This window comes from Eupeodes corollae, chromosome 2, assembly GCF_945859685.1.
Source record: "Eupeodes corollae chromosome 2, idEupCoro1.1, whole genome shotgun sequence".
Taxonomy (NCBI): domain Eukaryota; kingdom Metazoa; phylum Arthropoda; class Insecta; order Diptera; family Syrphidae; genus Eupeodes; species Eupeodes corollae.
This window is the reverse complement of record NC_079148.1, coordinates 132,060,933-132,131,495: the sequence shown is the minus strand read 5'-3', so window position 1 is coordinate 132,131,495 and position 70,563 is coordinate 132,060,933. Positions and strand designations below refer to the sequence as shown.

General features: G+C 32.6%; 5 protein-coding genes across 7 annotated transcripts; 4 read left to right on the top strand and 1 right to left on the bottom strand.

Annotated features, from left to right (window-relative positions):
• The first annotated feature begins 12,434 nt into the window (after positions 1-12,434).
• On the top strand, positions 12,435-13,635 carry LOC129947941 (THO complex subunit 6). The gene is made up of 2 exons (XM_056058713.1): positions 12,435-12,654; positions 12,713-13,635. Exons 1-2 carry the CDS (start codon positions 12,542-12,544, stop codon positions 13,605-13,607), a joined length of 1,008 nt encoding a protein of 335 aa, XP_055914688.1. The 5' UTR covers positions 12,435-12,541; the 3' UTR covers positions 13,608-13,635.
• A 749-nt stretch (positions 13,636-14,384) lies between these two features.
• Positions 14,385-16,353, top strand: LOC129947940 (esterase 6-like). The gene is made up of 3 exons (XM_056058712.1): positions 14,385-15,829; positions 15,889-16,018; positions 16,080-16,353. Exons 1-3 carry the CDS (start codon positions 14,464-14,466, stop codon positions 16,219-16,221), a joined length of 1,638 nt encoding a protein of 545 aa, XP_055914687.1. The 5' UTR covers positions 14,385-14,463; the 3' UTR covers positions 16,222-16,353.
• Positions 16,354-19,849: 3,496 nt separating this feature from the next.
• LOC129946649 (U6 snRNA-associated Sm-like protein LSm5) lies at positions 19,850-20,555 on the bottom strand. Its single transcript, XM_056056902.1, has 3 exons — positions 20,394-20,555; positions 20,135-20,331; positions 19,850-20,067 (listed from the first exon to the last, which is right to left on the bottom strand). The coding sequence occupies exons 1-3, from the start codon at positions 20,440-20,442 to the stop codon at positions 20,038-20,040; spliced, it is 276 nt and encodes a 91-aa protein (XP_055912877.1). The 5' UTR covers positions 20,443-20,555; the 3' UTR covers positions 19,850-20,037.
• Positions 20,556-24,562: 4,007 nt separating this feature from the next.
• On the top strand, positions 24,563-37,853 carry LOC129944627 (uncharacterized). Its single transcript, XM_056054191.1, has 3 exons — positions 24,563-25,994; positions 34,069-34,422; positions 34,485-37,853. Exons 1-3 carry the CDS (start codon positions 25,752-25,754, stop codon positions 36,501-36,503), a joined length of 2,616 nt encoding a protein of 871 aa, XP_055910166.1. The 5' UTR covers positions 24,563-25,751; the 3' UTR covers positions 36,504-37,853.
• Positions 37,854-37,863: 10 nt separating this feature from the next.
• LOC129944628 (protein SCAI) lies at positions 37,864-58,102 on the top strand. 3 transcript variants are annotated; one of them, XM_056054193.1, is made up of 10 exons: positions 37,864-39,299; positions 48,183-48,313; positions 48,403-48,585; positions 54,481-54,711; positions 54,776-54,898; positions 55,323-55,466; positions 55,550-55,866; positions 55,943-56,194; positions 56,259-56,462; positions 56,598-58,102. In XM_056054193.1, exons 2-10 carry the CDS (start codon positions 48,216-48,218, stop codon positions 56,840-56,842), a joined length of 1,797 nt encoding a protein of 598 aa, XP_055910168.1. In that variant the 5' UTR covers positions 37,864-39,299; positions 48,183-48,215; the 3' UTR covers positions 56,843-58,102. The 3 variants fall into 3 exon arrangements, with proteins under 3 accessions (XP_055910168.1, XP_055910167.1, XP_055910169.1); XM_056054192.1 differs by lacking the exon at positions 37,864-39,299 and adding an exon at positions 44,475-45,861; XM_056054194.1 differs by lacking the exon at positions 37,864-39,299 and adding an exon at positions 44,476-45,861 and having other exon boundaries at positions 55,338-55,466.
• Positions 58,103-70,563: the final 12,461 nt, after the last annotated feature.

Below are 70,563 nucleotides of genomic sequence, written 5' to 3'. Positions count from 1 at the left end.
ATTCTTGATATCAGCCGGTGGTGGAACTAATAAGGAAAGTCATAATTCTAAACCTAAAATTAAATTAAATTGATTTTTTTAAGTAAAATTAAGTCCCTACTTAACATCATACAACTTAATAATTTAAAGTTAAAAAAAATTAAAAAAACTATTGCGCCCAAACTAAATTAATCTTTCATAAAATTTTTGTATAACAAAAAAAAAGAGAAAAAGAAGAAAAAGCTGGTAAAATATTTTATACCTCTTGTGAAATTTGCTTTTTCTTTATAATCTTCATTTATAGTGTGTGTCATCGTGCATTTCGGCAAAACGAGTGCACAACTATACCAAATCTTTTACGCAAAGCGCTGTCTCTCTAGCCAGTGCCTTGCCTGTCCAAACGACTCCCGTGGACAGAAACACCGAACAGCACTTCGAAGATCGTAATTACGAGTAATCATACTCTGCGTGCACATGGTCATTCGAGTCTTTCTCCACACCGGCCTAGCTTAGGTTAACCTATTTGGTTCTCGCTAATACTCTGCGCACGTCACATGCTTGGTAAACTGTATCGTAAGGCCTAGTGAAAAACTAACCTGTGACACCACTCTACGAAATTTTGTCAAAATAATCAACACCTCGTGCCCTAAACCTTGCAGCAAAGACAATTTCGTGACTTACAGAATTTCCTCTAAATAAATCCACATCATCATCTTCAATAGACCAATTCATATCCACCAAACCTACCTACAATCCATCATCCAACACCCTATAATAGCAATTATATATGTCAGCATCATCGTGATCATCAGCATCATTTCCAGCATCAACAACAGCATCATCAGCCAGGCAAACAAAAAGATAACAACAACGACGATCTACATAGTATAATCAAGAGTTAAAATTTTGTGTTCTTTTTAATTTGTGTATTCTGTCATCCGAAACTAACTCAATTAATTTTCCCGAATTTACAACTCCGAAAGTTGAGTATTTTCCATTTCATAATTTTTTGTTTTTGTAAAGATCGTTCATTTGTTTACTTTTCTTTTATTACATTTGTTTCTTTAGCTAGAGCATCGGTAATTCAATCTGCTGTGCACAACAAATTGAGAAGCCACCGCTGCTGCGCAAATGATATGGTAACTTTAACTGGTAAATGCGACAACAACAATTTTTTTTACATAATATTACCTTCAATTGGTGAGTCGTTATATACCTTTTTTTTTTTTTTATGAATTTTTTTTTTATTTAAACTTATGAACGAACTATAATTATTTGAATTAATTTTTTTTTGTTTATTATTTATATTGGTTCCATCAACCCTTTAAAGGGTAATATAGTAATATATATACATACTCGTACATATAAAGAAAAAAGTGAATTCAAAGTTCTTTTCTGAATCAATCGATAAATATGTTTGTTTTGAATATTTTTTATTCGGAGTAAAGTAAAGTCAAAATACGAATTCAATATTCCACTTTTAAATTTCTAATATTTAGTTTGTTTAGATAATGAACTAAATTTTTTTAGAATGTTTGATAAAAAACATTTATTTTTTCTCTTTAATTGAATAAAATTGAAGTCGATTGTAGATCTCAAAAATGAATCAAATTAAGTTTTTTTTTTATTTGAAATGATATTACCTTTCTAAGATGAGATTCTGATTTCGTTGTGTTAGTGTGGGTAAGTGAATTAATAAGTGATGTGAGTGGAGATCAAGTGAACCTGTGAGGTTCACTTTTCGCTATAGGGGCTTTTGCTAAAATCGAGTGGAGCATAAGCCAAGGTTTTATCTGTAATCTTTGGTTATAGATAGTGGGAGGGCAACACTCTAGGAAACCAATACCACCTTAAGGTTTCCCATAGTTTAAAGGTTTTGGATTAATATGCTGTTGTTTAATTTTGTTGTTTGTTTTTTGAAAACTATTTAAATTTATCTAGGCATGTAAAAAAATGTACGGAAGTTCAGTAGCCTGCGCAAGATCCCACCCCACCGATGAGCTGGTTTTTCGTGCATAACGCAAGCATGCCTACCGCGCATCGCTAACTGAACAACCTTTCATACTACCCATAGATTCCTGCAAGGATTCCTGTGTCCTTGGGTTTCTTTGGGATGGCTTAAGATCGCCCTTTTTGGTGTGATAGGACCAACTGCCGTTACAACTTTTTGCCTGAGTCTAGTTCCAGCAACAAATCCACACCCAAATAGACGCTGTCTTTGTTCTCTGTAGCAGTCACCGTAGTATACATCGCAGTCTTTTAGTTTGCGTTTGCCCGGTCCATCCCATCGCACTTCTTGGATGGCTGTAATATCTGCCTTGCAGCAGTTTAGGGCTTCCGCTAATTGTTTGGCTGAACGTGGTCTGTTAAGGGATCTAGCATTCCACGTACAGATCCTAAGTTCGTTGTCCTTATTTCGTTTGCTTGGGTTGTCAATAGTGAATCCGTCCGTATCCGAGGCTTGTTGATGCTTCGCAACTAATGTATTTTGTACGTGGTCAGGCTCCTTATAGGCCTGGGCTCCGAATAAGACGTAGAAGCCCTATAAGTTGTTTACTAAGTAGTTCAACCTTACTCTAACTGTAGACGCCACCGTTGATTCCATCTCGAGAATTCGTCCGCTGCCTTCTGGATGAGGAGATGTAGTTGAAACACCTCTGCGCCCTTCTCTCGTTTGCTGCATACAACAACTTTCCACTGGGGTTAGAACTCCAATCCAGTTGAGGTACTAGGCACCCGATGTTCACCGCGGTGAGGTGAGAGTAGGAGTGGATAGACAGAGGTGGGTTTTGAAAAAAAACCTATGGACGCTTGTGTCCTCTTGAATTCACATGTTTACCATTTTAACAATTAGTTTAATATCTTAATTAAGTAAGTCCCACTTCAATATGTATGTCAATTAAATTAAAATTGAAATATCTGGTGCTGAACTAAAACAAGCTTGACACATGCGCAAATTTTTTTAGATATGTGAATATCTTCTGATTGATAACTCTGTTATAAAAAGTTAGGGGACACTTTATGACATTTCTTTGCGTTTGTGTTAAATAATAACATTTTAACATATGGTAAGTCTAGCTAAGTTCAGCTTAATGGCTGAAACACAAACACGCTTTAGCTTCGGATTCGCCTGACGTTTACGAGTTCAACCATAGGATATCAATGCATGCTATCACAATGAAGCTTCGACCTCACGTTTCGTTTGACAATCGTAAGGAAAAGAACGTAATGTAATGACTCCAAACGGAAGTTCTAGTTCAATTATCTGAACATTTGCTTTGTTTGACAGCTCATGAGCTGTAAAAAAATGTCAACAAACAAAATATTTGCTCTTTGGAGGGATGAAATAATAGAAATGTCATTCAAAGCAACCTGGAAGCAGGCCTAACGTAACGCAGACAAAGGCGAAGCTGAAGCGTATATGTGTTTCAGCCATAATACCTTTATTGTTAATAGCCATAGTCTTGAACTTGTTCTGTAACTGACAACATAATTTTCTGTGAAATAGCTAAATCTTAGTATGACTTGGGTGTTAACCTAGCCTTAAAAATCGATTTCTCAATTAATAAATTTGGATTTCAAAGAAATTAATTTTTCTCGTGGTGAATGTTATGTAATTAAAAATAAATATTTTATGTCCAGTGTTTGTCTTTCTTATTGAAATTAGTTGCTGTCATTAAAATTAACTTTTTTTAGAAGAAACGAACAAATTAATCTCTGCGTCTCTTACAAATTAAAAAAGCAAATCTGATTTCAAATAAAGATTAAATCAATTTAATCCAATGGAACACGAACAGAAGCGAAATTGACATTTTAACACATTTCAATTGTGCATAAATTACACACTTAATTTTAAAGATTTTACTTACAATCACATTTCATTATTTAATATTTTGGAAACTAAATGTTTTACCTGACAAATAAAATGTTTACGATAAACAAATGGAAATAGAATTGATCTGTATGGTATTTCCTATCGAAATTAATTAAAATATACACTTAAACGCTGTAATTTGTTTATTAAAGTGCAATTATTCAATAATCACTCTTACGAATAAACAAAACGGCTTAACATACTTCCAAGTACAAGGAAAAACTATATCCAATTATTTCTTGTTCATTAAAGAAATTCATCACTGATTAATTAATTTATGTGCTTTATCAAATGAACAACAATTTATTCATCAAAAACAATGAATTGTTAAATGACGTATCATTAATCTGTTTACCTACTGAATGATATTCACAATCTACTATGTTATTATTTCTGTTATCTGTCGTTAAGGGATAAGCTATCATCAATATTGCACCTGTCAAAATTAAAGTTTTCTACAGTTTTAATCAGTAGTTGTTGACTTGAACAAAATTCAAATGAAGCAATTTGTTTGAATCAATAGATAAAATATGTTTATAACCTCCTACTTTTATAACTAATAATTAATAATTAAATGATAAAACACTGATTAATGTATATATCACTGTTAACTCTCCCTTAACGAGTTTATTTTACTTTGAAGGTTAATTTTAGTATTGAGATGCATTTTTATCGTTTAAATTATTAATATTCCATATAAAACTTGGAATTTAATTTCTATAATCTTATGGAACATCATATTTTGATTTTTGTCTGCTGCGTATAATATCTACATGTACATCCCGAAATTATTAAAATAATATAATTAAATTTTGAGCTTGTATTTGCGTCACAAATAACATAACAAACAAATAAAATTATCCTAAATGTTTCAAGTTTCCTGTTCAAGAATAAAAATTCAAAAAATAATGTAAGCTTATTATTATGGGAAATCCCTAGAAAGTAGACTAGACAGCCAAAATTCTTTAATGACAGGTACACAACACATACATATTTCAATTTTTAAAAAATTCCTTTATAGTTGTCATTTATTACTGTCAAAACCATAACTGTTCCAAACTGGCGCCATTTTTTCGCTTAACAATGATAAAATTCCGCGAATAATTTAATATGTTAAATAAAAACAATAAATAAATGAATAAGAAAATAAAACCATTTTTTTTTGTTGTTTGTTTATAAAACAAATTTAAAGGTCATCCACGAAAAAAGGTGTTTCACCTGCTACAGTTGAGATGGAAAGTGGGTTAATAGGGTGTTCATAATTTTCTTGGGATAATTAGAAAATAATTAAAAGTTTTTTTTTTTTAAGTATTTATAGACAAATCATTTTAACTTTAGAATACAAATATAAAAAAAGAGGCTGGGATGCGACCCACACTGATAACTTCCCATCCCGTCTGTCGATTTGTCTTGCTTAAAAGTTTGTATATATGTACTCGTATCAATTTTTACCAAATTTGCGTACTATTTTATGCAGATTTAATTTTTTATGAAAAAACGGACTGTTGGATTTTTATGTAAAAATTACTGAATATTGAAAACAATATTTTCTGTGAAATAAAATAAGTTTGAAGAAAATATTTCAAATTTTTGAAAAGATTTTTGAGTCGAAAATCAATTTTTAACAACTTTTGTTTGATGTTTTTTAGGTTTTTAATTTTTTGTGCAAAAAACTGTCAATTAGATTTTTTTCAAGATTTTACTGAATGTTAACAACAATGTTTTTTGGAAGATTAAAGCCAATATGTACAATTTTTGAAAAGATATTTGAGTCGAAAATCAATTTTTACCAACTTTTATACATTTTTTTTAGGTTTTTTTTTATAAAAAAACTGTCAATTCGATTTTTCTCAAAATTTGTCATAATGTTCAAAACAATATTTCTTATAAGTAAAACTTAGTCAGAAGCTATTATACAAAATTTTTGAAAAGATATTTGAGTCGAAAATCATTTTTTACCAACTTTCGTTAATTTTTTTTCGGTTTTCAATTTTTTGTAAAAAAACTGTCAATTCGATTTTTCTCAACATCTTTCTGAATGCTTAAAACAATATTTCTTATAAGATAAAATAAGTTTGAAGTCTAACTTTCAAGCTTTTGAAAAGATATTTGAATCCATATTCAATTTTTACCAACTTTTGTTAATTTTTGTTCGGTTTTTAATTTTTTTTATAAAAAAATTGTCAATTCGATTTTGTTCAAAATTTTACTGAATGTTAAAAACTATATTTCTTATAAGTTAAAATAAGTTTGAAGTATAAATTTCAAGTTTTTGAAAAGATATTTGAGTCGATATTCAATTTTTACCAACTTTGAGTAATGTTTTTTTTTTTTAGATTTTTATTTTTTATAAGAAAAACTGTCAATTCGATTTTTCTCAAAATTTTATGATTTTATGATTCTTTTATTATTCTTCGTTGCACAAAATTGTTTTGGAGACGAAATCATATTGAAGTCGTAAAATTTTGGAGGTGAAAATTTTTTTTTTCAGTTTTTTTGATTTATAAAAAAAACCGTTATATGGATTTTTTTTTTCAAAAAATATACTTGTTTGATATCACGTTACAGTATATTATATAAAATTTAATTCAAGTCTCTAGCGTTTTTGGTTCGTAAGATATTTAGGGTTAACCAAAATGTTCACCTTTTTTCAACTGCTATGGTAAAAAAACCACCCATGCAATTTTCTTGAGATGGTGGGGTCAAGTTCCTCGTTTAGTATATCAATAGCAAACAGATATCTGGGTTCAGGGTGGCGTTGCTGGGATTTCATCCTTCTGTTTGTCTGTTGGTGGTTGCTAACTTGATTAATCTTGAAACTAATGTAATACAAATTTGTTGTTTACTACGAATTTTCATTGGGCTACTGTATTGAAATACAAGTTGTGATTGAACAACTTTTAGTTTATAAACTACAAGTTCATGATTATGTATTAAGCTTAATTCTGGACAGCCTATTTACTGATTTAATCAGCTAAGAATAGACCCTCGTCAACTTCATTTCCAAAAGAATCTCTTTGAAAGCATTTTTATATTCCTAGTCGAGTTGCGTTCTCAAGATAATTATCAATCTGTTCAGCAAACGAGTTGAATACATAAATTTAGTTTTATGATTCGCAAAATTAATTTTAAGACGGTTAAACTTATTTTGATGTTTAAGACTTAGGAGATCTAGTTAAATACTACAATATGCAAATTGCCAATGAAATACGATCCACAACGTGTTTGATATAAGATCACCCTGTACAGATTTTATGATCAGTCAAAATGCATTAAGAGTTCATCAACTTTGGCTAAAACCTGATTTTGTATTTACTCTGATTTATGGCTCCATCACAGATCGTTTATCTGTCAATAATGAAAGAAAAGCTCAATGTTTGCAGCGTATTGTGTTGGTGGTGCGGTTTGGAGATGGGAAGTGAGACGTGAATTTCTTGCCGTGTAGGTCACGCGACGTACATAAATTTTAGTTAGGGCTTAAAACGCGACTTTAAAATATACATACATAAATATGTTCATAATCGTACCCTATATTAGTTTAAGTCGCGATTAAATTTACTGAATTGTTTTTGGGCTCACGAAAAATGAGCCGGTTAAGTAGCTTTATTAATAATGACCATAATTTATATTTTGTAGGTCTGTAGGCTTCTTTTTACGCATTTTGAATTTGGGGGTTTTGATTTGACACATAAACACACATTAAGTACCTAGTTAGCTTAGTTTGAAATATTTTCCGGTAAGAAACATAATCTACAACAACTACGGCTTAATTTTATGAGATTGATTTTAATAAAAATGTTTGTTTCATTCTGTATTCACCTTAATTATGCATACACATTAAATTAGTACAAACAAAAGTAAATAATAATAAAAAAAAACACGTTTCTCTTCAGTTTCTTCCGCAGATTAAATCGGAAAACTACTTTTCGTGTTGACTTTAGTTTTTCTACTTTATTATTTTCTTGTATATTCTTTAACAAATTAAAAAGAATGGCCTTGTTTCAATGTCATATATATTTTATGGACCAGTATAAGATAGCCGCAAGAGCCTATCAGCACACAAAGAGTTTTATGTTTTTTTTTTTGTTTATAAATTGTCTTTATCCATTATCGATGGTTTTACCCAATTCTTTCCATTCTTTCTGGATTCCATTACCTTTAAAATAAGTCCATTTGAGTTGATTTTTTTTCTTCATACCGATCGAACTACATTTTTTAAGAATTTTGCGTCTGAACTAGTTTATGATAATCAATTCACGTGACGCTTTTAAAACTATTTTTATGTTAAATTTTTATGGACAATAAAAAAATCAATTGATTGTTTAAAAGACACAAGGATCTGGTAAAGTCTACATTTGTGCTTTTTACTTATTTTTTTTAAGTGCAGCTTTGGTTTCGAGGATGTATTCTGCATAGTTGTTTTCTTATATGGCAGGGGATTGTATTGCCTTAACCTATAAAATAATTAAATATAACATTCTGTTATTTTTTTCAAAGAATAGTTTTGTGCATAAACGATGGACAAATAAGTCGAACATTTTCCTAAATGTCTTCAAATCGCATGAAATTAACTTACAATTTTGTGTGACAGTCTTGCCATTGTTTGATATGTCAGATGTAGTTGCTTAATACATTTGACAGTTGTTCACAACATGACTCTTCAAAATTCGGCTAACCCTGTGAACAGAAAATGTTTCATTGAAAATTATTTAGCTGTTGTAAGCTTATATTGACAGCTTTAATCAATCAGAGAATCTCAGTTCAATCTCAGACAGATAGGGTATCCGAAAACCCTTTTGTTAGTGTTTACGTGTAAAATAACAGCTGATCAAAAACAGCTGAGATGTCAAAAAAGGAATCCAAAGGTATCCAATAATTTCTAGGGTATGTAGGTATCTGACAGAACAGCTGACTCAACACATAGTTGAATTTCAAAAAACTGTTGGCCTTTTCTTTTTTGAATAATTGTTAGCTGTTGTTGTTATGTCAAAACAAAAACTTGTTAGAGTGTCATTGGCTGCGTTCAATCTCGGACAGATAGGGTATCCGGATACCCTTTCGTTAGTGTTTTACGTGTAAAATAACAGCTGATCAAAAACAGCTGAGATATCAAAAAAGGAATCCAAAGGTATCCAAGTATTTCTAGGGCATGTAGGTATCTGACAGAACAGCTAGATTCCAGACATGGAAACTTCATAATTCACTTATTTTGTTCTCGTTTTTTAGATGACAATTGATGACCAATTGCTAGGTCTTACCTCCATTCTAGTGTCCAGCCTACTGAAATTGAACACGAGATTGAACGCAGCCATTGGACGCATTCACAAAGCTAGTTACTACGTGTTCAAAATTCAACAAGATTTGTGAATGCAAAATTGCGATACAAAGCTATTCAATCCGAAACTGTCATATTAATGACAAATACAAATATATAAAATAAGAAACATTTGTGTTGTTAGAACTTTAAACAGTTTGTTTTTTTGTTCTTAAATTTATTAAAACCAAATAGAAGATATAATATGATTGATTTATATTTGTATTTAAATACCGAAAAATGTATTTCCTTTTAAATCTTGTGTCCTTACCAAGCAGCGGATTCTGAAAAGTCAAAACCAGTGTGCACTAACTTTAAAGTCGAAATTTTTACACTACGCCGGAGTCAATGAAAAACATTGTTTTGTTGTTAAGGGTCCGCCAAATAACTTTTTTTTAAAATGCTATAAAAAAATCGAGTGTAGCTTCGGCTGTGTTTCGTGGCATGTAGCGCTGTTGAAATTAAATGTTGTCAATATCCTCCCCTTCAATTTTTGTGAACAAAATTCGTTCAACATGACTCGATATCTCCTCTGGACCAAAATCCGCATCTTCTCTAAGCGTTGTTCCCAGCGTTTTTCAATTGTATACACAACCATATTCGTTCAACAGAAGGATACAAATAATTATCTGTCAAATCAGACATAAGCTAAGTGTTACCATTCACGAAATAGGCACTAGTTAAAAAAAAAAAACGTTAGAGGGCGGACCCTATATAATGAAAATTTATGATTCGATTAAGATGAGGAATAGCTTTTAAATTCATTTCTTTCTTCAAGCCGAAATAAAACTATAAGGTACTTGTTTGTTAACAAATCATCTTCTTTGTCAGTTTAACATTTTCAACTGCTTGTGTTTTGACACAAACTAGACGATCAAACTGCGCGGACATTCAAATAGATAGTTGAATAATTTTCTGTAAGTGCAAGAGAGAGAATAATTTAGTCAAGATGAATAAATGTTTCCTGTGTATTGGTTTATTTCGTTGATTACTTTCGGAGTTGCTTAGGTGCATGTGTGCGCCTAGCCTTACAAGTCGTGTTTATTTTTGACACTTCAACAATGAATTTAGGAACGATGTGATGACGTCATATTGTAACAAATCTTAACAATCTTGAAGTTTAGGAATGACAATAGATACCGATTGTTAACAATAATTAGAAAAAGAAAAAACCTATTAGCATAAATCATAAGTCAAACAAAGGAATAGTGTTATTTTAGAGGGTGGAGTTGTCTTTGCGACTGCATTGACATTAAATTTCGTCATAAAATCAAATATGTATTTGCGAAGGGATTCGTTGATAATTTTGGTTGTAGCAGAACTGGTTGCAAGAACTCTACAAAACAGATGATTATGGTGAAATACCTCTAATGTTAAGCTGACCATACATCGACAGATCCAAATAGTCTCGATCCAATCGACACGCACTCAAAAAAAATATTTCATTTGTTATATGCAAAAATAAAATAATTATATTTTGGGTTTCATATAACTTTATTAAATACTTAAATAAGCTCTATTCAAATCATTGAATGACATTTATCTTATTAAAAAAAGTTGTGTTAAAAAGCTTTTAATTGTTTCTGTTATGGAAGAAATATTATCTAACCATCTTTGATGGAACGAAGATGACCTTCGTTTGCTGTGTTATTTTTGGTTGACTTTCCATTTCCGCAGCATCTGTCTGATTTTTCTTACATAAGTGTTTGTTAACTCAAACTTTGCGTGAATTGCACCCATTTTAAGGTAGACGTGGTTGCTCTTCACAGTCGACTCATCAATGTTTGGTGGAGAAATTTGAGACGACCGGTTCAGTATACAATGAGCCAACACTCTTACGTTTAAGGAACGCAAGATCGATCGAGAAAATCGACGCGGTCCGTGAAAGTGTACAGTAGAGCCAAAAGTAGTATATACCCCGCGGTGCACAAGATCCAACTGACCCAGTAGCTCAAAGTTCATAACAGACAACGCCGCCGTTTGTTCGCTGACTGGGCTTTGAATCGTTTCGAAGAGGGAACCTAAATGTTGGCCAAAAAGTCATCTTTAGTGACGAGGCTAATTTTTGGATGAACGGCTGTGTTAAAAGCAAAATTTTAGCATATGGGATGACATCAGCCCACAAGATGATAACGCATCCTTAAAAAAGTTTGGTGTCTTTTTTGGACTGGTGACGTAATTGGTGAGTAAATTTTTGAAAACGACGTTGGTGGAGCGGTCACCGTCAACAATGTGCTCTACATAACGATTATAACTAATTTCTTATGGCCCAAATTAAACCATATGAACCTAGACGACATGTGATTCCAGCAGGACAGCGCTACGTGCCACACTGCAAACTCAATTCCATTTCATTTCAACATTTACAAGCCCTTATTGAAAATCCCTATACACACCGTTAAGTCACAAGAAAAAAGAATGTTTTCCTTTTCGGATCTAACCCTACTTTTTGTTTTTTGACCCACTGTACATGCCTAAAACTGGTGGCTGACTGTAGGGTTGGGTTTAGGTGCGAGGTTTGGTTTATGCAAAGTTTCTTTTGCATTTGAATACTTGAATACATAAAATCTCTTTTATGGTTTCCTTTGTTACATTTAATTCTATACAATTTTTGAATAATTTCAAAATAAAATCCAAAAAGATTCACTGTAATTCACATAATAATCAAGTATGGCAACCGTGAAACCAAAAATAGAGGAGAAATGTCAAAATTAAAATAATTGTTTGCGTGTGTTTTATATGAAAAAGTGAACTTTGAAAATCATAGAAACAAAAAATTGCTCTTGATTTTTGATGATTATTAATTATTTTCTCATCTCTACCAAACAATAAAATCGTGCTACAGTAAAGGAGAGTTGAGGCAATTATTGTTTCATGATAAAACTATAGATTTTATAAAAAAATATGTCGTTGTTTAAATTTTAATTAGGTTAATTTTCGAGATCGTAAAAAATGGCAGTTTTGAATATAAAAACTATAGTACCATCATCGTGGGTTTGTACGGGTGCGCCACCTAGTGGCTACATCTTCATTTTCTATAGTAGTTTTTTTGTACTTAACTTTGTATATAAAACTTCCAATGCCACCTTTAGGCTACGGCGAATATAACGAATAACAGCTCGATGAAAATACTATAGAATTTATATTCAAAGATGGCAATACCAATAACGATGTGCGTCACCACGTCGCTTCTATTGTGTTTGCGATAGTAAATAGTCAAAGTGACAATTGACATTTCTCCATACTGCAAGAATATGAACTAGCCTCTTGCAAATTCATTAATCTGTCATCGTGTTTTCTATTTGTTATTATTTTTTAGCACACGAGTAATTTATACGATTTAAACAAGTAAACACAAAAAACAATTCCACAAGATGCGAAAAGAAGTTTTAAAATACTTGTACAATCTTGTATTTTGTCAAACAATATCAGACTCTGGGAAATATCTATTCATTGGTAATCGTTTTGGTGATATATTCTGCCAAAAGTAAGTAAATTTAAGGATGAAATAGCAAAAGTTTTATAAGCTTGATTTTTCTTTTTAGAATTGAAGATTTCGAAAATGTTGAAGACGACAAACCCAAAAGCCGTGTTCGCATCTATTCCCAAGCAGAAGAACGCTCCATCGACAGTCTAGCCTTCCACAGGGACTTTTTGATTGTGGGAACAGCAGGATATATATATGGCCTTAAATGGGATGAAGAAAACTCGAAATTGTCTTCCTCCAAGAAATGGGAAATCTCAATTCCGTTGACTGCCGAATCCTTCGATTTAGCTGACGTCAATAGCATGTGGATCGACAAACCTAACGATATTTTGTATGCAGGTTGCGGCGATAATAACATGTATTCGATCAGTTTGGAAGATGGCAAGATCATTCGAAGTTTCAACAGTCACGAGGACTACATCCAATGTGTTCGAGGCTGCAATGGAAAGGTGTATACCGCATCGGAAGATGGTAGCGTAAGAATCTGGTCACCTTCAGATAAGGAAATCGTTGGCAAGATTGAACCACACAAAAATAGTAAACTAGTTAGATCCGATCATGGCAAATGGATTGGAGGTTTAGCTGTTTCCTCAGACTGGTTATTATGTGGTGGCGGGACAAGACTGTCCCTCTGGCACATGCGATCGATGACTTGTTCAACAGACTACGCCTTCGAAGGAGCTATCCACTGTACTGACTTTTTAGATGAGAATATTCTGGTAGCTGGAGAACATCCATCTGTCCAACACTACACTCTAAACGGCGAGATTGTAGCTGATATTCCAGTTGAGCACACTGCAACTTATTCAGTTGTTTGGCAAAATCAACCTGTTAAATTCATGTCCATGGCTGGTTATAGTAATAAATTGCACGTGTTGACCGATTTTCGATTTTTAGACATGTCGGTGGATTTATATGAAGAAGTTGAAGATGATTTTTATACTGATGAATAAAATTTGTTTTTGTTCTTAGGAAATTTAACTTGTGTCTTTTATTTATTTTGACAAATATTCAACTTATTGTATGTCAAACACGCTATGGCTTCTAGTGCAATAAATTCAAGTCTGACTTGGTTGTGGGTTTTGAAGCGCGTCATTTTCAAATCTCATTTTCTACCCTTCAGCTTCAATTATCAAATTTGAAGCGAACTATTTCAATTTAAGTGCTTTACTTAAACGTGATTTAAAAATCACCTCTAATTGGCCACTGACCGTAATTTCCGTAATTTCGGGTATTTATATCGTGCAAAAGCACATTTATGCCGACGGGAGAGGGTTGGAACAAAACTGATTTCATATTCTTTTCCACGACGGATAACGCTTTTGCATCAGGTGCGCTATGAAACTAAAATTAAATAGGTTGGTGCTGTTAACTCATCAACATGATCAAACGAAGACTCAATAAAAAGTGTTATACATCCGTGCGCCGTGTATAACCTTAAACCCTCAGATTTCAAACATACCTTTCGTTATTTTGAACACGGCATATGCTCGTTACATTATATTTAATAACTATAACTTATGAAATATGAATTTATAGTAACAATAAAATGACCATTCAATCAATGAAGCGAAATGTATATGGAATTTAAGTGCGATTGCATGTTCTAGTCTAAGTTAATCGAAAACATTTAAAAGAGTCACCTATTCAAATTTCTATTGATGCAACATGCGAACGTTCTAATAAAACCCCAAGCAAGCTTTATGCCACATTACAGTTGTTACAAACACTTCAAAGTATATTGCATTTGATCTGAAATAGTTAATATGGTTTAAAAGTTAGTAAAAGTTGGAAAAATAAAATAAAAACATGGCCATAGAAATCACGTTCCTTATAGTTTCGTTGAGTCTTTTGTTTTCATCTTGTAAAAGCTCTATGACTAACGAACCAATTGTTGAGCTACCCTTGGGAAAAATTCGTGGAACTCATGCCGAAGGCTATTACGAATTTCATAATATTCCATTTGCAGAACCTCCAATTGGAAAGCATAGATTCGAGCCACCGATACCTTATAAACAAAGCTGGGATGGTATAAGAGATGCAACTCAACCAATGATACACTGCATTAATTTTGAACGATACGCTGAAATGTCTGGAACCGAAGATTGCCTCTATCTTCATGTTGCGACTCCAAATATTACTTGCGACAGAATGTACCCAGTGAGAGTACAAATTCATCGAGGAGCCTACACAATGGGATCACCAGACACTATGGAAACATCGATACTAGTGAAGCGTGGAATTGTCATTGTTACAATGGGCTATCGTTTGGGACCATTGGGCTTCCTAAGTACTGGAGACAAATCGATTTCCGGAAACATGGGCTTAAAAGATCAGCGACTGGCGGTCATGTGGGTTAAGGAGAACATTAAGACATTCTGCGGGGATGATAATAATATTTTACTCGCTGGAGTTTCAGCTGGTGGAGGTGCAGCGCATATGCATTTAATGCTAAAATCCACAGAAAAATATGTCAACTATGTTGCATCACACAACGGCGTAACTATATGTCCATGGGCAATTGAGCCAAAACCGAAGGAATTGAGCAAAGCGTATGCCGATTTACTCCACTGTCCAAACGACTCGGAATCAATGAAGGTCTGTTTGCAGGGAAAAACTGCGGCAGAACTACGGGAATCCACTTTTGGTCTTCAATATTATAAAAGTAATCCTTTTACAGTTTTTTCACCCGTCGTCGAGTCTATAGATAGTGAAGATCCTTTTATAACCCAACACCCTGAGGAGATATTGCGCAATGGACAAGCTGCTAACATAACATGGCTATTGGGTTATACTGAACGAGAAGGATCTTTTAATTCTGCTTCATTTTTGGCACTCAACGAAAACGGAGTTGCCGAGATTGAGATTCTAAATGAACGTTGGGAGGAATTGGCACCAATTTTGTTATTTTTCAATCATTCCATGGAAGAGGAGGAACGTCATCAATATTCAGTTTTACTTAGAGACACTTATATGGGGAAGAAGAATTTTTCGGAGGAAAACTATAGGCTTCTAGAGGACATGTACACTCATGTGTTATTCACTGATGATATAAAGAGGGCTATATATCTGCATCGAATGTTTAATCCCGGGAAGTTATACGTTTATTATTACAAATATCCACATGAGTATAGTTTAGGGAATTTGGTTTCTACGAGAAAGGATATTCATTTCGGTAAGTTCAATTGATTCTGTGAAGATTTTACTTTACATTTTCCTTTTAACTAAATAAAGGTGCTGATCATACTGCAGACACTATTTTCGTGATACCAAAGATTAACCTACAACAGACGGTATTCACAGATAGAGATTTGAAATTTTCGGAGAAATTGCTTGACATGCATGTGAATTGGGCAAATACTGGGTAAGCTCTTGTTCAAAGATTTGAATGTGTTTCAAAAATTAAAAAATTGTTGTGTTCTTAGTGTTTTGAGGTTTGGAGAAAAAGATCTTCCCTTGAATACTCCAACAGATGATGCAATTCTTACTTTGAATGAAAACTGTTATTCGATCGATGGCTGTTCTGAGATGTCGGAGGCTGGTTGTAGTTGTTATCCATATGATTAGAATTTCTAGATGCTAAAAGCAATTTGTTAAAAATTTTGGGAGTTGGATTAGTTTTAATTTTAAATAAAGTTCTTGTAGGAAAAATCCTAAAGTAATAATATTATAATGAGGAAAGTATCCTCATGAGCTGTGTGTGAGGACAAAGTCCATATTTTAAATTTGAAGTGAAATGGAACCGAAATTTGCTGTTCTTTCGGAAAATGTTCCAGCAATTATTTTTTTTTTGAAAAGCTATTTATTAACCCTGCAGTCGTCGCGCACCAAAATGTTACACCAGTCGTCGCGTGGATTACATATGTAATCCATTTTAAAATTAGAATAAAACCAAAATGCTTTAATTTTTTCAAATTTATTTTGGCTTTAAAATGTAATTACATGTTATATTAAGTTAAGTTAACTAACTGTTCTAACTATTTAACTGTAAATACTAAAAGAGATGAAAAATCCCCACCACTAGGTTCCTAGAAATACTCCATTTTGTATGATTGGATTACAATAGTAATCCCCGCGACGACTGCAGGGTTAACGACCTACTGAGAATAAGAAGAAGAACTGAATTCAAAGTATAAACAAATTCCAAGCAATACTTTAAAAATTATTTGTGTCTCTGCTGGCAACTTCTGAAAAAGTTGGGAGGAAATCTAATTATTAAACAAACGAATGGCAAGAAACTGAGTTTTGATATTAATTCTCAAAGCATTGCTATTTTAGGACAGAAAAGGTGAATAATCGCTTTTAAGTTTCTCGCAAGACCCAAGTTAATGTTAACAATCTTTAAGTAAATCTAAATAATAAACCAATCTCTATTATGAAGAACTTCTGCAAAAGTAAAATGTTCGCCTGTACGAATATAATCATATCATCAAAAGCAAGTAACAAACATTTCTACAACGTCATGGGTAAGTTCTGAGTACAGTATTCTATTGGTTGATCAGATTAATATTTGTATACTATCATTACGTTGAAATATGTATATCTCTTCTAAAAATCTATAAAGTTGACTTTTTGAAAGATCAAGATTATCACATTGAATTGTAAGCTCTATACACCACATAACTACTTGCCCCAAGTACGCCATTCCTTTATCCACTCTACTTGCTTTCGAAAAGTGTATCTAACAAGCCTATTTGCTATTCTTTTAGGTGTCAGAATTTTTAAGATGTAGGGTAAAAGAAGTTTTAGCGATGCACGAAAAGAGTTGGAAGCCCGGTTTCAAGGGTAAGGACGTAGTTTGGTGTGTGGCAGATAAAATAGTTTTCTGAGAAAAAAAGCGTTGCAGTTTTTCAACTTCTTCGTATGCAATATACGATATACCTACCCCATGTCTGACAGCTGTAGCAAATGACTGAGCGCATTATAGCTTCGAATACTTTATATTTAGCTGATGTTGGGATTTCAGCACTTGATATAACTTTTTTCCAAGAAACGTTGATCATTGTTTTTGCTGATACCAATTTTTTCTCTAGATGTGATGACATATTCATGTTGAAGTGAAAAAGAATGCCAAGATATTTATATTCAGTAATTATTTCGATTATTTGACCATAAAAATGCCATTCTTCAGTTTTTTCAAGCTTCGTTTGCCTGTTTTTTACAGTCATTATTTTTGATTGTTCGAGGTTAACAGTTAAATTCCATGTCTTACAAAATTCTGAGTGTCTGTTAATCATGAGTTGTAAGCTTTGAGGGGATTCTGCCAGCAGGAGTATGTCGTCAGCATAAAGGAGTACTTTTATGAATTGGTCATCTATTTGCGCACCAGCTGGTAGTTGCATACAAATGTCATCCTTGTTTATCTCCAGATTTTGTCTCGAACCAATCGGACGTACTCTTTCCATTCCACACACATTGACGCTTGTTTTTGTACATATTTCTTAAAATTCGAATAAGCTTAGTTGACAAACCTTTTTGAGACAGCTTGTAAAACAACGCATTATGATCTATCGAATCGAAACCTGCCTTGTAATGAACGAAAAATATGTACAATTTTCTTTTTTGTCTCAAAAAGTATTAAGAAATTGACGTTAGTGCAAAAATATTATGTATGGTTGAATATCCGGATTGGAACTCACTAAGTATCTCTTTTTGATCTGGACATGCATTTATGCGTTCTAACAAAATAGACGTGAAAATTTTAAGTACCGAATTCATAAAAGATATGCCTCTGTAATTACAAGGCAAGTTTGCATCACCTTATTTGAGAATAGGATAGACATTGGATTTCCTGAAGCTTTTAGGTACATCTCCCGAATTGTAGATATAATTTAATATCTCCAACATTTTCGATTGAATTTCATCAGGAGCATTTTTATAAAATTCGTTTGGAATTCTATCAGAGCCTAGTGCCTTATTATTTGCTGCTTTGAATAAAGCAGTTTGCAATTCGATCATTGATATCTCTCGATCGAAATTATTACAAATGAGGATTCAGGAGGAGTTTAAAATAATTTGCAAGATCATTAATATTAAGTCTAATCCCACAAATCATGCTTTGACCTTTTAGTTGGTTGATTTTGCACCAAAAATTTCTACCGTTGCATGTAGTTGAGAGTCCTGCTGCTATTGACCGGAAAAATTGTTCTTTTTTTAATTTACACAGCTGTTTGTAGTTTTAATTGGCCACAGTGTACTTTGTATAAATTATGTGAAGAATTTATTTCCCTTAGCAATGGGCAGGTTCAGACGACATAAGGAACTTCAAAGTTAGGCAAGTTTCTAGTATTTGATTGGCCAGCTGCCAAAAAATTACCTTCCAATTAAGGCAACTTTAATGGAAAGTTGACTGGAAAGTTAGTCAAGAAAATCTCCCTAACTATTAGGTCAAGTCTACTTCTATCAAAATGAAGTTGATCATGTTTTTTTTCATTCAACCGAAAGCTGAACTTTATCACTCTATGATTTATTTATTTTCTGCAAAACTTTATTTAATGCTTTCTTCAAAAGGCTTCCTTCTCAATTTGGAAAAGAAATAACTAATATTCCTTTACAATACAAAATACAAATCGTGGTGGACTTGTAGCTTGCCTGAGGAGTGTTTTAAAGAAAATAATTTTGTTGGTAGTTTTTGTACTATAAACTTGAAGTACAGATTTGGGAAGTAAAGTTCTGAATTTGATATTCATGACGCTTGAAAAACTTACAGCCGTTTAAAAAAGATATTTTTCCTTCAGCATTCGCTGGGTTTAAAGTAGAAAGTTATAAATTTTGTATTATTTTATTTTGATATATTTTTCTATTCTTCTTTCCTTCCATATTAATTTTGGCGGTAAGTTTAAGGTATAAATGTCTGGATCTTCTACAGCGTCGATGAAAAATGAAACATATGCCAATAATATGATCCGAAAATGTTTGTGAGTCAACTCTGAACGATCGAATAAGTTTCCGCCAACCTGGGGATACTGCACAATAGTCTACAACTGATTTACCTGGGTCCTCTATATATGTGAATGCGACTTGATTATCCTGTTTACTGCATCCTTTGGACAAAAAGGTCATTGGTTTGATACATTTAAAGGAAACCACGTCCATTTTTATTAGTAACTGTATCTATAGAGGATCGTTTTTCTAAAATAGTCGATTCGGTCGTTAATGGTTCTGTAAGTACTGTTTTTATTTGTGTCTATAAATGTTGCGCTATAAATTTTAGAAATACATATCCAAAAAAGTCCGTTTACATAAAATGAAAATGAGGTTTTAAATGAACCAATACTCTTGTTTCCTTAACAAATGCTTTAATTACAGAATTTGTACATTTTTTTTTTCTTATGCCAATTATAGCCTTGATTTACATCGTATCCAAAGTGAGTTCTTTACAATTCATTCGGCAATATCTCCACCAGGTACAAGCTGAAATGATTTGCATAAGAATATAATAAGTTTTTCGATAAATAATATGAAATAAGACAAAAGTTACCATTGTAATGTTATTTCCATTCAGAAGAATTTGATCTAATTTAGTTATCCTTCGTCCTTCTGGTGTATTTTCATACTCTGTGACATCTTCAAGCATCATATTTACGAAATCATCAAATCCTAGCAGTGTTCCAACCATTTCTTTATCATTCTTCATGATGATATGAATTCGAGATCCAATGCACTTGTCCACCAATTCTGTAGGAAAACAAGAAGTTTCCTCTATGAAGTTGAAATGAAATCAAGTTATGTTTATTTACCAAGCGGGAGAAGGGTTGATGCATTAGCAGTTGGAGCGGCAGTAGACATTATAAGAATTAATTGTATTTTCTAAGTTATAGCTATATTTAATTAATAAACTTTATAAATTGAAATCAATAACAAAATAGAAGTCAACTCATCAGTTTCTTTGTTGGACGATATAATCAGCGCTGCCGGAATGAGTACTAAGGGAGTATTCGTACTCCCCTTGCCTTCACCGTACTCCCGTACTCCCCTCTCTTTAAATGTACTCCTCTCGAAAATATTTTAAAGTCTATTTTGTTTAGTATTTATGTTTTATTTTAAAGTTCATTCTATCATATTTTAAATTTTCATTATTTGTTATTAATTATTCTGAACAATTTTAACTAGTATGACAAACCCTTAATTCTCTGAATGTCTGAATGCATTCAATTTTTTTCTATCCTGACCGTTGCTAGTATATAAGAAATATTTTTTTTTTACGTTTTAATTATTTATTGTTGGAATTTGAGTACAAATATAAATGTGTTAATAAAGTGGTATTGTTAAAAAAAATTCAGTGTTTTTTTGTGCGTACTCCCTACCAACGTGAAATACTCCCCTTAAAACCTTTGATATACTCCCCAGCGAAAATTTGAAACGGCAGCGCTGGATATAATCATAAAAATGAAAAACACATGAATTTTTGTTTGCCGGTTGTTGTCATTTCATCAATTGTCAGTGTCATAACGTAACATAATGTTAATACGTAAGGCGAGATAGTTCTGTTTAGATTAGTGAAATATTCGAAATATCGCATATTTTACTTGGTGTGTTTCAAATGCTTTGAAATTTGAATTGCTGTTACATACTTTTACTGATTTTATTCAATCTCCCCACATAAGATATAATTTGGAGCTACCTATTTTTAGGACCATTCGAATATAGAAACCTTTGGAAATAATCTTTGATGGCTTTGTAAATTAAAATCTGTGAAATAAAAAAAAAGTAAATCGTGTTTACCTTTTTATTATATTACTTATTGAAAAGCGAAGCGAAGCGAACATAACATAATAAGAATCAAAAGGAGTACTTGAGTGTCAAATGGTAAAAACATCATAAATTATGGATAATCTCTTCTTTGAAACTTCGAAACGAAGTTAGAAAGCGTTTAAACTAATAAAACTAAAGGCACGTTTAGGTATCGTTGAGTTAAATTTTAACAGCGAGTTAATTTGCGTGTATACTAATAACCAAAATAAACACCTCTTTTCCTAATTAGCCTTCTATTACAATATCTACTGCATTCTCTGTCAAAAAGACTGCATTGAATCGACATTTGTAAAATTTGCAAACATAAACAAAACAAAAATATTTGATTTGAAGGTATAAATATCTTGAAAAATATGGCCAAAGCAAGGAGGCAAAAAGTATATAAAACAATATTAATATCGAAGTTAGGACACTGCTCATATGTTTTGTCTAAGAGCACGAAGAACATATCTTTGGTGTTGTCGTATTTCTCTTCTGTGGGGGCGTGCGCGCATATCAGGCTAATGTTGCCGAATTTAGCCTTGATTTATATGGTAATGATGCGCTCATTGATGCACCTATAGCTCAAGAATTCTTGCCTAAGTCTGGCTCCAATGACGAAGCCGCATCCAAATAAGTGCTGTTGGTTTTCGTGGTAGCAGTCACTATAGTAAATATCGCAGTTTTTCATCCTCTTTTTCCCAGCCCATTCCATCTTATTTCCTGGATGGCGGTGATATCTGCTTTATAGCTGTCTAGGGCCTCCGCTAATTCTTCGGCCACACGTGATCTGTTAAGAGACCTAACATTTCACGTACATATCCAAAGTTCGTTGTCCTTAATTCGTTTGCGTAGGTTGTCAACAGTAAATCCGTCCGTATCCGAGGCTTGTTGGTGCTTCGCAACTATGAGGCTTTTAAGTGGCCAGGAAGTCACCCCGACGGGATAACCCACAACCTAGAGGATCAGATCCTAACTATAACTCCAAGGATGAGGAGCCGGATGAAACCACTCCTTATAGACCTGGGCTCCGAATAAGTCGAATAAGCCCTAAGATGTTCACTAAGTAGTTCAACCTTACTGGAACTCTAGACGCCACCGTTGATTCTATCTCGGAAATTCCTCCGCTGCCGTCTGAATAATGAGAGGTGCCTTAGTGGAAACACCTCTCCCCCCTCTCTCGTTTGGTGCCCCCAACAACTTTCCACCGGGGTTGGAACCCAATCTCCAGTTGAGGTACTAGGCACCCGATGTTCACCACGGGGAGGTGAGAGTAGGAGTTGATAGACAGAGGTGGGTTTTGAGAAAAACCTGTGGACGCTTGGACGACAGTGCAAATCATGGAGTTTATTTTAACTGTTCGTTTATAGTTGAGTTTCCAAACAATAAATTCAACTCAGCGTTAGCCCTTAAAATAACTATTCAAATTTGTATTGGTATGGCAAAATATTTAAAACCCAGTTAAATAAAGTGAGCTTTAATTTTGATTATTGGAAAGGACACATGGGTGTTGTGATTGTAGCGCTCATAAAATAAACTCCTGACTCCTGAGTTTTAAAACGCACACATGAAATTAAGATAGAATTTATATTTTATAACTAAGAAATATTATATAAATGTAGGATTTTCCAATAAAACCATATGTACCGATCGATCGGAAATCACTCAATTAAATGTTTATAAGAAAATTGCATATTTATTTTTCGCTAAAAGTAGATTTTTATGTTTTCTAAACAGAACAATTTTCTATCATTCTGGCGCCAGTTCTAGCTTTAATTGGGTTTCACCGTTGAAAACAAACATGTGAATTTTTTTGACAGGTCGTTTATAGCTATCACTAAAAATTTCTTTCATTGAAAAAAATTTCCTGATTAAAATCCACCGAAACATTTTTACTGACAGAAATCTTTGGTTGGAATTGTGTGAAATTGGAACGAAAATCAGTGGAACGATTCGTTTCACTTTTGAACATAAGATTATTAGTTGTTCAGGAAAATAAATTTCCGTCTAGAAAATAGAAAAATAAATACTCAATCACACTTTTTTCCTCAAAAAAAGTTTCCTATCGATCAATATATAATTTTCATTTCTTATGAAAGGGAAACTCCGTCAAATATCAATTCAAATATTTTTCCGGATCGATTTCATTGGTTTTCATCATTGAAAACAAACTTTGGAATTTTGTTGGCAGGTCATTTATAGGTTTTATTAAAAATGTCTGTCATTGAATAAAATTCCTGGTTGAAAACCACCGACAAATTTTTACTGACAGAAATCTGTCACTGGAATTGAGTGACATTGAAATAGAAATCATTGGAACGATTCGTTCAATTGTTGGACATAAAAGAATCAGCGGTTCAGAAAAATGAATTTCCGCCCGAAAATAGAAAAACACATTCTTAGCGAAAAATAAATCCACTATTTAACGTTTTTTTCTCAAAAAAAATTCCTTGTGTGATTTCCAATCGATCAGTATATAATTTTTATTTCTAATCAAAGCAAAGCACCGTTAAATATCGATTCAAAAATGTTCTTATAATTAAATTAAATTCCTGGATTTGTTATATCTCAAAGAGGTGATCACAATATGAGCCACCAAAATCGTTTGTTTCAAAGTCTTTAGACTTTTTTCTATAGGGACACGGGAAACATAAAATGAATATGATTACTTCATTATCGACTCAAAACCTTAAAAAAGGAATTCTTGAACTAGTTAAGTTAGGTGCTTTTTTTAAGATTTAAAATGTAACCTTTTATTAAAAAACCCTATTTAATATAATTTGCTATAAAACAGTTATAACTTTGAAGCATTGCAAAAGTTAAAGCCACTTTCAAAAATATAAAATATAGGAGTGATAAATTCATATGCTAATGGGTAATTTCTGATAAGAAAAATTATTAAGTGGAAAACTTATAAGCAACGAGATCATTTTTTTATGATTTTCAAAAGCTTGAAAACTACTTTTGTTTTTCTTCTTTAGAAACTTTGACCATGACAAATTGAAATGTTACAAACAGTTTTTTTTTTTGAATTTAAGAAATCAAAAATCATTTTAGAATACGGCAATTTAAAAGGCAATTCCAAAAATACGGTATATCGAAAATGAATACCAACCAAATATTAATATGCCCTGTTGAGCTTTTTTTCCAAAAATCAAGCCGACTTTTAGCAAGAGGCGAAGGCATCAGCATCAGCCTGCGTGCTCTCTTTGGTTTTAGTATTGATTCTGAAGTATCGCTGATTGCATGCGGGTGGATTGTTAGTCCGGTGAAGTGCATTTTTCCTCTGGCTAAAGGTGCACCCTCACACCTGTTCGGCTATGAATTAAAGTTAAAATCCGGTAATCAAAGTAACATCCATTTGTCGATGCTAGTTTCGAATAAAACTAATAAAATCTATTAAAAAAGTCATCCTTTCAAACCTCGCTATTATATTATTTCTTTGCTTAAAACAATAGACACAGTTTTTTTCTTTTCCTATAATACTACCCGGAGAACGCATGCCTGGAAAAAGCTGATTACTCCATATTCCATACCATGTGCCGTACCTTCTAATAGTGCATTGAGTGGGATACCGCATATACACAACACACGGCGGCGGCGACGGTGGTAGCAGCACACGAAGAATCTGCTGGGGGCGAATAACACTCAGAGTGGATTTTAGTTTAGTCTTTGGTCGTGAATAAAACGGTTCCGTGTTCTCATCATTAGTAGACAAATTGTAGTAGCATAAGAGCCGGGCCGGAACTCCTGGAAACACATCAAATCAATCAAAGAAAAAAGAAATAATGAATCGCGGATGTAACATTTACGTTGTCGTCTTTCGTGTTTTTTTTTGTTTTGTGGAAATAAATTAGTTAATTAATCAAAAAAGAAAATTGAAGAGTGATGTCGTTTGTGTCCAAGTAAAAAAGGACTTTCTGGTTTTCTTTAGTATAGAAGTGGAAGAAAAAAGATTGAAAAGCCTTTAAAAAAAAGTAGATGTATCCTCCAAGTTAAGTGCCTTTGTTCTGTGTTTGTTCTTTGATCTAATAATTTAGCACTTTAGTAAAAAAAAGTAAAAGAAAAGAGCCCTCCTCTCTGTCTCAAAACAACCCCCAAGCCTACCCCTAAAAAAGTTTTAAGCTATCATCGGCAGTTTAGGATGACGTTAAGTCCTCCATGAAATTTTGCTCCTTCTGGATAAATCAATATACCTAACCATCAAGAAAATAAGAGAGAAAGCAAATATATATAATATTTAATTCCTTGCCCTCCTCGCTGTCGTCTCCTCTGGCTCTGTCTCTGGCACTGGCACTGGCTTTGGATTTGGCACTTGTCTCTGGTGCTGCTGGAGCGCGCCTTGTGGATGCTTATCGTGAGACATGGCTGCAGAAGGTGGTGGTGGCAGTGGTGGTGGTGGTGGTTGTACCAACCCAATTCCAATAACCAGTTGCAGCAGCTCATCCGCCTTGTATAAGGCAAGGAGCGATGGTGGCTGTGGGGGCGGTATAGCCACATGTGCTGGAGAGGGTAGACGAGGTTATCTGAATGGTACTGGGAGTTTGGGAAGGATACGCAAGCAAAAGAGCATGGACACCAGCGATGATGATTTCGATGATTCACAGGTTAGTAGATATAATTTCTTACGACTAGACTCTCTATTTACATATTTACAATGTGATTATGATAGCGATATGAACTTCGATTTTTAAGCCACCTTATTATACCTACCTTAGTTTGTGGGTGCGCTGTGTGTGAAATAGGTGCAGGTCAAGTGTGAATAATTATGACAACAAAAAAAAAACAAATACAATTCCCAAACCCACTAAGCAGCGGTAAGCGGTAAAAGAAAAAGGAAATGAAACAAATTAAGCAAAATTGACACAGGGTCAGCTGTGATTTAACGTATGGCCTTAAGTGATTCCAACCAGGGGCCCATTTTTAGTTCCATTGTAGCCATATAGCGGGTAGAATGACCCGAATAAAATTTGTATGGTGAATTCATTTTCTTATTTGAAGTTATTAAACTTATGAGTTGACAATTTTGTTTTACAATAGTTTCGGACCTCGAAATCGAAAGATTTGTCTGCTTTTTGTAAATAGCTGACATTTGTTTTTATTAACTCGTTTAGTAAGATATTTCAAAATCACCTATCCACGATACCCTATCGGCAGGTCTGGATAACATAAGGGACTTTATTTGCAGTCAATTTTATTCTTTGACAAAGGCAACTAGTTCGTCTTTCAAGTGTCATGAATTTCAAATTCAGAACTTTCCTTAACAAACGTCTACCTTCAGATCATAGAACAAAAACTACCAAAAACGTTGTTTACAAAACATTCCTCAGACATGCAAAGAAATATTACACATTTCTTTTTCAAATTGACAAGGAAACTATTTACAAAAAACATTAAATGAAGTTGTGCAGAAAATAACTCAATCATAGAGAAATAAAGTTCAGCTTTCAGTTAAACGAAAAAAACATGATAAACTGTCATTTTGACAGAAGTAGACTTGATTTGATGGAAAGGGAGATTTTTCTTGAGTAACTTTCACTAAAAGTTACCTTAATAAAAAGGTAAGTTTTTGGCAACTGGCTAATCAGATATTAGAAACTTTCCTTACTTTTAAGTCACTTTGTCGTCTGAACCTGCCCAATGCAATTCTTTTCTATCAGTTTGACAGTTAGAACTAACTCTTTTAGCAATGGTGGCATTCACAAAGCTAGTGGCTACGTAGTCCAGGGATTCTGATTGGTTAGATCTAACTATAAAAGTAGTTGAAATTTCCCCTTCGAGTGACGTAGTGTAAAAATTTTGGCTACAAAGTTAGTGTACACTAATTTTGACGTTTCACAATCAGTTGCTCGGCAAGGATACAAGAATTCAAAATGAAATAAATCAATCATATCATATCTTCTATTTGGTTTTATTGAATTTAAAAAGAAAAACAACTGTTTAAAGTTCTGAAAACACAAATGTTTCTTATTTTATATATTTGTACGAGTATTTGTCATTAATATGACAGTTCCGAATTGACTAGCTTTTGTAGTGCAATTTTGCATTCACAAAGCTAGTTGAATTTTGACTACGTGGCCACTAGCTTTGTGAATGCGCTCAATGTTTAAGAAAGTCTTTAAAGCAAAAAAAAGAATTGAGTGAAGATATGACAGTTCACAAGACAACCTATATTGATTCAGACGACATAGGGGGGCTTGAAGGTAAGGCAAGTTTCTTATGCTGATTTACCAGATGTCATAACATTGCATTTAACTTTACAGGGAAGTTGATTGGAAAGTTAGTCAAGTCGAATCTACTTATGTCAAAATGACAATTAAACAGATGTTTTCATTCAACTTAAAGAATAACTTAATTAATCTGATATCTATTTATTTCCTTAACAATTTAATTTAATATTTAAGAGAAAAGGTTTTCCGTATCAAATTGGGAAAAGAATTTGTAAAACTAAAATACAATAGACAACCCATTGCGGGACAATTATGTTTTTTGTACTTATCGTCCGATCAACTGAAGATAGAGATTATTGAAGTAAAGTTCCAATTTTGAAATCATTGACCTCTGAAAAAACTAACTTATTGGCTGCGTTCACTCACAACAGATAGGGTATCCGGATACCTTTATGAAAGTTTTTACGTGTAAAATAACAGCTGATCAAAAACATCTGTGATGGCAAAAAAGGAATCCAAGAATTTATGTCGATGTAGGTATCTGACAGAACAGCTGGTTCAACACATGGTTCAATTTCAAGAAACTTGAAAACTGATTTCAGCCTTTTGTATTTGTCGGTAAACAAAAAGATACAAAATGTTAGTTTAAGTTCTATTTGAGGATGTTCTGTACATAAAAGACGATGAAAAAGCTATAGATATAGATATCAAGACAAGTTTGTTCACATTTCATTGGCTTTTCTAGTTGATGGTGCCCCTTGAATGATTTTTAAAGGATCCTTGGATAAGCACGGATATATCGTGCAGCAAATATTCTTGCGTTGGTCCCACCATTAAGGTAAAACTTTATCTACTGTGAACAAACCAACTCAAAACCTTACCGCAAAGCAAGTTCTGCTCATTTGGAAATGAGATCGAAATTCTTCCAAACTATATCTAGGTATTGTCACTTCGTAATGTTCCTCGTCTCTTAGAATAGTTTTCTGTTAAATGTAAATCGTTACAAACCGGAGATTTCGCAAGTAAATTATTAATCGTATATAATATCAATTGAGCTTAGAGGAAATTTAACATAGATTATAGATTAAGTTTACCTCTTATTTATTAAATTACTACGCACCTATCAATTCATCATCGTCCGACGAATTAGTTGAATTATCTATTAAATGTTTTATTTTAGAACAATTTTGCCTTCGAAGCTTAAATTTTTCTCTGCTTTTTGTGAACAGCTGAAAGATGTTTTTATTTTTTGACAGCTATCTCAATACAGCTATCCAAATCGTTCAACAAGGTATATATAAATCCACCTACCCAAGATACCCTATCCAACACGAAATTGAACGCAACCATTGTCTTGGTTTAAAATGACGCGCCTTACGTTGCGTGAACCAGCCCATTGTTTCACGCAATGAAAATACAAATTTATTTTTATTTGAATTCCATTGGCCATGGAAAATATTGATTTTTTATTAAAATCAACAATTTATTAAGCTAAGAATTGTTAAGTTATTGGTTCCACTGCTGTGTCACCAACGACTAATGAGTCATATGATTTATACAATAGTGTAAAATCATCTTAACTCTTAAAATTCATTTAAATTTTCGATGCGATCAAGTATTTATTTTTATTTTGGCCTCAATCTCTCAGTTACAAATACGCTTCTGATTGCTTAAAAAATAAACAAATGTATGGCGCACTCACAGTACCGCAATGTTACGTTCGTATTTTTAATATCATTTGTATTTAAAGGCTATATGGGAAATGAATACAAAATATACGAGGTTTATTCTAGAACCAAAAGTTTACAAATGTACCTACATATGTATGTTTATTGATGTTGTCACCGGAAGGGAAGCCCTTTATGTTTTTTTTAACAAAAAAAAAGTTTGGTGCAGTTCCTACTGTATCGAATAGGCTTGTAAGTCTGTCACATTTCCCTATGACTATACTCCCTGGGCACCAAACGACAAGCATTTTTCTGTAATTATTAATGCTTATGGGTCACATCAATCGGAAGAACACACGCGATTACTTCCGCTATATTTGGTTTAATGTTGAAGTTGAGTTGGTTACTATGAAAGTGGTTTCAATGGCAAACCGTTTGATCATGACAATGGTCAAGGAGGTTGCTAGAGGTTCTCGTTCTCTGTTGTTGGTTGTTCTTGTTACACGTCATATGAATCACATAATATATGTACTAAAAGTTGAACATGTGGTTGGATTTGACATGTTGGCAGGTTATGAAAGTAAAATGTTGATTTAGGTTTTTTTTTCTATTGGTTTTGGTAGTTTATTAAAATGTTCAGAACAGTCTTGTGGTTAAGAACTCGTAAATTTAAAATATTATTTCCCAAAGGAGAAAGTGACATTTACTATAACTTTAGCATCATTAATTCTTACACATAAATAACCAGAGGGTTTTGAATCGTTTAAATTATTTTATTAATCAGTTCCAATGTTATGGCATGCGAAAATGGAGGAATGTATTAATATTTCAAAGGTAGGTTCGTTTTAGCTGAGCTAAACGTCAAGTTGGGAGCCAGCAAAACAAAAGCCATACGTCATCATTACCTGCTTGGTATGCAAAAGGCGGCTTGTGCTATCCATGGGTACACTCCACAACTCAAGTTTGTGACAAAACCATTTAATATGTCAGTAATGCGAAGCTTCAATACAAGCCATGATGCTGGTTATTATTTTGTCACATTTGAAAACTGTCGCTTTTTAACAAATTTGACAGCAATTTATAATTCATTTGCATTTCGTTTGGATAAAATAAATTGATTACTTAAGATATTTTTTAACGTCAAAAGTCAAACTCAGTTATTTGTCCTTTCATTGGCTGCGTTCAATCTCATGTTGGATAGGGTATCTTGGATAGGATGATTTTTAGATACCTTGTTTAACGAGTTGGATAGCTGTATTGAGATAGCTGTCAAAAAATAAAACCAACTTTCATCTGTTCACAAAAAGCAGAGAAACATTTAAGCTTCGAAGTAAAAAACTGATTCGTCGGACGATGATGAATTGATAGGTGCGTAATAATTTAATAAATAAGAGATAACCTTAATCTGTAATCTATGTTCAATTTCCTCTAAGCTCATTTGGAATTCTATACGACTAATAATTTACTTGCGAAATCTCCAGTTTTAAAGTTAAGTTTGTTATTTATTTACGTAAAACACTAACAAAAAGGTATCCGGATACCCTATCTGTCTGAGATTAAACGCAGCCATTGACAACTATCTCCATGAATAATGATTGCAATTCAAAATCAGGTTTTGACATGGAAGTTTCTTAAGTTTTTTTTTATTTTGTTGGAGTTTTTTCCTTGTAATAGGAATTAAAAATTCGACAAAAACATAGCAATTTATTTTGCCCAATGGAACTCAAAGAACGATGACAGATTAGAGCACAAAACAAATTAATTTCAAAATTAAAAAAGCTGTCAAAAAAAATCTTAAACGTGAAAAGATCAATTTTGTGTAAGAGGTTTTTGGGTTGATGATTATTCTATGATCAAATTTCTGTTCTAATAGTGCTTGCATGCAAAAAATCCTTTCTATAGAAAAATAATAACGTTTTAAGATAAAATGGCAACTAATTTGTATAACAAAAGCAGGATCATAAAACTTAATATTGTTGATATTAAAATAAATCAGTCACGGAATCGTCTAAGGTTATTTTTGATAAATGCCAATCAAAATGGACAAATTTGTTCTAGGCAAGGCTTTAGTCAATTTGATAGCTTAAGCCTAGTACGCTGCTGACGCGAAAAGAAAGTTTTTCAGTACGCTGCTAACGACGAAATGTGTCATTTTAGTGGATAGCTGTACTAGATTACTTAGTACAATTCTCCACTGTTTTCGTTCTCAATTTAATTGCCCAGCATATTGATTGCTTGCGAAATTTTGACGTTTAATTTTTTTATTGAAAAAAACAAATTGTTTACTCGTGACTTTCGGTGATTTTACTTTGATTTACATGTATGTATGTACGAGTATATTTGATTTAAAATTTAAAATAAAATGGATTTGTCTAATGCGTTCCAACAATACATTTCTGAATCGGAAACTCAGGATGTTGAAGATGTTATTGCTGGTGTGCAAGAAGTGATGAAGACGAGCAGTGAACTTCAACTTCCAAAAAATAAACCGAAGAAAAAAAAATGTATTTCTTTTCGGAGGAAAAAAAGAAACTGGCTTCGTTGATCGAAGCTATTTGGAAGTTAAAGCATAGGCTCCACAAAAATAATTCAGCTATTGCTAGCCTCTGGAGCAATAAAGCTGCAGAAATGAAAAAAACATATACTAACTGCTCAACAAAATGTTAATAAATAGAATTCTTTTTCATTTTTGTTTACCAGCAGCTGACTGTCAGAACTTGTCAATTGTTTTTGACAGCTGACAGAACTCTCCACAAATATTTTTGCGCTGTGGTTTTCGTTTTAATTTTGCGCTGCACTTGGAGATCACCGAAAAAAATCGTTTCACTTCAGCTGTGTACTAGGTTTTAAAAACTGCCAAAACAAAAGTGTGATATCATTTTCCGATAAAATTACTAGACGCTTGCACAAACGACCTGACAGCCACAAGACAGCCAATCTGGTACTTAAATTTAAATATTTTATGGGAATCACCTCAAAATTTCACCATGACAACAATTAATTTTGACAATTAACCGAGCTTTTCACCTGTGTAAGATGATTCGACTCAATTCATTTCCATTGATTAGAGTTTTCACAAATTCATTGTTGCCATAGTGAAGTTTTAAAGTGGTTCCTATAAAATACCTAAATAAAAGTATCAAATTAGTTGTGTTTCAATAACATTCATAGTTTCTTGTCAAGGTGTCTCAAAAGTAAGTTCACATTTGCTTATCTTATTACGCGAAAGCAACTATTCTTAGGGGCGCGGGGTGTATGTCAGTCGGTAGTCTGGCTGTTGGGAATTTAGTCGCTATGGAGCGTTTCTATGGTGCGGACCGTGCGTTGTGCGTACGTGAGTTTTACAAAAACGTTAATTCGGCGACTGTAGCGCGTAGAAAATTCTGCAGTATTCGACATATTCGTCACTTAAATGATGCGCCTAGCACTCGACTCATTGCAAAATGGGTTGAGAAGTTTGAAGAGACTGGGTCAACTCTGGAGAAACCAAAATCTGGGCGGCCAAGAACATCAAGAACAGCCGAAAACGTGGACAGTGTTACTCAGTCTATTCGAGATGATCCATGGGTAAAATAAATCAAATTATTCTTGATATAGAACTTCCTGTTTTTGCATTCCATCGGGCAAAAAAATTGATTTATTTTTGGATTAAGATCAAATTCGCAGATCTAGATTTTTCGGCAGATTAAACCCTCCTTGCACCATTACCAATACAATTTTAAAAAAATGTTAAGCTGAGAATTTGACAGCTCCATCATATCTGTTAACACGTATACGAAGTTAAACTAATACAATGACAAAAAAACCGATTCCAATCTGTTCCATGCGCCAAGAAATATAATCAATTTTAGTTTGACAGGTGTTTAATGCCATCGCTTCTAATTTGAAATAACGTAAAGAACGTAAGATATAAAATATACAAACAATGTCCTTCAATAGATTATACAAAGAAAAGAATCGAATTTGATGTCTTAAGCTCTTATATAAATAAGGAAAGTTCTATTTTTAATGTTTTTATTTCAATACATCAAAATTCAATCGCAATAAGTTCACAAAGAATGTAAACACGTCCTACACTTGACCGTTTATAAACTTTTCAAAGAAATTACAAATATTGTGTCACCAAAACAAACAAACAATAGTCAAATCCAATTATAGACTGAAAATAAACAATAAGTTGATGACTCAAAGTTGGCCTTCTTCAACGTTACAATATTGAATAGATACAATATATTACATCCATATACATACATAAATATAGATACAAAGTACGTTACAAACTGACAGTAGAGACATAAATTTATTCATTGATTTTTATTATACATTTATGGTCGATAAAAGAACCCAGTTATGGGCTATTTATTCAAAGCTAAGAACTTAACTATCACTTACCATTAGCCTATGTTAAAACATGCTTACATACATAAATATTAAATCTTTTCAATCACATATCGCTACAGCATGTGTCCTCATTCAGAAACTTTAAAAGCAAAATAATGTGGGAACCATAGGCTACACATAATATCCATATAGAAAGAAGATTCTTATTGTAGCTATGTATGCATCTCTATGTCCTTACTTCTCTGTATCAACGGCCCCAGGGTATTCCTTGGTCCACATAAACCCTGCAACACAACACAACAGAGCATAAACTATGCACAGGAAGTTAAATTGGTTGCTGAATATTTTATTTGGTTCAAATGCATCTATCCATATCTATGTTCATATGAACATGGAAGTCATTTTCATAACTTTTAAGTTTACAATAACTTTTGCAGCATTTATGTTTTTCTAACATATTTTTTTTTTGTTGTTTTGTTATTTTCTTATGTCTTGTAACTTAGGTGGCCCATATCCATGAAAGGTTCAAATCGGATCGAATAGCTATAACCAAGCCTGAGGAGGACCGTCGAAGGCGAACCATAATTGTCGAAAAAAAAAATTCAAGCTTTGGTTTTACCCTGCAGAGCTATGGCATCCATTACAAGAAGGAGCAGGAGGTGGAAATGATAACTTATGTTGATTATGTGGAGTATGATGGTCCGGCTTATAAGGCAGGAATGCGAGAGGGCGATGTCATACTTTCCATAAACGGAACCGACATGGAGAAGGCTGATCACAAGACACTCGTGGCCTTTATAAAAAACTGTGATACAAGGATGCGTATGGTTGTTCTTTTTGAGGATTGTGTGCGAAAGGTAAGTCTTCAATAAAAATAAGTTTTAAACTTCAATATTAATATATATATGTATCATTACAGGTTAATCTTCATATGCGTTATATGCAGTTGCAGAATATTTTGCAGAGCAAGATGAATGAGTTAGAAAGAATTTGTCTGCGGGAACGGGAACTTCTCGAGGGCAAATGGAAAACGCATAGTCTTCCAGCAAGAAAGAAGGCCACAACCTCACCGACTGATGGCGATAACGGAGTATCTCCCACAGCCGGCGACAACCAAACACCATTCTACCGACCAACTTTATCCACCGAAGATGTGGTCAACGTTGGGCGCCATCAAACACCAACCATCATTCCACCACCAGCTCAGTTCATGTTAACTTATCAATACCTAGATCCTACATATCGATATGTTCTTAAGCCGTCGACGTCAAGCAGTAGTGGGGAATACTTTATAAGTATGAGTGGCCCGGTGCGAAGTCCCAGTGAACAACACTTCTTCATCACTAGAGCAGAGTCAGCTGAAAGTGGAGGTGTTTATGTGACTCAAAATCAGCAACAGCAACAAGGTCAACAGCAATCTCAACAACATCAGCCTCAGCAACAGCAGCAGCAGCAGCAGCAACAACAACCACAGCAGCAACAACAACAACAGCAACAACCACAATCCCAACAGCAACCTCGACCCAACCCACCAGTTCCACCGCCTCGAACTTGTGAGAAGCACCAACATCCTTTGACCCAAGAGAAGCATCTGCAGAACCAAGTCAAACAGCCACTGCCAGAAAAAGAGCCAGTAAAAGCTCACAAGAGTCGGCATTGTCACGGTCACTCTTGCAATCCGTGTGTTGGACATTTCGGTCGCAAGTCGTCAGTTGATAAAAATGGAGATAATGTAAGCTTGGATGCCTACGATTTGGCTAGTCCTTGTTGCGACACTCATTGCGTTCCCACTCGTCGACGTGCTCGGCACCACAAGGAGCATCACCATAAGCACAAGCACCGCGAAAAAGAATCCAAGGAAAGACCACCACGACCAAAGTCTCAATCACATGTCTCACCGGCGACATCTACTCGCCACCAGCATCACCACCATTCCACACAACAAACAACACAGGCCCAGCAATCAGTTCCACACCAACATCAACACCAGCAACCACAACAGCAGCAGCACCAATACCATCACCAATATCAGCAATCGGGGCATGGCTGTGATCCGAGTAAAGCCCGTTCCCGTTATTATGACCTAACAGCTGGATTGGCAAGTCATTGCAGTCTTCACTCCTGCACGTCAAGCGAATTCGCCCCAGCTGATAGTTCGGCATCATACACTACTTCTCTCAGCACAGATACTCTCTACTGGGATCCACAGAGTGAAGGAGGCGCAAGTCGCCAACATTCCACAAAGTCCCGTCAGTCTTATCACCAAAGCACTGGGCATCAGCAACAGCCAGTTCAACACGGTGGCACTCTGCCAGCCCAGCAACCCCATGGAGTTTATCAGCAGCGATATCACATCTCGGCCACGCAAGTTCAGCCATCACAAATCTATCCGACTTCTCAATGTGCAAACAAACCGAAGTCTTGGGACAATCTCACCACCAAATCAATCGGTGGCTATGGCTTTGGCTACGGCTACTTGGACAGTGTTGGTCCAAAACCACCTATCAAACTGCAAATAGCACAGCAGAGACACTCGATTCCGCGAAAGAATCCCTACGGTCGTTATTCCACCTACACCGATGTGGAGAACTATGCTCCTCCACCGTCGCAATTCGTGGAAGAACTCACCACAACCACAACGACTATAACAACGACCAAATCTACAGAGGAACTCATTGGTCCGGTACAATGTGGTGGTTCCGATGTCACAATCTGTGATTGTGGTAAGACTCAGCCTAAAATTATACCAACATCAGCTGCTTCGGCTGCAGCGGCGGTTCCTCTTCAATATCATAATGCTAAGTACTCCCACCATAGTAATTGTCGGTTAGGATATTACTCGAATCTGCCAAGACCATTAGCCAATGCTGCGACATCGACTTCAACGGAAAATGGCGAATCGCAGGTCCACACAATCTCCGAGATGACAAGATTGTAAGGTATAGTTGAAGATTGTTTTTTTGTAAAGCGAAGATCTAGGCTAAGAGAATAACATAAACGATTTTTATTATAACAACATTCGACTAAAAAATATCAAAAAAAAGCGTATAATAACTCAATGCAATTCAAATGACTTAAAATTTGTGTTGTACTTCAATTAAATGTTTAACCGAGATTATGGTCCAAATTGAATTGAATCCCTAGTGTTCTATAAATTGCTGAAGAAGGTTTTCATACTTTAAAATATAATAACAAATCAAAACAGTCATTACGATAAAACAAATATTTTTTTGTTCGGGAGCGCGTAATTTTTAGTCACAAGCAGACGGACAAACTTAAAAAATTCATTTTCTAAAATGCCCTGTAAGCCATAATGTAAAAAACAACCAAATATTTTATGAGATTTTTCCATTGAAATGTGTCAAAATGTCTGTTTTTCTAATTTTTGTTTAGTTTCATTGGGCAACATTGTTAAATTTGTCTTTCTTTTAAGATCAAACTAGAAAGCCTTAAATGTTTTGATAGATTCTTATGCTGGCTAATTAATTTATCATCTGTCAGTTTGACAAATGTGAGTTAAGTGATTTGTAAAAACTGTGTTGAATTCTGTTCACCAATAAATCTTATTCTTTAATTAGGAAGCAGCAAGCTTAATGGGTGAATCACAAACACGCTTCAGCTTCGGCTTCGTCTGCGTTACGGTGGGCCTGTTTCGAGATTGCTTTGAATGACATTTCTATTATTTCATCCCTTCAAAGAGCAAATATTTTGTTTGTTGACATTTTTTACAGCTGTTGACCTGTCAGACAAAGCAAATGTTTAGATCATTGAACTAAAGCTTCCGTTTGGAGTCACATTACGTTACATTACTTTCTTTTCTTTACGATTGTCAAACGAAGCGTGAGGTCGAAGCTCCATTGTGATAGCATGCATTGGATTCATATGCCTGAACTCGTATACGTCAGGCGAAGCCGAAGCTGAAGTGTGTTTGTGATTCAGCCATTAAGACGACGCAATAACAAGAAATCAGTTTTAAATCTTGTTCTATTGACGGTTTTACTTTATACTCTTTTAAAAGCGAGTCATTTTGATATTTCATCATTTTATTTCGCTTTCACTTTCTTTTTTTTTAACTGTCAAATTGGAAGGATATATAAGCGTCGCTACAAAATAATCCGTTGTAAACACCGTTATTCGTGTCGAAAAACGTCAATATTTCTTATTGAAAATTAATACCTCCAACGGAAAAACCCTATTACGAACTGTCACTGTCATGAGCATGACATTATAAGCGTTGAACTCAAAGTAAATTTATCTAACGCCGAACAAATTAACAATAAAGGCGCCCTTAGAGTTCGCTCTGCTTGATCGACTCACTTAAACGTTCTTATTTTAAGCTCAGAACCCACAGATCTTTGGCCTCAAAGATTATTGTCCATTGTTTTGTATTTTAATTCTTCGCTTTCATTTCAAAACAATCTTTCTAAATTATTATTTTATGCTTGATCTTTATATTTCAAATTACAATTTAAAAAAAATACCAAAGAAAAATTAAAATATCCGTCTATAAACAAGAGGAAACGAATTAGGATAAGGGCCGCATAGTTAACCTAACTTCTTCACTGTCTTATGTGTTGTTGTTTAGAAGCTAAGTACTAAGGCTTAAATAAAAATATTTAAATATTGTTGTTATAACGAAAATAAAAAAAAAACATATATAGTGCTTTTTTCTGTCTAAATAATTATAATTATTGTATATTTAGTTAAAATTTATTATTATATTTCATAAAAAGACTGAGTTCACAATTTTTATTATTTATACTAAGTATATATAAAAAAAGAAGATTTTAGGTATGTGTGTATGTATATAATTTATAAACGAATTACATTGAAATAATTGCATTTAATGTTATTTTTAAGAATATAAAAAAATTACAACCAAAATTCTAAACCAAATAAAATAAATTAGTAATTTCAAAACATCAAAGCCAAAAATTTGTTATTCAAAGAAAAAATAATTTGTTTTAATTTTTAATATAATTGATTGAAATAAATAAATCGAATTAAGATTACATCTAAAATTATATTTAAAAAAATAAAATATCTTTTTAAATAAAAAAATATAACGAACATTCTGTAAGCAAGTGACAAAACAAATATACACGGAAAATAAAATTAATTTTTACTTGAAAAATTGTTGTTTTCGACAGCAATTTTTTACTAAAAGAATAAAAATAAAAACAAAATGGCAAAGTTTGTCGGCATTTTTGTAATATTGGTGTTCAAAATTTGTATTTAGATATACATAATTATATAATGAAAATATTTATACTCAAAAACTATTCAGGAGGATGCGATTGTTTTTTTAAAAACAAACTTATAGGCGCAAAGTGGAAATAAAAAGCAAAATAAAATATTAATAGAATTTTATATGTATATGAATATTTATTCACAATATACACTTTTATTATTTGGATTTATAATTAGAAAAATAGATGCATGCAATTTCAATGTTATTATTGGGTATAAACAAAATACAAAAACAGAATTATATCCATCGATGATATAAACCATCATACTAAATGCTAAATTTATTTAGTCGTGCGGTATATGCTTCGTTAGAAGTCTGTGTTGTTTTTCTTTTTTTTTTGTAAATTTATACATAATATATATTTAAATAATTTAATCGAAAAAATGCAAACAAATAAATTCATACACAAAAGTAATACTCAAAAAATATAAGTTTATTTAGTTTTATTGAAATTGGTATAAGAATTAGAAAGCGAAGGAGATGGTAAGTACATTTAAACGATTTTATTCTATATACAATTTTGGGATACAAAATATCAAAGTCGATTTTGACAATACAATACACATGTACAATTCTGACAGAAACTGTTAAATCTTTGTATGTATAAGAAAACAAATACGTGACTCCTGTCAACTGTTTTAAAAGACATCACTGAAAAATGACATTAAAACAAAAATGGCGTTTAATTACACATGTCAAATTGTATTTTGCAATGTGCTGCTTAATTAAGTAGAACGATTTTATTTTTAATTTCTGACAGGGGCGATCGCAGGTAGGGGTTTTGGAGGTTAAACTTATTAACTTAACTTTTTTCACTTCTTGAATTGTGACACACAATATTTTAAAACAAAAACAGCAACCCTGCTTGCCTTTGTCGCGTTTTTGTCCCTATTTTTCAATAACAAGAATAAAATAAATAATGAAATGTCCTAAATTCAATATTTTTAAAAACTTGAATGCGTTTCTGCATGTAAACATATGTATGTACCTTAATGTAAGACACGAAACAATATGGGGCATATTCATAGTCATATTTTAAACCAGAGTCTTATTGAACTGGAGTTTAAGTTTAACATATTTTGTTTGCTTTTAGTTGATAAATTTTATGAAGTCTGTGGTTTTAAGACTTGGAAGAACGCAGATATTAACAAACATTTCATTTAATTTCGATCTATAATATTAAGAAGGTCAATCATAGACTTGAAATTTTTTTTCTCTCGAATCAATACCTTTCACACAAATCGTTTTCATCTATTTCAAAGGGGTTCAATCGGGTTAAGAAGGAGTTTGGTTTTTTGTTAGTTGGTAGCATTAAAATGTTCAAATGGTAGACATGTGCACAAGAGGACACAAGCGTCCACAGGTTTTTCTCAAAACCAACCTCTGTCTATCAATTCCTACTCTCACCTCCCAGTGGTGAACATCGGGTGCCTAGTACCTCAACTGGAGATTGGGTTCCAACCCCAGTGGAAAGTTGTTGGGGGCAGCAAACGAGAGAGGTGGGGAGAGGTGTTTCCACTAAGGCACCTCTCCTTATCCTCTCCTGGGGGTTGTGCGTCGGGGTGACTTCCTGGCCACGTTAAAGCTTTCATAGTTGCGAAGCACCAACAAGTCTCGGATACGGACGGATTTACTGTTGACAACCAACGCAAACGAATAAAGGACAACGAACTTCCGATATGCACGTAGAATGTTAGGTCCCTTAACAGACCACGTGCGGCCGAAGAATTAGCGGAAACCCTAGACCGATATATGCTTAAGTCTTTTGACATTTTAATTTTTGATATTAAATTTTCAAATAAAATGTGTTGTAACTTAATTTACTCCATCAGTTTGTTTATTTTTTAAGTTTAATAGATTTGGAAACAGCTTAAACATGGGTTCCGTCGTGTTTATTTTTAGACTCCAGATTATCGTTTTAAAATGAGTTTAAATTGTTTATGAATAATATAAACTGAAGTTTATTAACTTCCCATAGGAAGTTATTGCAATGGGTCCGATTTGTCAAATTGAAAATTTTGACATTTCTCGACGTTTCAAGGTTCCTAGAGTCGAAATAAAAGATTTTTAGAAAGATGTCTGTGCGTGCGTGTGTACGTACGTCCGTACGTTCGTACGTCCGTACGTTCGCGACGTTTTTTCGTCCTCCATAGCTCAAGAACCAGAAGAGATATCAACTCAAAATAAATTTTGTTATACAGATAATAAGGCAGAAAGATGCAGAAAGGGCTCTCAAGAAAATTGCGTTGGTGGTTTTTTTTACCATAGCAGTTTGAAAAAAGGTGAAAATTTTGGTTAACCCTAAATATCTTACGAACCAAAAATGCTAGAGACTTGAATTAAATTTGATATAATATATTGTAACGTGATACCAAACAGGTATATTTTTTGAAAAAAAAATCAATATAACGGTTTTTTTATAAATCAATAAAACTGAAAAAAAAAATTTGTCACCTCCAAAATTTTACGACTTAAATATGATTTCATCTCTAAAACAATTTTGTGCAACGAAAAATAATGTTTTTGACATCTGATAAAATTTTGAGAAAAATCTAATTGACAGTTTTTCTTATAAAAAATAGAAATCTAAAAAAACATTACTCAAAGTTCGTAAAAATTGAATATCGATTCAAATATCTTTTCAAAACTTTGAGATATTGGCTTTAATTAACTTTTGTCTTTCAAAAAATCTTGTTGTCAACATTTAGTTAAAGTTTGAAAAAAATCGAATTGACAGTTTTTTTATAAAAAATAAAAAACCGAAAAAAAAACTAACAAAAGTTGGTAAAAAATGATTTCCGACTCAAATATCTTTTAAAAAACTTTGCGATAATAGCTTCTTGCTAATTTTTTCTTATAATAAATATTGTTTTCAACATTAGGACAAATTTTAAGAAAAATCGAATTGACAGTTTTTTTTACAAAAAATAAAAACCTAAAAAAAATGTATAAAAGTTGGTAAAAATTGATTTTCGACTCAAATATTTCTTCAAAAATTTGAAATATTGGCTTTAAACAAATTTTATCTTATAAGAAATATTGTTTTCAACATTTAGTAAAAATTTTAAAAAAATTCGAATTGACAGTTTTCTTACAAAAAATAAAAACCGAAAAAAAAATTAGTAAAAGTTGGTAAAAATTGGTTTTCGACTCAAATATCTTTTCAAAAATTTGAAATATTGGCTTCAATTTAATTTTATCTTATAAGAAATATTGTTTTCAACATTCGGAAAAATTTTGAAATAAATCGAATTGACAGTTTTGTTACAAAAAATAAAACTCTAAAAAAAACAATACTAAAACTGGTAAAAATTTACTTTCGACTCAAATAGCTTTTCAAAAATTAAAAATATTGGTTTTAAACTTATTTTATTTCACAGAAAATATTGTTTCGGATATTTAGTAATTTTTATATAAAAATCCAACAGTCCGTTTGTTTATAAAAAATAAAATCTACAAAAAATAGTACGCAAATGTGGTAAAAATTGAACTTTTAAGCAAGACAAATCGCAGACGGGATGGGAAGTTATCAGTGTGGGTCGCATCCCAGCCTCTTTTTTCATTTTAGAATCAGAACTTATAAAGTAACTATGAATAAGATCCTATGTCTTCGGTCTAAAGGTTCGGAACGCAATCAAAATTTAAAAATTCATTACAGCAATCTACGGTAAATTTGAATATGCGGAGACAAACAAAACAGAACTGTGAAAATAGAAAAATCTCTCGTCATCTCTTTGTTTTTTTTAGTACCTATCTCTATATAAAATAGTGCCAAAAAAGAAAAAAAAAAAACACTTGACATTTAAAATAAAAAAAAAAATACAAAATATATTTTTTGAAATAAACCACCTCCCCCCCGCCCAAATTTTTTTCTGCGTTCGCTCCTGACAGTTTTACCTTCTTAAACGTCAAACTCGGCATTTGTCATTATTTTATCGTTAGTATTTGGAGCGATTTTCTTTCAATAAACATTGAGTAGGTTTAGACGACATAAGGGATTTCATTTGGCCTCAACTGCAAAATCAGTTCAAGGCAGCTTTTCAGAAGTCATTAATTTGAAACTTGGAAAAAACTACTAACAACGTTAATATTTGAAAAAAAAGTTGGAATAAGTTGTATTTTGTATTATAAAGAAAAAAGTACTTATTTTTTCCAATATGACAAGAAACCCTTTTGCAAGAAACTTTAAAAACAATTACCAATAGAAATGAGAAATTAGTTTAGTTGACAGACATAAATCCATCTGTTACTCACTTTCTTTATGGTATCATGCATAACCATATAAGCTTACAAGTAGCTAAAAGTACACCGATAGTTTCGTTTGGGGGGTTAGTTATTCAGCTCTATTATTAGAGTGACTATGAAATAGTGAAGTGGCCAATATTGTTAATGATCAACTTCAAGGAGGCTTTAAGCCAAATGACTAAGTTAGCGTCTGAAATCACCTAGCGGTATAAGATGGAACAGGACATCAGGTTTAGCGAAGGGTTTGGGTAGGATGTTTCACTCATACATAACCAATAAGGGAAAATTAAGAGTTTCAAATAAAATATTTAGGATGTTTATTTAAAATTTCGAAAAACTTATTTTTAACTACACCTTAATATAAAAATCAAAATGACAGTTATTAAAAAAAAAGAAAAAAAACTCTATTAAGAATACTTCACTTAAAACTACACAAATATCTCAATAGAAAACAGTTTTAATGTTAATTACTGATCCCAATAACAAATTGCGTCGTAATCGGAAACTTTAACGAATTCCGTAAAAAAATCTAAAACGATCGTAGTGGAAAAATTCATAGAATTTCAATTTTTTTCGAAAATCATAAAAGTTTCCCATTACGATGGAATTCACGATAGGGTTGATTGATAGCATAATTTTCGAAACTCTTTAAAGCCACTTTTTTATTGCAAACAAAAATAATTTTAAAAAAGAGGCTGGGATGCGACCCACACTGATAACTTCGCATCCCGTCTGTCGATTTTTCTTGCTGTTGTTAGTTGAATTATTCTTAAAAAATTTAAACTTACCAACAATATTTTCATATAAAGAAATAGAGCCCTTTCTAAATCTTTTTATTTCGACTCTGGGGACCTTGAACAGTCTAAAATGTCAAAATTATCAATTTAAAAAATTGGACCAATTACAATAATTTCTTGTGGGAAGTAAAAAATAAAATAACAAAAAATAAATTAAATATCAAGACTATTTTGACCAGGTTGGAAAAATCCAGCTGTCACTTACAACTGTCATAATATTTGTTGGAAAACAATACAAATATAAATTTTAAAAATCGTTTAAACGCAATATTTAATTTAAGTGATTTGTTTTGACAGTGATAATATTTTTCTAGAAAAATTAAGAACTAAAAACAAACATAAAGATTTCAAGACAATTAAAAATATTGAAAAACAAACAACGAATTTAATACTAGAGTATACTAGTCGAACAAACTTTTTAAAAATAACTCTAAATTGGCTTAATAAGGATCACCCTATACTGTTAACTTATATAGAACCAATTTCCACCCTTTAACGTACAACCACTCCACCTGTCGCCAATTTCATGCAAAACCATAAACACAAAAATCAATAATTCCACCCTTCGTTAAGTTTCATCAGTTAGTGGGTTCATATTTTTGCACAGAAGACGACGACGTACGTGAAACCTTTTAACACAACCCTCATCAGTACAATCGGGAATTTCTTCGCAAGAAAGTTGTTCCAAAAATAACCTTTCAGTGTGTCTATCCCTTTAAAACCCAAACCTTATCCACAAATTATTAACAAACTTAAAAAAAAAAACAACAACAAAATTTAACAAACAAATTTATCATAACTAAAAACCAATTCGCCTCTAATAATTTTTGTATTCAACATTTTCATATCAAAATTAACACCGGTCTGTGGTCGCTTAAAGTAAAAAAAAAATCTAAAAAAAAGAGCGAGGGAGAGAAACGTGTGTCAGTTTCGAAGTCAATTCAATTCACATGAGCGAAGAAAAAAAAAATATCTACACATAGTTACACGAATTTTCGTCGTCGAGCATGCCCATAACTTCCAAAACTACTACTACTACTACCTTTATTCCTGCCGAAACTATCCCTCATCCAAGGAATTGTCAATTTATCATCAACTAAATCACGACGAAACGGAGACGAAGAAGACCAGTCGCTCGGGGTTTCTGTAAACTGCATCAACATACTCAACAAATCCACCAAATATCCATGTGGCGCGGCGATGGTGTTCCCCCATCATCATCACCATCAGCACCACCAACTCCATCAACTATAGCAACTTTCAGCAACTCAGTCGCAATCGCAATCTCAAATATAAGAATATCAATTAAATTCAAATCATCATTATCATCATCATCATCATTATCAAATCCGTTAGCATATCTCATAATTAATCATTATACTCGTAATAATATTAATATTAATAACTCCAAACTGTGTTCAACAATAATGCAATTCGCCATATTTTCTATGTGACATAAAAATAGTAACTACACACCACACTGCATCCGGATCCGTGTCAATCAATATAGAGTAAAACCGTGTTCGTTGTCGTCTTCGTCGTCGTCGTTATCGTCGTCGTCGTTATTGTTTCCACCAATATCGGAGTTAAAGTTAAATAATTATATACCGTATTTCGAATGTAGCTAATACTCAAAAAAATAATATAAACATGAATAACGGCATTTACATATAACGTTAACATTTTATTTATTTTCTTAAAATAAAACAAAAATAATAAAAAATCAATTTTACTTATGATTTGAGAAATGGAATAATTTACAAAATCGGGTGTAGCTGTTGTAAAAAAAAAACGAGCAAAAGAAAATTAAATTCAACAAAAAGGAAGGAAAAAAAAGAAGAAAACTCAAAATCAGCAAAAAAAAACGAAGGAAAAAAATTAAAAGAGTGAAGGAAGGAAAAATGCCCTTCGTCGAAAATCTCTACACCAGTTCGCCATCGCCATCGCTAGCGGTACTATTATAGTGTCTCTCTGTCTTATGAGACAGAATGTGTTCATGTTAGGTAGGATATCCGTTTTGACAGAGAATTTCTTTTTTTTTTATTCCTCACTTTGGGGATTTTTATTTTTATTTTGTATTATTTGTTATATACTCCTCCCAAATCCTTGTGTGTGCAGTGAGGATTACACACAAAAATCCGACAAAAGTATTTTATTTTTTTTTTGGATTGTGTGTGCCAAAAGGAAGATCCTTATGCTAGTTTACGGTTTACACCTTTCTGGGTTGAGTTGAGTTAAGTTGGGTTAAAAAGCAGCAACGAAAAGCGTAAAGGATATGCAGGAATAGGTTGTTAAAAATAAAATGCAACGACAACGTCAACGACAGGGGTTGTGCTAATGAGTTGTTGTTTCTCATTTCCGGGTGTATTAAATCATGAAGATCCGTTGCAAGTGGATTGTTGTATCTCTCCCATGAGTGACAAAACAACGGATGACGATTGTGAGTGCCAAGTGATAAGCCCTAGAAAATAAGGAGCAGGTGATAGAAGTAGAAAGTGGGGGGGGGGGGCAGGTAAAAGAATGTGATGTTCAGAATAGTGGAAACATATATACATATATCTCATGACACACCCCACACCAATTCTTTTGCTATATATGCACTTTTACAATACAAATAATGAAAAACAACAAAAACAAATAACAACAACAACAACAAACACAACGGTAAAAAAAAAACAGTCGCCGTGGTTCAGTGTTAAAGTGAGTCCATTCAGTGCGCTTGCGAATGAGTGCTTCTTCATGTTAAAAAATTTACTAAGGGGTGGCTGAACTCTTCCTTAAACATAAAATATAAGAAGATGCAAGCTAATCCTTTTAACTGTTAGGAATTGGTATCTATACATTTCTATATGATGATAACACACAACGGACCACGACGATAACGACGCAGGCAGACTATCTGATGGATGTCGAATAAGGCCAAAAGAATATGCATTAAATTATTTGTAAACAAGAAGTGTGTATATTTCTTTTATTTTTTTTTTAATTATTTATATTCACCCACCTAACGGTTGTATACTATATACATACGTCTGCTCAACTTTACCTACAAAAGTATTTAAACAAAAAAAAAAAGAGTGCGTTCAGTTCCGTTGCACATCCCTTGCGTTAATTAGCTGAATATATTCTAGCAATGTGCTGAGTAAGTGCTAATTCAATTTAAATTTTCAAGCAGCTAGAATAAGGCTACTTAAAATAAGGCGGGATATTTGTGTTAGGATTGTTTTTAGGTTCGTGTTCTTTTTGTGGGTTTTGAATTCTTTTTTTTTTTTTTTGTCTTATAAATTGGAGGTTTGAAGTTCGACCTGGATTGTGAATGAAAATTATAATTAGTTTAGTTTTAGTTTTGTGTTGAGTTCAAAATAGTGTCTTTATTGTCGGTGGAGTTCTCTTAAGATACAATTTGAAACATCCTTCCATAAGGGACTTAAATTTTATTGTTTAAAAGTTAAATCTTCAAAGGCTTATGTATACTTACTTAGACAAAGGGACCTCTAAAAAACGAAAAGGGTGGCAGGGCGCGCAAGAGGGGTTCAACAAAGAGATAATAACCGTGGGATGATTTGAAGTACACACTTTCGATTATGTGTGGTGTGTGACCATCATCATCCAGTTTAGCAGAGTGGGAAGATTCTTTTTATGCCGGCAGTGCGCACATCCCTAGTGTAGCCAAATTCAATATACCATATATAAAAAACCAAAAAAAAAACAACAACATAACTTTTGCTAGCATGCTTCATAATTGTTGTTGTTGTTTATTGTTGGCTGGATAACAAAATATCGTTTTCATTGTTTCCTATTATAACTATTAAAGTATACCCGCGTTCGTTCTTTCGTTGTTGTATATGATGGAGCTAGTATGTCGCCTCCGTATGATATAACTATATGTACCCTTACCGTCCCATTCAAACCCTCCTTTCTTCTACTTTTTCCCTAAAAGCTATTGAAAGAGCCTACGTCACCGAATTGTGCCAGCAATTTGTAGTGCTTAATTAATAAAACAGCGGTAGGCACGTTGTTCTATTATATACTTTGTAGCATTTACTATATTTTATAACTACATATATACATAGGTATAACCATTTAGAAAAAAAAAAAGTACAAACTGCCAAAGAGTGTAAGGTTGTTGTTTTTTTTTTTATTATTATTAGTCATTCGATCAATTGGCATAGTTTGCATAGATATCTCGACGCTGTTCTCATAAAGAGATGACACATCTTTAGCTAAGCTTCCCAGTCTCTACTCTAGTCATTAAATTCCAGAGATTATCTAAAACAAAAGAATTTTGTTACTTTTTCTAAATTCTTTAATCTTCTTATTTTAGATTTGTAGAATTAACTAATAATAATAAAACGGAATGGTGAAAATGGAATCCACAGAGGAACAGGATAGGAAGTTAGTTTTGGAGTTTTGTCATTTGCTAGAGAAATCGAAGCAATTATTTAATGGACTTAGGTAAGTATTATTTTTGTATTCTTCTTAGATTTTTAATTTCTTTCTTTTTTTTAAATTTTTAATATAAATATTTATTTTTTAAAATATAGAGATCTACCCCAATATGGCCATCGACAATGGCAGGCATATTTTGGACGAACATTCGATGTTTATACAAAACTTTGGAAATTCCAACAACAACACCGAATGGTCCTTGATTCTAAGTATGGTTTGAAACGTTGGCAAATTGGTGAAATTGCTAGTAAAATCGGTCAACTTTACTATCACTATTAGTAAGTATGTAGTCTAGTAGTATGTAGGCATTTAGTTTTTTTATAAAGTTAATTTCAAATTATAAACTTTACCTAGATTTTTAAAGGTTTTCATGATAATTTTCTTTAACATGACAAAAATAGCTTAAAAAACAAAACTTTCTTCAGACTTCTTTTTTTTCTTAAAAGGCTAATTTTTTCTCTTTAAAAAAATATCTAAACATATATTTTATACCTTCATACTATATGAGCTGGAGAAAAATAAAACAAACTAAATCTTTCAACAAGCCACTTTACCCGCAACTGTAATGGGAGTTTTTTTTTCAAGACTTCAAGAGATACTTCTATATTTTAAACAACCACTTAGAAGTTTTTGTATGTAAACTTCCTTTCTTTTGTTTCAAAAAAAAAAGTTATAGTAGGGGAAAAATACAAGCATCCTTAAGAACGGTTACATATCTGAAGACTAGAGGAAAATAGTTTTGAGTGAATGTGCAAAAAAAAATTAAATACAAATATTTAACCCATGATCAAAAGCGAATAAAGTTTTACAGGTTAGCTTTAAGGAGTTATACGTAACACTGCATGTATTTATATATTCAGTTGTTGTGTTTACCATAACCTAAAAAAAAGTTAAATACTCTAATTAGAGGTAGAAAGATAAACCTGTCATTCTTTGATTATCTCTGTGATTTAAAAAAAAATTGATAAGATAATTGAGGGATATTTTTTTAACATCGATTACAGAGTAGGTTCTGTGAATGGCTCTATAGAGCAAGTCAAAATATCACTGTGAATATATCCAGAACTCATTCACGGATTATTTAATTGGGGTGGATGTAAAATGACACTTTTTATTTCGCCGAATTGCGAAGTATCATTTGACAGTGGTTGCATTCACAAAGCTAGCGGCTACGTAGTCAAGGGATTCTGATTGGCTTAATCTAACTACAAAAGTAGTTGAAATTTCCCCTCGGAAGTCCAAGGTAGTGTAAACATTACGGCTACAAAGTTAGTGCACACTGGTTTTGACGTTTCACAATCAGCTGTTCGTTAAGGACATGAATCTTTCGGTATTTAAATACAAATATAAATCAATCATATTATATCTTCTATTTGGTTTTATTGAATTTAAAAAGAAAACAAATTATTAAAAGTTCTGAAAACACTAATGTTTCTTATTTTATAAATTTGTATTTGTCATTAATATGACAGTTCCGGATTGACTAGCTTAGTAGTGCAATTTTGCATTCACAAAGCTAGTTGTCAGTAGCTTTGTGAATGCGCCCAGTATTCACTTAAGAAACATGACAGCTCTGATTTTAAAAAAGAAGATAAACTTTCTTGAACGTGAAACTGTTGAGCAAACGTTATTTTAGATTCTAAAAGGAGGTCAAATTGAAATGTCTTACATACAGTTATAGCCTTTTCACACCAAACCCAAAGCCGGGTTTTCGGCAAAAAGTTTTCGAAACTCTGAAAACCGTTCACACCGAACATTTACACGTTTTTATTTGACATTTAAATTTATTTAACACCGGATGTCAAATTGTGTATTGATGAAAAAATGTGTGCATAAAAGTTTTGTTCTTTTCAAATTATTTGTGAAAGTTAAAAAATGAATTCTAACCAATTCAAATTGATTTTAACGTAATACTAGCTCGTTTCGAAGTAGAGTTTTAACTGAAGTTCTTTGTACGGGTGGAATGGGCTCACAACATGAACCAACAAGAACTACAAGCTCGCTTGGCTGCAGCTATTCTCTTTGTTTACTTCAATCGGGTTGAACAATTCACTAAGGAGAAGTCAATTGTCTAGAAAATATATCATAGAATCAACAATAAACAAAACTGTTACAATAACAATAAATTTTATTTAAACATTTTTCTCTTCTTTCACAACAAATTCAATCCAAAATACTGAGCTTATGACTATTGCTTCTGCTGGCCATGTCAGAATCGCCATATATTGCGGCCGTCTGAGCAACTTATAGGTGGGGTTGAGAAGATTCTGAACGATTTCCTGTAGGTCCTTATGGAACAAAAAAGGTCAATTCCTAGTTCCAGATTCGTACCAAAATCACACTCATCAAAAGCGATCAATGAAGCTGTTATGATGGGCTGCAATTTCTTCATGACTATCCCTTTGGTTTCTTCCTTTGAGGACTCGAATGGCTTGTCCAAAGGACTGAGGATCTTCTTGATGTTGGCATCGATGTCCGTCAAGGAGCGATAGCTTACTGTTTTGGTTTTATTCACTGGAACACGATTCCCACATTGTGGAATTTTCCTAGCCTGCTGCTACTAAGCCTCCACCAGAGATTTTCTTTCATACTTATTCTTCTCCACAAATGAACTTATCGCCTTTCTCATATCTCCCATAGCCTTGTATAATTGAACGGAGTTACCGGAAAGTCATTCTCCAGGTAGTAAGCAAAAGCGTCGAACATATTTGTGGCGACAAGCTGGAAGACGCATCCCTTGGAAACATTATTACGAAGTATGAGCAAGTCTTCGTCGTCCTTGGGGTCGTCACGCCAGTAGCCATAGTGAATTCCGGTTCCTCGCTAACAAAGAGCTTTTGAAACTCTGAAGGATCATATAAGAACCGCCAGTGCCGCAAATAGCCACCAGACTTTTATTCTCTTATTGTGTAGGGAAATTGTATAAATAATAATACTTACCACGACCAAATTTATTTCAAAATGAAAAATATTTGTTTTGACAGCAGCCATCAGCTGTTTTGTTTACATTAATTTGAGCACTGAATGTTTCGAAAGGTTTGTTTGTTAATTAAACTTTGAATTGCTGCTAGTTTTCGATAGGTTTTCGATGTAGGTTTTCGGCCAAACCCGATAATTTTGCGAAAACCGGGTTTTGGACTTGGTATGGAAAACCTATTACATCAATTTTCAGAACTGTCAGAAAAAAAGAAAAGATCACTTTCTAAAATCTAAAGCACAAGGATTTACTTGACTCACTGACAGTTAACAACTGTTTTGGTGTTAGTTTACTGAAATAGATAAAATCTTAAAAATGTATTCTTTAACAACTAACAAGTCGAATTTTATTGTTGATTGTACAACATCTTCAAAATCGATGTTTTGAAAGCTCAAAATAAAATTGTGTTTTCTATTGGTTGGATTTTAATAAAAAATTGATTTTTTTTTAAAGCGAATAGAACATGATTGAAAATTGATTTTACTGTTTTAACTCGTGTAGTTTTCATTAAATTAGTTGTTTTAGCTATAAACAGATGAAGATGAGCTTAATTTATTCTTTAACTCGTCAACCAAAGTGATTTAAATACAAATGGTATCTGTGGCGCAATAGTAAGTTCATGGAACTGTCATGCAAGAGTCTTTGGTGCAACCCTCCCAACTACTATTTGCAGAAATTGACAAATACAATACTAAGAAGCTACTCTTCTCATACAAAAGTGCTTCTTAAATTAGCCGTTCGGTTCCAGCATACAAATTTTAGGTCCCTTTCTTTCTTGACATTACTCTCAAACAGGTATGGTTGAGAGTCGCTTGACCCTGGTGATTCTTAACAAGCCTTTTCACCATAAAAGATAAAAAATTAAATTACTTTGTTTAGTAATTTTTAAAATCGTATTAATTTAAACAAATCAAAATCCTCGTTCACTTAATTAGTTTTTGAAGAAGTAAATCTCTCGAAGAATTTTAGAATGAAAAAGCAGAGAATTTGATGATTGTTAATTTATTTTACCATTTTATAAACCTGTCAATCAATTAATTTTACCAATTTAGTTGCAAAAGGTGAAAACCTGTGATTTTTACAAACCTATGAAACAAAATGAAATTTGTACTTTTTTTTAACTTCCCATAGGAAGTTATTGTAATGGGTCCGATTTGTCAAATTGAAAATTTTGACATTTCTCGACGTTTCAAGGTCCCTAGAGTCGAAATAAAAGATTTTTAGAAAGATGTCTGTGCGTGCATGTGTACGTACGTTTGTACGTCCGTACGTCCGTACGTCCGTACGTTCGCGACGTTTTTTTCGTTGTCCATAGCTCAAGAACCAGAAGAGATATCGACTTCAAATAAATTTTGTTATACAGATAATAAGGCAGAAAGATGCAGAAAGCGCTCTCAAGAAAATTGCGTGGGTGGTTTTTTTACTATAGCAGTTTGAAAAAATGGTGAAAATTTTGGTTAACCCTAAATATCTTGCGAACCAAAAACGCTAGAGACTTGAATTAAATTTTATATAATAGATTGTAACGTGATACCAAACAGGTATATTTTTTGAAAAAAATCAATATAACGGTTTTTTTTTTAAATCAATAAAACTGAAAAAAAAATTTGTCACCTCCAAAATTTAACGAATGAAATATGATTTTATCTCTAAAACAATTTTGTGCAACGAAGAATAATGTTTTTGACAAAATTTTGAGAAAAATCTAATTGACAGTTTTTTTATAAAAAATAAAAATCTAAAAAAAACATTACTCAAAGTTCGTAAAAATTGAATATCGATTCAAATATCTTTTCAAAAACTTGAAAGTAAGGCTTCAATTTTATTTTATCTTATAAGAAATATTGTTTTCAAAATTCTGAAAAATTTTGAGAAAAATCGAATTGACAGTTTTTTTTACAAAAAACAAAAACCTAAAAAAAAATTTATAAAAGTTGGTAAAAATTGATTTTCGACTCAAATATCTTTTCAAAACTTTGAGATATTGGCTTTAATTATCTTATATCTTTCAAAAAATCTTGTTGTCAACATACAATTAAAGTTTGAAAAAAATCGAATTGATAGTTTTTTTTACAAAAACTAAAAACCTAAAAAAAAATAATTTATAAAAGTTGGTAAAAATTGATTTTTGACTCAAATATCTTTTCAAAACTTTGAGATATTGGCTTTAATTATCTTTTATCTTTCAAAAAATCTTGTTGTCAACATACAATTAAAGTTTGAAAAAAATCGAATTGGTAGTTTTTTTACAAAAAATAAAAAGCTAAAAAAAACAATTTATAAAAGTTGGTAAAAATTGATTTACGACTCAAATATCTTTTCAAAACTTTGAGATATTGGCTTTAATTTACTTTTATCTTTCAAAAAATCTTGCTGTCAACATTCAATTAAAGTTTGAAAAAAATCGAATTGACAGTTTTTTTACAAAAAATAAAAACCTAAAAAAAATGTATAAAAGTTGGTAAAAATTGACTTTCGACTCAAATATCTCTTTAAATATTGGCTTCAAACTAATTTTATCTTATAAGAAATATTGTTTTCAACATTTGGTAAAATTTTTAAAAAATCGAATCGACAGTTTTTTTTACAAAAAATAAAACTCTAAAAAAAAAACAATACTTAAAATTGGTAAAAATTTACTTTCGGTTTAAATATCTTTTCAAAAATCAAAAATATTGGCTTCAAACTTATTTTATTTCACAGAAAATATTGTTTTCAATATTCAGTAATTTCTATATAAAAATCCAAAAGTCCGTTTTTCCATAAAAAATAAAATCTACAAAAAATAGTACGCAAATTTGGCAAAAATTGATACGAGTACATAAAGACAAACTTTTAAGCAAGACAAATCGACAGACGGGATGGGAAGTTATCAGTGTGGGTCGCATCCCAGCCTCTTTTTATAAAACATGCTTTGGACTGTTAAAAGTTCAAAATTTTAATAGTTTTTGACGTTCTTAAAGAAATGCCAATTATTCTAATTCTGTTTGATTCGATCTTTTGCCTATGCTATTGAAGAAATTTATTTTATTTAATGTAGACTTTTAGAGCGAGTGTCGTAAAATAGTAAAAACGGTTATGAATTGATTGTTTAAAAAAATGTTATCAAGTGTTAAGGATTGCATAAAATGTATTTTAACTGTTATAAGTCTTTACAACAATGATTATTTAATTTTATTATCAATTTCTATTTTAGCCTTCGAACTAGCGAAACAAACTACCTGAACGAGGCATACCAGTTCTATGCAGCAATCCGGGGTCGGGCCTATTATTCGCGAGCAATTAAAGAAGACCGACCGGATTTGATGGTGAAAAAGTTACGCTACTATGCGCGTTTCATTGTCGTTTGTCTGCTGTTAAAAAAGATGAAGCTGGTGCGTGAGCTAGTCACCGAACTGGAGAAACAAATACAGGAGTACACTACAACGTAAGTGACGAAAAAAATAAATATTTTAAATACAAATTTAAACGAATTTTTTAAATTTTTAAAGTTACGAACCCGAAGACCATCTTGAATGGTCTCTAGTACTAGAAGAGATTAAAGGCTTCATCAAAGCAGAAGCAGCAGTTGCTGTTCTTCATGCGGATTCTAATCCCATCATTTTATCGCACAGGTGAGAATGTGAACAGTTCGCATAATTTATGGATAACTCGCCCGTGCTTTCTACTGATGAACAGAATAAAGAGTTTTTGAACAACAACTATAAACAGTTAGGAGTTATACGAAGTTATCCCTTTAGTTCAGAATTTTTTTAAGTTTAGGAAATGTACTCTACAAATATAAAAAAGCAACCCTGAAACACTCAACAACGCAAAAGAATGCACGCCGTGTTGCATCCACATTAATCTCATACCCATATCCATACTGCACTCTTTTTAATACCCATACATAAATATTATATGAATTCGCTCATTTTGTTCGTATCGATCTTGTATCGTATCACACATACAACACATAGCATATATCATTCTTCTGTGAAAGCACGGGCCTTTGTTGCCAAAGCGTAGAATAGCCCAACTTCACCAATTGATGATCAGTGGTTCCGGTTCTAGGTTGTCCCCGCTAACGACTCCGCCATGCGAACGTTCGCCGCACATGACTTTGAGCCTTCAGGAGATCTTAATTGTTGGCTCAGCGTGTGAGCAAGCTAAGTTCTCCGAGCTTACAATGGATATGTTTCGGTAAGAGTTCTTCTTTCTTCTTTGCTTTTCTTTCCAAAAGATGACTTTTCAAGACATTTTATTTTTTTCTCATTTTAAATTAGCATGCTACAAACGCTTGAACGTGAGCCAACGGAGTCGTCAACGCATCCATTGGGTGGACCCCATGGGATGCATGGGCACGATGCTAGTCCCGCAGCCAGCCGCATACCACCATACGGTGTTCCAGGCTCTAAGGGCTATTTAGAGAACGGTCGTCACTACCGAGACAATCCTCATAAGTATTTACTATACAAGCCTTCGATTAGTCAACTTCTGGTGTTCTTAGCTAGCGGATTTAAAGAATTACCTCCAGGAGGCGCTCTACTTTTATACATGTCAGCTGATGGCTGTTTCTCCACAACAAAACATCCCGAAGATTGTAAGATCAAACAAAAAAAAAATCCTTACAATTTTTAACATAATAATTCTTATGCATTTACTTTCTAAAAAAACAGATGGTTATGAATTAGGCGGTCTTGCAACGAGCGTCAAACGTGATGGCGTCGATAGTGGAATCGCTTGTCGAGGGAAGTCCTACAAGGAAAACCATTGTCTATATCCTGGCGATTTGTATCCGTTTACAAGACGGCCACTTTTTATTATAATCGATTCGGATAATTCATTCGTCTTTCAACATATACCCCGGTACTTTGGACAGCCACTGGTCATACTCATGTCACCACAAGATGTACCACCAGCGTTTCAAAGTATAAGTTTTATTGGTTACACTGGTTTTATTAAAGATTTAACATTGTTTATTGTATTTATTAGCTGATGTCCAACATCATGGATCCCTATTTACGTTGTTCCTGCATTCCCCATTGACCGCTCTATGTTACGTTTGTAATGTGGGCGATGTTCCCATTCATCATTGGGAGAGATGTCAGACTTATGTAGATCGTTTTATAACAGAGGCATCACGACTGGTCACTCGATGTCGTATAGATGAAATAGAACAAGGAATAGGCTATATAGGTGAGTTGGTATTTCATTTTAGAACTAATCAATTTTTCGTCGATAAAAAAGTGCGTATACGCCTTAGTGTCCCCATCCAGATTTAATACATTTTTAAGCTACAATACAACTTTAATACTTTCTTCATATTTATAGACTCTTCATATGTCCAATTTTTCGGGGACGATTTCCTGCGCACACTTATGTTGCGCTTCGTCTTTTGTGATGTTGTGTTGCGGCTGCATCGTGGTTTTTGCGGCCGCCACATGAGACCGCGTTGTGAACCACCATTACCATCTAATGAACTACTCGAACATCCATCGCTATCGCATATAATATTCCAATTGGCATCTGCGCTCGATGTGCGCGGTCATTTCTCAGAAGGTCCTGACGGTGATTGATGATCCTTAATACAAACTCGCAAAAGCAAAAGCAGAAACTTTGGCAGATAGGTTAACTAGTTAATGTGTTTGAGCTTAAAAATAACAAAAGAATAAAGGAAATGGCGCAAAATCGATATATATATACATAAATAAATGGATAAATGGAACATGATGGCAGTTGGACGATCATATATAGTAAAATTAATAAATTATAACAAAATATACAATAATACGAAACCAACCGGAAACGGAGCAAGCGATAAAACAAAAAATATTTATATGCAAATGGAATAGGCGTTCGGGCGTTCAGAGCGGCAATATTGGATGGCATTATATTATATATATTAATGGTGGAAACAGAAACGGAAATAAAAACAAAAATGATAATACTGTGTACATCTTAATTCTATATAGTATATAAATAATATTTTTTACTGTGTACTATGACGATGCTTTCATACTACACGCCCAATATTTATTTATATAAATTAATATATATATAAATATAAATAAATAATAAAACAAAATATATATATACTCATTTTATATTTTTGCGGAAAATTTTATACTTATATAAAATAAAAATAAAATAAAATCGGCAAAACAAAATAAAAAATTAAAACAAACAACAACAAAAAAAAAAACAACTTAGAGCGCATAATATTAAAATATACGTAACGTAATAAACTATGTAAATTATTATAAACTATAACTTATAGAAATATATTTTTATTTTTATTTTATAATATAATATAATTAAATTAAACGATATTTAAAGTAATACCTATACATATTTATAATAATTTCGTTTTGTTTTATAATTCGATTCGACAGTGTATCATAGATGCACCTATACTCTCGATTTAAACAAAATAAATTAATTTATATTATAAATATTTAAAACAAAAAATAAACTATCGCTTTCTTAATGCCATTTATTTAAATAATTTACTTTTTAAACAAATAACTCAATGATATTTAATTGAAATACATACAAAAAAAATACAAACCAAAAAAAACAAAAATTTATATAAATTATATTATAAACAAATTATAGCCTAAGCTAAATTGTTTCGAAAATTATTATTATAGATCATTAATTTTATTTGTATGATAAAATTAATATCGTGGCAATAGTTAAAAAAAAGAAAACAGAAAAAAATACAAAATTAATACAAAAGGAAACAAGTAATATTCATTAATACATAAATTATTTAATAACAAACCGAAACAAAAATTATAAAAAAAGAAGGAATAAAGCACACGTTCGAAAACAAATAGAGAAAAATGTATTTTATCTTTTAATTGATTGACTGATTTTATTATACACTGACACAAATTTCATTTTGGAATTTCTTTGATGGGAGCTGCTATATTTTTAGCTTCGATAGAAATTAAGAATACGTGCACCTTACTCAATTTTCCATGTTTTTAATTCAAAATGGTTTTGGCCTAAAGGAGTAAATACAATTTTCGTCGGTATCGGACAACGTTAAACCACCGTCAAAGCAGCTTAAAAAAATATTAATCTACTACCATAACGTAAATGGACTTCGGACAAAGACCAACATGGTTTACCAAAACATTAACAATCTTCCACTCACGATATCATAATATTGACGGAAACATGGCTCAACAACTCTATCTCAGACTCGGAGCTTTTTGACTTCTCTTATCAAGTCTTTAGACGTAATCGTTATAACTCAGACGATTCAAACGCCGTTGGTGGCGGAATTCTTGTTGCTATCAACAATACTCTCACTGGTTACCTGATTGACGACTTTCGATCAACAGACATCGATAACTTCCCATCACGTCTGTCGATTTGTCTTGCTTAAAAGTATCAATTTTTACCAAATTTGCGTACTATTTTTGTTTAGATTTTATTTTTTTTATGAAAGAACGGATTATTGGATTTTTATATAAAAATTACTGAATATCGAAAACAATATTTTCTGTGAAATAAAATAAGTTTGAAGCCAATATTTTTAATTTTTGAAAAGCTATTTGATTTGAAAGTAAATTTTTACGAAGTTTTAGTATTGTTTTTTTTTTAGAGTTTTATTTTTTGTAAAAAAACTGTCAATTAAATTTTTTTTAGAAGCTATTATCTCAAATTTTTGAAGAGATATTTGAGTCGAAAATCAGTTTTTACCAACTTTTGTTAATTCTTTTTCGGTTTTTAATTTTTTTAAAAAACTGTCAATTCGCTTTTTTTTCAAAATTTTACTGAATGTTAACAACAATATTTTTGAAAGAAAAAAGTAAATTAAAGCTAATATCTCAAAGTTTTGAAAACATACTGGAGTCGAAAATCAATTTTTACCAACTTTTGTTAATTTTTTTTTATTTTTTTAATTTTTTGTACAAAAAAAATTGTCAATTCGATATTTTACTGAATCTAAACAACAATTTTTTTTTGAAAGATAAAAGTAGTTTAAAGCCAATATCCACAATTTTTGAAAGGATATTTGAGCCGAAAATCAATTTTTACCACCTTTTATTAATTTTTTTTTTAAGTTTTTATTTTTTGTAAAAAAACTGTCAATTCGATTTTTCTCAACATTTTTCAGAATGTTGAAAACAATATTTCTTATAAGATACAATAAGTTTGAAGCCTAAATTTCAAGTTTTTGAAAAGATATTTGAATCGATATTCAATTTTTACCAACTTTGAGAAATGTTTTTTTTAGATTTTTATTTTTTATAAAAAAAACTGTCAATTCGATTTTTCTCAAAATTTTATCAGATGTCAAAAACATTATTAGTCGTTGCACAAAATTGTTTTGGAGATGAAATCATATTTAAGTCGTAAAATTTTGGAGATGACAAATTTTTTCCAGTTTTTTTGATTTATAAAAAAAACATTTTTTTCAAAAAATATACTTCTTTGATATCACGTTACAATATAGTATATAAAATTTAATTCAAGTCTCTAGCGTTTTTGGTTCGTAAGATATTTAGGGTTAACCAAAATTTTCACCTTTTTTTCAAACTGCTATGGTAAAAAAACCCGTACCCGTAGCATGATGGTTAGTGCGTTGGACTGTCATGCAAGGGGTCTAGGGTTCAATCCCTGCCTGTGTCACCTTAATTTAAAAAAAATAATTTCGCGAGTACTGCCTCTTGCGAGGAATTGACAAATCCTTCAAGAGTAATTCTTGTCATGAAAAAGTGCTTTCTCAAACTAGCCGTTCGGATTCGGCCTAAAATTGTAGGTCCCTTCCATTCCTGACAACAGTACTCGCACACAGGAATGGTTGAGAGTTGTAAGTCACTAGGCCCTGGTTCACAACGGACTGTTGCGCCACCCCATTTGATTTGATGGTAAAAAAACCACCCACGCAATTTTCTTGAGAGCCCTTTCTGCATCTTTCTGCCTTATTATCTTTACAACAAAATTTATTTGAAATCGATATCTCTTCTGGTTCTTGAGCTATGGACGACGAAAAAAACGTCGCGAACGTACGGACGTACGAACGTACGTACACACGCACGCACAGATATCTTTCTAAAAATCTTTTATTACGACTCTAGGGACCTTGAAACGTCGAGAAATATGCTCTGAACCAGCTGTGATTTCTTCTGCTGTAAAAATTGTGGACGCCATCATCCTGCATTAGACATACGAGTAGCACTTAATTCAAACATGGCTTCACCTCATATGCTATCTAATAACAACAAACTAGAACTCAACTTTAGTTGGTGTAATTTTGAAAATCTTTTTAACTTACAATGTGCGACCAATTGGGATCACTTGTTTTGTAACTTAAATACTGACGATATGTGTAACATTTTTTTTAAACTCTTTTTGAGTGTTTCTACAAAACGATTCTATTTAGAAAAAAAATCGAAATAACTTGAGTGTCCCACCATGGTTTGATTCTTACGTTAAAAATTTAAAAAACAAAAGGAACAAAGCTTTCATGGAAATTGTTACTAAATTATCAACATGTAAGACTAAGTTAGATCAATTTACGTTATCGCACATTTAGCAACTAAGTTTTTGTACAATCATGATAAATAACGTAACAGATAGATATATACAAATTATTACTTGGAATACTAAAAGTATTTATAACAAACGTTTGGAATTCATTTATTTCTTAAACAGGCACAAGATTGCCGTTGCTTTAGTAACGGAAACTTGGCTTGATAACGATATTTACTTGACTTCACCTAATTATAAGTGCTATCGAGTTGATAGAACTGAAAAACAGGGTGGTGGAGTTGCAATTCTCATCCGAAAATCAATTCGACATTCGATTTTGCCAGTAATTCGAACTAAACTAATAGAAAATATTGGTATTGAAGTCCAATTAATGAATCGTAGGACAGTCATCATCATCGTTGGAAAAAAGATTATGCTTGAATCACGACTTGACTGTCGGTGGAGACTTTCTTATTGGTGGTGATTTCAATGGCAAACAAAGAGAATGGGGTTGCATTAGGGCAAACTCCTTTGGAAATATTTTATATGATCTGTCCAATACTTTACCGGTAAATGTGTTGTTTTCCCCCAGTCCTACTTATGTCCCCAATAGTTCTCGTGGAAGTCCCTCCGTTCTCGATATTTTTGTAACAAGTGTGTCAAGTCAATTAACCTCACCAATTACTTTAAATGAGCTCAGCTCTGATCATTATCCTGTATTATGTGAACTTCTCTCGTCGGGAATAAAACAAGAACTACATTACCTAGATTTCAAAAATGCAAACTGGACACGTTTAAGGTCAATTTTAAAAAGTAAACTTCGAGATATTCCTACTGGTCTAGAAAGTGTAAGCAGCAAGAATGAAGTTGAAAACATTGTGCATAACTTTACTCAAGACATTATTGCCTCTGTTAATCGATCTGTTCCAAAAGTTATTAAAAAACCATTTCACCAAAGTCTATCGCCGCATATATTGGAACTTATAAAAAATAGAAACATCCAAAGAAGAAACTGGCAAAGATATCGCCAACCTATTTTTCGTGATAACGTTACATATTGAATCGCCAAATTTCTTATGAATTACTAAACCAAACAATTCTTGTTTGGAATAATAAACTATGTTCCTTAGAGAAAAATGCAAAACCCTTCTCGAATATTGTAAAAATTGTAAAAAACAAACATCGACAGGTTCCTTTTCTGAAAAACGATTCAAGAATCCATTATACGGATTTGGAAAAAGCAAATGCTCTTGCTCTTAGTTTCTCCCAAAACCATTCTGTAGCACAACACCTAGGCGATGTTTCAACAGATCATCTGGTAGATACAACTATTCAAAACTTAAACCAAATGATTTTTGACACACCACAAAATATGTTAGCAACTCAGAAAGAAGTAGCTGTAGTTGTTCACACACTTAAAACAAGAAAATCTAGTGGGCTCGATCAAGTTAAAAATCTATATTTAAAAATGTTGCCTAAAATCGGAATATTCTTCCTTACATTCGTCATAAATGCTTGCTTGAAAATGCAATACTTTTCTACTACTTGGAAAATAGGTAAGGTAATACCAATTCTCAAAGCCGGCAAAAAATCTTTTAGGACTGAAAGTTATAGACCAATCAGTTTACTCAGCAATATCAGCAAAATATATGAGAAAATAATTAAAAACAAAATTGCTAAAACAATAACTGATAACAACTTATATCCAAATGAACAATTTGGTTTCAGGAGATACCACAGTACATCTCATCAAGTGCTTCGTATAAGTAACTTAATTAAAAGCAATCGCTCCCAAGGTATGTCTACTGGAATGATATTGTTAGACATCGAAAAAGCATTCGACTCAGTTTGGCACAATGGTATTATTTATAAAATGATTTCCCTCAATTTTCCACCTTATCTGTATAAAATTGTTCAAAGTTTAATTTCAAATAGATCTTTTATGGTACATGTAAATATTAGTGTCTCGGAAATAGTACATTTTGATTTTGGTGTCCCTCAAGGATATGTCCTTGGGCCGACCTTGTATAACCTGTATTCCTCTGACTTTCCCAAATTACCATCCTTTTTGCTGCCGACACTGCAATACTTTCTTCGCATACGTTTAGTCTCAACATTGAGACGAACTTAAATAATGCGATGAGAATATTATACCAATATTACAATTGATGGAAAATCAAACTTAATGCTGACAAGTTACAATTTTCAAATTTTAGGTAGAGCGGTTTCTTGGGACAATCAAGTGAAATATCTCGGTATCTTCCTTGATTCTAAATTAACATTCAATCACCATATTTCATAATCACTAAAAAGAGTCAAGATAGCAACCAAACTGCTGTTCCCTTTCTTTAATAGGAAGTCTCTACTTTCAGTCGAGAATAAAACGATAATTTGTAAGGTTATATTCACGGGCAATTCACGTGCAAAATGTACGGGAACTGTTGGTGAAGCTTTGACATTTGGTTTGTTCATGTTCACAACGTGTACTCACAACTGTGTACCAGTGAGCAATGTCAAAAGTTCACTTTCTCCACTGGCGAACGTTCACTTCACGAGGAAGTATGTACTAGGCTTAAAGGCGAATGTCGAATTGATCGAAGATAGAATAATTAAACTAACAACAAAATTCTTTGATAGACTTGATCTTGCTGATAACAATTTGGTTAGAGAATTTTATAATCAAATTTAAAAATTTTATTTTTTTAAATAAATGCATGTATTTATTAATTTAATTATGATTTATGTATTGTTTCTTTGTTTATTTGATTAATTATTTATTTATTTATGTATTTATTTATTTATTTACTTTTTTATTTATTCATTTATTTATTTATTTATTTATTTGTTAATTTTTATTTTGCTTATTTATTTAGTTACCTACTTATTTATTTATTTATTTACTTATTATTTTTGTTTTAATTATTTATTTATTTATTTTATTCTACTTTATCAATTATTTACATTTTTATGTAATTTATTATATATTTATTCATACTTATTGTTAACAAATTATCTTTTATTCAATTATTGGTTCGTCTGTTAACTTGATAGACTTCATACCCTTACTAGTCATTAGCTTTATGATTTTATTATAATCTTACATTAAAGGGAGGTTTTAATTGTTTTTTCCTCCGGTCAAAGTTATATAAACCTTATTGATAATTTATTAATTATAAATTATACATTGTATCAAATCACTATATTGTAAAATGTTCGGTAACAAACCATTGTAAAATTTAAACAAAATCAATAAACTATCTATCTATCTAAAACTTAGATAAAGTATAATCAAACAAGAACTGATGATGATTATAGGACGTTCATTATAATAAAACAACTTTTCACTGACTACTCGAAATTCTTTTATGATGACTACATTCGGAAAATTGAATTAAACATTAAAAATAATCCTAATGGTTTTTGGAAATTCGTTAATAGTAAGAAGAAAACATGTGGGTACCCTAACTTAATGACTGATTCGACATCAAATAGTAATGAGTCGAGAATAATTGTGAACATGTTTGCAAACTACTTCAAGAATGATTTTGTAGATTATAAGACTATTAGTTTCCGTAATACATATACCACTGTTATTAATTTCCCCGACTTACACTCTATCAATTCCATTATAAGTGAAGATTCTGTCTTTAATAGTATCCTACAACTTGACGAATGTTTTAGTCCTGGTCCCGACGGTGTACCATCATCCATTTTAACGAAATGTGCTGCATATTTAGCACACCCGTTATGTGTTCTTTTCAACAAGTCCTTAAGTAACTCGCTGTTTCCTTTAATCTGGAAGAGCTCATTCATAATACCAATACACAAAAAAAGTACAAAAACGAAATAATGAACTACCGACCTATTTCTAAACTATCTGTGATACCTAAACTATTTGAGTCAATCGTATGTAGCGTCCTTTCTTTTCACTGGTGTGCAATTATATGTGATAACCAGCATGGTTTTGTTAAAAAGCGTTCAACTGTTACTAATCTGTTTCACTTTACGTCCTTTTGTTTAGATGTTTTTGAAAAACGTGAACAAGTAGATTGTATCTTTACTGATTTCAGCAAGGCCTATTTCATTAACTGGATCTCCTCATATTTGCAAGATAAACGTTATAGTGTTAAATTTAGTAATAAGTGTTCAAGCTCATTTGTTGTGAATTCTGGTGTCCCCCAGGATAGTCACCTTGGTCCAATTCTATTTGTTTTATTTATAAATGACTTGGTTTTCGATCATACAAAATTCGTCTGTCCTAATATACCTATGATGATGACATTAAAATTAAAAACAAAAAATAACTCCACATCTGACTGTCTTCTCTTGCAAAAAAACTTAATATTATTCAGGGAATGGTGCAATAATAATCGTAGTGTTTTAAATGTTGAAAAATGTAAAACCATGAGTTTTACACGCAAAAAAGTTCCAATCGTTTTTAGTAACATGTTTGATTCTTGTTCTTTAAGTAGAGTATATGTATTTTCTGACTTAGGTGTTGTCTTAGATCCTAAACTAACATTCAATGAACATATTAACTTCATAGTTAAAAAACCAAATAGAGTTCTAGGTTTTATTAAGAGATATGGCGTGATTTCCGTGATCCATATGTTTTAAAATTACTTTTAGTTTCATTTGTGAGACCAGTCCTGGAATATGCTTGTACAGTACGGTCACCAAAGAAGTGGTTGGTGGATTTGTGTACTCTGAACGACTGAAATTAAGTCCCTCATTCCGCCTTCCCAATCATTGTAGCGTGTTCCAGGCGGGACTTTTGGCGATTAAAGAAGTCTTGTCTCGGCTCGAAGAAAACGTGGTATCAACATCTGATATTCGTATTTTCTCTGACAGCCAGACCGCTATCAAATCTCTGGACTCTGTCTCTACAAACTCTATAACAGTCCATAACTGTCGAGCATCTTTAATGGAGATGGCGCAACAGTTTAATATTCACCTTTGATGGGTGCCGGGCCATAGAGACATTCCTGTAAGGCAGATGAACACGCCAGGAACGGTGCAGTACAGCCCATCCTACCATGTTTGGCAAGTACTGGCATACCAATCGCTACTTGTAAACTGCTGCTAATGCAAGACGCTGTGAGGAGGGCAGGTGGAACAACATCACCACGGATCAAGCCACAAAAAACATCTGGCCAACACTGGATTTACAACCTTCAAGGTGCTTTCTCTCTCTAAGCAGATCGCATATAAGCTCGATAATAGGTGTCATAACCGGACACTGTCTAATAGGAAAGCACGCCACGAGATTAGGCGTATTCTCTAATGATTTTTGCAGAAGCTGTATGGACGAGGAAAAGGAAGAAACGGTTCTTCATCTTCTCTGCACATGCCCTGCTCTAGCTCGAAAAAGCAAGAATTCTTCTTTAACGATCTAAACGATCTAAATCATATTGATATAATCAGCCTCTCACGTTTCGTAAGGGACTCAAGCTGGTTCCGTCTAGGATCCCTTCCGCGGTTTCATGATATTCATATATTACAGCCTTATTCACAGAGATTTTCTCTCATAAATCATAGAATGTACTTGCAGTTTTGTTTTATTGTTGGAATAATAAACGGACAAATTTCATCACCATAAGTTCTTGGTAGTTATTTTAGCAGATCAAAATATGCTGTACATAGCCCCTTTAATCAATTAATTGACATCTATAATAAATTTTACTTCTTGTATTAATTCAACAAAAGATAATATAAAAAGTATAAATTGCAAATTAATATTTTTCATCAGCCTAGATTAAGTTTTTAGATTTTATATATATACTAAGAATTGTTAACGTTAGTATTTAACGAATTATAAATAAACAACCCCCCCCCCCAGACAAAATTAAGATATACAAAGCTTCAGGACATTTGGATAACCCTATTCAATGCTTTGAAATTAACAAATAACTCAAAAACAGAGATGCTCACAAGACTTTTGCAGCAGCTATAAAAACTTTGTAATGTTTTTATTTTTTGGAAAACTAAAATGCGTGACTTTTTTAAATGGCAATCGATATTGAATGTTCATATTACATAATATAAGAAGCCAATCAAAAGGACATAACTTTTTGATTTACAAAAAAATGTATAGAAGTATATATTTTTGTGGAGGAAAAGGGTTCAATGGTTCATAATCTATTCAATCTTCGTAAATTAATATCGACAGGTATATAAAGTATAAAAGGGACAATAAAAAAAAACCACATCAGCTCCTAATATGGGATAAATAAAAGTAGAATAAAATGAGGGTTATGAGAGTTTATTCAATCTTAAGTCGGATTAAGTCGTTCAAATGTCTGGAAAGATTTTATTACAAAATTTGAAGGAGTTGAGGGCGGCTGAAAATGGGTTTATATGGCACAATACTAAGGTTATTGGCCTACATAAGAAGCTTAAAATTCTATAAAAATATTGGTATTGTAAATACATAAATAGATAAACTTTCAATTCTTTCCTTAAAAGGATTAATATTTTGCTTGTGATAAAATTTACTTTTTAACACACTCCTGCAAAGGTAATCGATATTCCTGATACGGGTGTATTATTTTTTTTATTTATTCATGCTTAAGTTTATTTTTATCTAGTGTCTTTTTGCTGCACTCCAAACTGAGATAGATCCTTATTGTATTTAAGGATGAGAAATAATTGTGTAAGCTCAATAAATAGAATACGGATTAAACTAAATTGGTACCCACTGGGCTTAATGGATTTAAATTAGATTAAATAATATTTGTATTGCTTGTTCTTGAATATTAAAAAATATTTACAAAAATAAAAAAGCATGACTTCCTTGCCCACAATTATTTGAATAAAACATAAATCAGTTGCTTATTTTTTTAAATAAATTATGTACTTGCTATAGTAATTTAATTTGAATAGTAAATTTTAAATTAGCTTCAAAAACTCTAGTTAGTAACTCTCAACAATTATTTAGAGGCAGTTTGCAGTATACGACGAAGTGAAAACATTATAGTGGAACCGCAGTCAATGCTGAGGATATGGAAGGACCACTTCTGCAGACTGTATAACAGCGACGACGAACCGAATTCTGCTGTCATGCAGGATGATCCATTCAACATAGACGACGAAAGCCAACAATTCCATCCTACCCTATTAGACGGAGTAAAGTTTGTCATATCCAAGCTGAAGTCTAATAAAGCCGCTGGAGCGGATGGCTTGAATGCCGAGCTCTTTAAAGCAGCTCAAAAATTCTCATTATGGCAAATACTGGAAAAAACCCAAGAACACCAAATCGACGCCCACCATCTTTTCATCAATTTCAAAGCCGCGTATGACAGCATCTACAGGGACGAACTGTATAGAGCTATGGCTAGTTTTGGTATCCCGGCCAAACTCTTCCATTTGTGCAGAATGATCATGGAGAATTCACGCTGCTCCATAAATTTTGGAAATAACTTAACAGAACCTTTCGATGTCAAAAAAGGTTTTAGACAAGCTAATGCGCTGTCATGCGATTTTTTTAACATCGTGCTTGAAAGAATAGTGCAGAACTCACACGTCAACACTAGAGGCACTATCTTTCAAAAGTCTATCCAATTACTGGCATATGCTGATGACATTGACATAATCGGAAGAACTCAGCGTCATGTATTGGGGCAGAGGCGGCAATAATGGGTTTAACGGTTAATGAGGGCAAAACAAAGTACATGCTGTGGTGAAGAAAGGTCATACAACACCGTAGTCTTGGTCAAAACGTCACCATCGACAGACGTGACGTTGAGGTAGTCAAGGACTTCGTCTACCTAGGTTCCGCTGTAAACGCAGAAAACAACACCAGCGCTGAGATCAAACGCAGAATAACTCTTGCTAACCGCTGTTTCTTTGGACTAAGAAAGCAATTGAGTGGTAAAGTCCTCTCTCGAGTGACCAAAGTGCTGCTATACAAGACCCTTATCATCCCCGTCCTGCTATACGGTGCAGAAGCATGGACAATGACAAAAGCGGATAAAAGCACCTTGGGTCGGTTCGATAGAAAAGTTCTTCGTGTGATCTACGGTCCCGTATGCATCGAAATGGAGTGGAGGAGAAGATCTTATGATATAACTCCATCGTTCTTGAAATTTATGAGTTTTGACTTTTCCATTTTAAATACTAGGTTCAATGTCTCGTTTTTTCGACGACGCTCGTTTTCTCTGTCGTGCTGTTTTTTAAATGGCATTCCATAACTTCTTCGACGCGATCAATTTTGCAGCAAATTTTTAAACGATGCAAAAGTAACACACTTATCTGTCAAAATAAAGTTATATTCTAAATAAAAGAAATAATCGGTAGAGTTGCCTTCACAAACAATGGATAGATTTCGTCAAATGCTATTGAGTTTGATTTAATAGAAAGACAGGTTTTTAGAACAACTTCTTCATCAATTGCTGAAAAGCTTGAGTACCTTGTAGAAAAGATGTCGGATTCTAAAAATCCAGAAAATTCTGCGCTATCATTGAACTCAAATGATGATAGGGATGTGAAATTGGTATTCAGCTCATCACAATCAATTATAGTAGAAACACTGTTGAAGTGCTTGCCAACACCAATTTCTTTTAAATTTTTTCAAAGTCTGGTTGAAATAAAAACTTGGCCACATAAATGATCAAACATAGATTTAAGATTTTTCGTCGGTAAGAATGGAACATCTTGTATAAGTGCATCACTAAAAATTTATTTTTGTTGGAATTTTTCCACAGTTTGTTCCATACGTTCCATCATGTTAATTATGGCTTCATTTTGTTGTTTAAGCTGTTCTTTAAGGTTATCATTTTCGTGTTTAATAGTGCGTAGATGGTAGAAATTATGAACTTCGAATTACAAGAAGTAGCCACACAAAAATTTAATAAAAAGAATATAAAATATGTTTTTAACTTCCCATAGCAAGTTATTGTAATGGGTCCGATTTGTCAAATTGAAAATTTTGACATTTCTCGACGTTTCAAGGTCCCTAGAGTCGAAATAAAAGAATTTTAGAAAGATGTCTGTGCGTGCGTGTGTACGTACGTTCGTACGTCCGTACGTTCGCGACGTTTTTTTCGTTGTCCATAGCTCAAGAACCAGAAGAGATATCAGCTTCAAATAAATTTTGTTATACAGATAATAAGGCAGAAAGATGCAGAAAGGGCTCTCAAGAAAAATGCGTGGGTGGTTTTTTAAGATAGCAGTTTGAAAAAAAGGTGAACATTTTGGTTAACCCTAAATATCTTACAAACCAAAAACGCTAGTGACTTGAATTAAATTTTATATAATATATTGTAACGTGATATCATAGAAATATATTTTTTTTGAAAAAAATCCATTTAACGGATTTTTTATAATCAAAAAAACTGAAAAAAAATTAGTCACCTCCAAAATTTTAAGACTAATATATCATCTCCAAAACAATTTTGCGCAAAGAAGAATAATGTTTTTGACACCTGATAAAATTTTGAGAAAAATCGAATTGACAGTTTTTTTTAATAAAAAATAAAAATCTAAAAACAACATTACTCAAAGTTGGTAAAAATTCAATTTCGATTCAAATATCTTTTCAAAAACTTGAAAGTTATGCTTCAAACTTATTTTATCTTATAAGAAATATTGTTTTCAACATTCTGAAAAATGTTGAGAAAAATCTAATTGACAGTTGTTTTACAAAAAATAAAAAATCTAAAAAAAAATTAATAAAAGTTGGTAAAAATTGATTTTCGACTCAAAAATGTTTTCAAAAATTTGAGATAATAGCTTCTAACTAATTTTTACTCATAAGAAATATTGTTTTCAACATACTTTTATCTTTCAAAAAATATTGTTGTTAACATCC

Excerpts from the sequence above, each read along its gene's own strand:
- LOC129947941 (XM_056058713.1), top strand. The coding sequence starts at position 12,542 with ATGCGAAAAGAAGTTTTAAAATACTTGTACAATCTTGTATTTTGTCAA. Across the intron at positions 12,655-12,712 it reads GGTGATATATTCTGCCAAAA|AATTGAAGATTTCGAAAATG; the intron begins GTAAGTAAATTT and ends TTTTCTTTTTAG.
- LOC129947940 (XM_056058712.1), top strand. The coding sequence starts at position 14,464 with ATGGCCATAGAAATCACGTTCCTTATAGTTTCGTTGAGTCTTTTGTTT. Across the intron at positions 15,830-15,888 it reads GAGAAAGGATATTCATTTCG|GTGCTGATCATACTGCAGAC; the intron begins GTAAGTTCAATT and ends AACTAAATAAAG. Across the intron at positions 16,019-16,079 it reads GTGAATTGGGCAAATACTGG|TGTTTTGAGGTTTGGAGAAA; the intron begins GTAAGCTCTTGT and ends TTGTGTTCTTAG.
- LOC129946649 (XM_056056902.1), bottom strand. The coding sequence starts at position 20,442 with ATGTCTACTGCCGCTCCAACTGCTAATGCATCAACCCTTCTCCCGCTT. Across the intron at positions 20,332-20,393 it reads ATCAACCCTTCTCCCGCTTG|AATTGGTGGACAAGTGCATT; the intron begins GTAAATAAACAT and ends GTTTTCCTACAG. Across the intron at positions 20,068-20,134 it reads ATGGAAATAACATTACAATG|CTTGTACCTGGTGGAGATAT; the intron begins GTAACTTTTGTC and ends AAATCATTTCAG.
- LOC129944627 (XM_056054191.1), top strand. The coding sequence starts at position 25,752 with ATGGCTGCAGAAGGTGGTGGTGGCAGTGGTGGTGGTGGTGGTTGTACC. Across the intron at positions 25,995-34,068 it reads ATGATTTCGATGATTCACAG|GTGGCCCATATCCATGAAAG; the intron begins GTTAGTAGATAT and ends CTTGTAACTTAG. Across the intron at positions 34,423-34,484 it reads TTGAGGATTGTGTGCGAAAG|GTTAATCTTCATATGCGTTA; the intron begins GTAAGTCTTCAA and ends GTATCATTACAG.
- LOC129944628 (XM_056054193.1), top strand. The coding sequence starts at position 48,216 with ATGGTGAAAATGGAATCCACAGAGGAACAGGATAGGAAGTTAGTTTTG. Across the intron at positions 48,314-48,402 it reads CAATTATTTAATGGACTTAG|AGATCTACCCCAATATGGCC; the intron begins GTAAGTATTATT and ends TTTAAAATATAG. Across the intron at positions 54,899-55,322 it reads CCCATCATTTTATCGCACAG|TGGTTCCGGTTCTAGGTTGT; the intron begins GTGAGAATGTGA and ends ATTGATGATCAG.